At 52.5% G+C, this 68,161-nt stretch overlaps 3 protein-coding genes, 1 long non-coding RNA gene and 13 other non-coding genes across 18 annotated transcripts; 4 read left to right on the forward strand and 13 right to left on the reverse strand.

Moving 5' to 3' along the window:
* Window positions 1-4,653: 4,653 nt before the first annotated feature.
* Window positions 4,654-17,732, reverse strand: LOC101019158 (olfactory receptor 1F1). The gene is made up of 3 exons (XM_031658543.1): window positions 17,702-17,732; window positions 17,062-17,111; window positions 4,654-6,939 (listed from the first exon to the last, which is right to left on the reverse strand). Exons 1-3 carry the CDS (start codon window positions 17,709-17,711, stop codon window positions 5,989-5,991), a joined length of 1,011 nt encoding a protein of 336 aa, XP_031514403.1. The 5' UTR covers window positions 17,712-17,732; the 3' UTR covers window positions 4,654-5,988.
* TRNAR-CCU lies at window positions 11,197-11,269 on the reverse strand. Its single transcript has one exon. It is a non-coding gene; the product is annotated as a tRNA-Arg (tRNA).
* LOC103880268 lies at window positions 13,895-15,658 on the reverse strand. Of its 2 annotated transcripts, none has more exons than XR_641190.2 (3): window positions 14,849-15,297; window positions 14,518-14,605; window positions 13,895-14,083 (listed from the first exon to the last, which is right to left on the reverse strand). It is a non-coding gene; the product is annotated as an uncharacterized LOC103880268 (long non-coding RNA). The 2 variants fall into 2 exon arrangements; XR_641189.3 differs by lacking the exon at window positions 14,849-15,297 and adding an exon at window positions 15,310-15,658 and having other exon boundaries at window positions 13,897-14,083.
* TRNAK-CUU lies at window positions 14,936-15,008 on the reverse strand. Its single transcript has one exon. It is a non-coding gene; the product is annotated as a tRNA-Lys (tRNA).
* On the reverse strand, window positions 17,155-17,226 carry TRNAP-AGG. The gene has a single exon. It is a non-coding gene; the product is annotated as a tRNA-Pro (tRNA).
* A 980-nt stretch (window positions 17,733-18,712) lies between the features above and the next one.
* TRNAP-UGG lies at window positions 18,713-18,784 on the reverse strand. Its single transcript has one exon. It is a non-coding gene; the product is annotated as a tRNA-Pro (tRNA).
* Window positions 18,785-23,787: 5,003 nt separating this feature from the next.
* TRNAS-UGA lies at window positions 23,788-23,859 on the forward strand. The gene has a single exon. It is a non-coding gene; the product is annotated as a tRNA-Ser (tRNA).
* Window positions 23,860-25,249: 1,390 nt separating this feature from the next.
* Window positions 25,250-25,321, forward strand: TRNAP-AGG. Its single transcript has one exon. It is a non-coding gene; the product is annotated as a tRNA-Pro (tRNA).
* Window positions 25,322-27,344: 2,023 nt separating this feature from the next.
* TRNAK-CUU lies at window positions 27,345-27,417 on the forward strand. Its single transcript has one exon. It is a non-coding gene; the product is annotated as a tRNA-Lys (tRNA).
* A 1,734-nt stretch (window positions 27,418-29,151) lies between these two features.
* Window positions 29,152-29,223, reverse strand: TRNAP-CGG. Its single transcript has one exon. It is a non-coding gene; the product is annotated as a tRNA-Pro (tRNA).
* Window positions 29,224-36,504: 7,281 nt separating this feature from the next.
* Window positions 36,505-36,577, reverse strand: TRNAK-CUU. The gene has a single exon. It is a non-coding gene; the product is annotated as a tRNA-Lys (tRNA).
* A 6,724-nt stretch (window positions 36,578-43,301) lies between these two features.
* TRNAP-UGG lies at window positions 43,302-43,373 on the reverse strand. Its single transcript has one exon. It is a non-coding gene; the product is annotated as a tRNA-Pro (tRNA).
* Window positions 43,374-44,677: 1,304 nt separating this feature from the next.
* TRNAK-CUU lies at window positions 44,678-44,750 on the forward strand. Its single transcript has one exon. It is a non-coding gene; the product is annotated as a tRNA-Lys (tRNA).
* A 4,529-nt stretch (window positions 44,751-49,279) lies between these two features.
* On the reverse strand, window positions 49,280-49,352 carry TRNAR-CCU. The gene has a single exon. It is a non-coding gene; the product is annotated as a tRNA-Arg (tRNA).
* Window positions 49,353-51,720: 2,368 nt separating this feature from the next.
* TRNAR-CCG lies at window positions 51,721-51,793 on the reverse strand. Its single transcript has one exon. It is a non-coding gene; the product is annotated as a tRNA-Arg (tRNA).
* Window positions 51,794-52,062: 269 nt separating this feature from the next.
* On the reverse strand, window positions 52,063-58,169 carry LOC101020562. Its single transcript, XM_021931683.2, has 11 exons — window positions 58,078-58,169; window positions 57,848-57,988; window positions 57,524-57,719; window positions 57,340-57,428; window positions 56,393-56,503; window positions 56,088-56,255; window positions 54,986-55,208; window positions 54,553-54,669; window positions 54,075-54,149; window positions 53,434-53,537; window positions 52,063-52,774 (listed from the first exon to the last, which is right to left on the reverse strand). Exons 1-11 carry the CDS (start codon window positions 58,150-58,152, stop codon window positions 52,661-52,663), a joined length of 1,413 nt encoding a protein of 470 aa, XP_021787375.1. The 5' UTR covers window positions 58,153-58,169; the 3' UTR covers window positions 52,063-52,660.
* A 1,181-nt stretch (window positions 58,170-59,350) lies between these two features.
* On the reverse strand, window positions 59,351-67,364 carry ZNF213 (zinc finger protein 213). The gene is given in 7 exon segments (XM_003916429.5): window positions 59,351-61,514; window positions 63,133-63,256; window positions 63,428-63,501; window positions 63,705-63,828; window positions 64,558-65,071; window positions 66,856-67,214; window positions 67,216-67,364. Coding segments are annotated over 7 exon segments (1,983 nt in total). The 5' UTR covers window positions 67,345-67,364; the 3' UTR covers window positions 59,351-60,855.
* Between the last annotated feature and the right edge of the window lie 797 nt (window positions 67,365-68,161).

Raw genomic sequence — 68,161 nt, forward strand, 5'->3', positions numbered from 1 at the left:
TCAGAACGTCTGAGAGAATGAGCAAACACAAGAAAGTAGAATGAGTAATATTAATATTAACCAAAGTACAGTTTAAGCGGAAACAAGAATTGAAGAGGACAAAGATCATTCTGTTACTAGAAGGTATTTAATATAATTCATAATCAATGGATAACATTCACCAACCTCCAGGCTTTCTGTGTTAGTCCATTTTCGCTACTATAAAGGAATACCCGACACTGGGTAATTGATAAAGAGAAGAGGTTTATTTGGGTCATGGTTCTGCAGGCTGTACAAGAAGCATGGTGTGGGCATCTACTTCTGGTGAGGCCTCAGGAAGTTTCCAATCATGGCAGAAGGTGAAGTGGGAACAGGTGTGTCACCTGAAGAGAGAAGAAACAAGAGGGAGAAGGGGAAGCTCCCAGGCTCTAACAATCAGAGCTCATGATAACTTATTACCATGTAGGGGGAACCAAGCCATTCATGAGGGACCCACCCCTATGACCTAAACACCTCCTGCCAGGTGCCACCTCCAACACTGGGAATCACATTTCAACATGAGATTTGGTGGAGACAAACAACCAAACCACATCACCTCCATAACCAGACATCAAATCAAAAAGTAAAGCTGGCTCCGCATGGTAGCTCATGCCTGTAATCCCAGAACTTTGGGAGGCTGAGGTAGGCAGATCGCTTGAGGTCAGGAGTTCAAGACCAGCCTGGCCAACATGGTGAAACCCCATTTCTATTATAAATACGAAAATTAGCCAGGCATGGTGGTGGATGTCTGTAATCCCAGCCACTCAAGAGGCTGAGGCAGGAAAATCACTTGAACCCAGGAGGCAGAGGTTGCAGTGAGCCGAGATCATGCCACTGCATTCCAGCGTAGGCAACAGAGTGAGACTTCATCTCAAAAAAAAAAAAAAAAAAGATGTTAAAAAAAAAAAAAGTAAAAGCTTACTGCAATCATCCTGTAAATAATAAAAAAAGTAAAAGCTATTAACATATAGAAAGAAAATAATTGAAATGTTTATTATTAGACTTCACAAATCAAATAAATTAATAAGAAGCAGTCAGAATTCAAATATTATAATCTTCGTATAGACCTATTTGAATTATATGGTATAGCTACAGCTATATCATGAGAAAAAAATAGATTGAAGTCAATTCCACATAAAAAGATCCCCGGGACCCAAAGGGAATCTCAAAGGAATAAGCCTGGATCTGCTCTGGGTGTTCCTGGGGAAACCTGGTTTGACACAGTGGGACTGGAAGCCCCAGGGCCAGGGAGTGGATATATATCTGGAGGCAGTTTTTTTTTTTTTTTTTTTTTGAGACAGGCTCTTGCTTTATTCCCCAGGCTGGAGTGCAGTGGTGCCATCACAGCTCACTGCAGCCTCAACCTCCTGGGCTCAAGTGATCCTCCCACCTCAGCCTCCCAAGTAGCTGGGACTACAGGTATGAGCCACCATGCCCAGTTAATTTTTTAATTTTTTGTAGAGATGGAGTCTCACTATATTGCCCAGGCTGGTCTCAAGCTCCTGGGCTCAAATGATCCTCCCTCCTTGAACTTTAAAAGTGTTGAGATTACAGGTGTGAGCCACCACGCCCGGCCCGGAGTCAGATTTTAATGGAGAATAACATGAGTTTGAACACAGATAACTGTGATCTGAACTTAGGTGGGTCCCGGTGTGACCCCCAAAGGGATGGGGCACAGGCATCTATATTGCAGCACACAGGCTTCCAGCTGTTCAGACATCGAAGGGCAGGGACTACACTGTGTACCAGCAACTCACAGGATCGTGCCAGTGGATGCTTTCAGCTCCCCATTCTCTCCCTCTCTCCACCTGACTGACTCCTTTGAGTGAACTTCTGGGGTGCTTTTTGACACCCACAGGGAGGTGCTGGTAGTAATGGCAGGGTATGGTTAGGCAGAAATAATGAATAACAAAGGAAAAGTGACATTAATTTTTACTCCAAGCTGGAGAAATAGATCACTCAGGCTACCTGTGGCAATAATAAATACAAACAACGATTCACACACAAGGAAGTGTGCAGCAGTGTTTGTTATAGTACAGAAACACTTGAAATTGTTCAGTTGGGGAATGGGTGAATTATATCACATCCCTGTGATGAAATATTATGCAGCCATTAAAATCACATTTCTGAGTCGAGCATGGTGGCTCATGCCTGTAATACCAGCACTTTGGGAGGCCAAGGCGGGTGGATCACGAGGTCAGGAGATCGAGACAATCCTGACCAACATGGTGAAACCCCATCTCTACTAAAAATACAAAAAGTAGCTGGGCGTGGTGGTATGTTCCTGTAGTCCCAGCTACTCAGGAGGCTGAGGCAGGAGAATTGCTTGAATCTAGGAGGCGGAGGTTACAGTGAGTCAAGGTCGCACCACTGCACTCCAGCCTGGCGACAGAGTGAGATTCTGTCTCAAAAACAAAAACAAAAACAAAAAAAGTCACATTTCGGCCGGGCGCGGTGGCTCAAGCCTGTAATCCCAGCACTTTGGGAGGCCGAGACGCGGGTAGATCCTACGGAGTCAGGAGTCAGACCATCCTGGCTAACCTGATTGAAACCCGTCTCTATAAAATACAAAAACTAGCGAGGCTGAGGTGGCTGAGCGCCTGTAGTCCCAGCTTCTTTCGGGAGGCTGAGACAGGAGAATGGCGTGAGCCAGAGGGGTGGAAGCTTGCAGTGAAGCCGAGATCTGGCGCCACTGCACTCAGCCTGGGGCACAGAGCAAGACTCGTCTCAAAAAAAAAACTAAAAAAGTCACATTTCTAGGACCTCCACTGACATGGGAAGTAGGAAGTGGAAAATCAGAACTCAAAATTATGCAATCGATTGCAGCCAACTTTTGTAAAACAATATTCCAAGTGCCTAACTGTGATTACCTTTGAGCTGCAAGGATACAGGATACTTTAATGTTCTTCTTTTTTTTTTTTTTTTTTGAGGCAGTTCGCAAGCTCTGTCACCCAGGCTGAAGTGCAATGGCGGATGCTCCTGCTCATCGAGTAACCTAGACTCAGCCATAACCTATCAACTAATTTTATGTTACAATGAAACCTTGGCTCGCCGAGGTGCCAGGATGGTCTCTGACCTGATCCGCCGTCGCCAACCTAATGTTCTTCTTTATCATTTTTGGTGTACCATAGTGCATAGGTAGACACTAGCTTTCAGCTAACAAAATGATTTTTTGTTATTTGACCCCGCCCCCTAAGTCAGGCAGCCAATCAGGGTGCTCCTGGCCAGTTCCCACGGTTCAGCATCTCTTCACCTCCACACCACCTGGGCTACAAGCGGGCCAGGGCCCAAGTCTCATCTGAAATGCTTGTTACTTGCTGTAGTACTCACATTTCACTCTGCTATTTCTTTCTTATTGTAAAGTAACTCTCTACAAATTAAAATGTATGGCAATATGCATTACCTATATTTTTTCCTTTCAATTAAAATTGACGATCACCTTTAGTCTAGAAGCAGTGCTGGACACCGAGATACAAAGTGAGTCGTGTGTGTATTCAGGTCTGTAGGTCTCCTAGTCTGTGGAAAGCCCTTGTGAAGAGGGAATGATAAACCAAAGAAAAACAGAGCTCTGACAGCCAGAAGAGGGAATCCAGAGGCTTCATGGAGGAGGTGGTGGCATTGACTTGGTTCTTGAAGGTGTGGGTGGGAGCTGACTTGAGAAGAGAGCCAGGGGCAGTTGGTCTGGATGGAGGGAAGACCAAATGTCGATTTGTTTCCCTGATGTCAAAGACCTGGCTCCAGTTGACCCCGCCCCCTAAGTCAGGCAGCCAATGAGGGTGCTCCTAGCCGGTTCCCGTGGTTCAGCCTCGCTTCACCTCGGCACCGCTTGGGCTACAAGCAAGCCAGTGCCCGAGGCTCATCTGAAATGCTTGCTACTCGCTGTAGTACTCACATTTTACTCGGCTCTGTCTTTCTTCCCTCCTCTCCCCTCTCCTCCCCTCCCCTCCCCTTCTTTTTTCCTCTCCCCTCCCCTCCCCTTCCTTTTTTGACAGAACCTTGCTCTCTCACCCAGGCTGGAGTGCAATGGCACCATCTTGGCTCACCGCAACCTCCGCCTCCCAAGTTTAAGCAATTCTCTTGCCTCAGCCCCCTGAGTATCTGGGATTACAGGTGCCTGCCACCACGCCCAGCTAATTTTGTATTTTTAGTAGACACAGGGTTTCACCATGTTGGCCAGGCTGGTCTCGAACTCCTGACCTCAAGTGAGCCACCTGCCTCAGCCTGCCAAACTGCTGGGATTACTGGCATGAGCCACCACACCCGGCCTCACTCTGCCGTTCTTTTGCCTGAGTGTTTTTGTGACCCACCCTTTATGCTTGACCATTGCAGAGGACACATAAAAGGAGGATGAGGCCAGTGAGTCTTCACCCGGGCTGCACTGGTGGTACACACCTGTAGTCCCAGCTACTCCGGAGGCTGAGGCAGGAGAATTGCTTGAACCTGGGAGGTGAAGGTTGCAGGGAGCTGAGATGGTTCCACCACACTCTGTTGGGGGAACCCACCCCCAATATTTCAACATAGGTTCTTTCTATTTTCCCTAAGTGTCGGCCAGCTGAGAAATAAAGAGAAAGAGTACAAAGAGAGGAATTTTATCCTGGGGTGACATCACATATCGGTAGGACCGTGATGCCCACCTGAGCTGCAAAACCAGCAGGTTTTTATTAAGGACTTTAAAAGGGGAGGGGGTGTACAAACAGGGAGTAGGTCACAGAAATCACAGGCGTCAAAGGGCAAAAAGGAAAATGCTTCCGAGGCCAATAAAGATCACAAGGCAGAGGGCAAAGATCACAAGGCAAAGGACAAAATCAAAAAACTCCTGACAAGGGTCTATGTTTAGCTGTGCATGTATTGTCTTGATAAACATCTTAAACAACAGAAAACAGGGTTCAAGAGCAGCGAACCAGTCTGACCTCAAATTTACCAGGCTGGGTTTTTTTCCCCACACTAATAAGCCTGAGGGTACTGCAGGAGACCAGGGCGTATTTCAGTCCTTATCTCAACCGCATAAGGCAGACACTCCCAGAGCAGCCGTTTATAGACCTCCCCCCAGGAATGCATTCCTTTCCCAGGATCTTAATTATTAATATTCCTTGCTAGGAAAAGAATTCAGCAATATTTCCCCTACTTGCACGTCCATTTATAGGCTCTTTGCAAGAAGAAAAATATGGCGTTATTCTGCCCAATTCTGCAGACAGTCAGACCTTATGGTTCCCTAAAATCACTGTTATTCTGTTCTTTTTCAAGGTGCACTGATTTCATATTGTTCAAACACACACGTTTTACAATCAATTCGTACAGTTAGATACAATTATCACAGTGGTCCTGAGGTGAGGTACATCCTCAGCTTACAAAGATAACAGGATTAAGAGATTAAAGTAAAGACAGGCATAAGAAATTATAAGTATTAATTTTGGGAACTGATAAATGTCCATGAAATCTTCACATTTTATGTTCAGAGATTGCAGTAAAGACAGGCATAAGAAAATATAAAAGTATTAATTTTGGGAACTGATATATGTCCATATTAAAATGAAATCTTCACAATTTATGTTCCTCTGCCGTGGCTCCAACCAGTCTGTCCATTCAGGGTCCCTGACTTCCCGCAACAGTACTCCAGGCTGGCAACAGAGCGAGACTCCATCTCAAAAAAAAAAAAAAAAAAAATTAGCTAGGCATATGACACACACCTGTGGTCCCAGCTACTCAGGAGGCTGAGGCAGGAGGATCACTTGAGTCTGGGAGATGGAGGGTGCAGTGAGCTGAGATTGCGGCACTGCACTCCAGCCTGAGTGACAGAGCATGACCCTGTCTCAAAAAAATTATAATTAATAGTTTAACTTAGTGTAAGTAATAAGATCTCCCCCTATGTGCCACTAGCAAGAACATCATTTAATGCAACAACTACTGCATTAAACTCAATTGGTGAAAAATAAATTTCCTTGGGAATGAGATTCAGTCTTGATTATTTCATCAGACAGAAAACACCACCCTGCCAACTACTTTTTTCAAAGCCCCTTTCAAGGACCTGTTTCTCAGGCTGTAGATGAAAGGGTTTAGCATGGGGGTCACCACTGTATACAACACGGTAGCTATAGTGTCTTTCTCAGCTGAGTGGGAGGACAAAGGATTAAAATACACAGCAATGATGGTGCCATAGAAGAGGAAAACCACAGCCAGGTGAGAGCCACAGGTGGAGAAGGCTTTCCACTTTCCCTTTGTGGATGGGACCCTCAGGACAGCGCAGGTGATGTGCATATAGGAAGCCAGGATGCAAAGAAATGGGGTGATCATGACCAGGGCACCCTCACTAAGGATTATGACCTCATTGAGGTGTGTGTTCGAGCAGGAGAGTTTCAGGAGGGGAGTCACATCGCAGAAGAAGTGAGGGATGGCATTGTTTGCACAGAATGAGAGTCGAGCCATCAGCAGGGTGTGAAGAAGGACATTCAGGTTGGCAACCACCCACAATCCAGCAACCATCAGGGCACAGAGCTGATGGGTCATCTTTGCTGTGTAATGTAAGGGGTGGCACACAGCGACAAAGCGGTCATAGGCCATCACAGCCAGGAGGAAATTGTCCATGTCCACAAACATGAAAACGAAATACATCTGCGTGAGACAGCCAGAGAAGGAGATGGTCTGAGTCCCGAGTATGTGATTGGCCAGCATCTTGGGGATGGTGGTGGAGGAGAAGCAGACGTCCACAAAGGACAGGTTGCTGAGGAAGAAGTACATAGGGGTGTGCAGGCAGGAGTCTGTGCTGACAGCCAGGATGATGAGCAGGTTCCCCAGGATGGTGGCCAGGTACATACTCAGGAAAAGCACAAAGAGGAGATGCTGCTGCTGGGGCTGCCTGGAGAGTCCCAGGAGGAGGAACTCGGAGATGCTCGACTGGTTTGTCCCGCTCATGGGCCTGGGATCCTGGACACAGAGGTAGACAAAGAAGATGAAATGCAGCACCTTGGAAAATGCTGGTTAAGATGGGGCACAGGAATGGCAGTAGAATTTTGCTTGCAGGATGTAAATGATAATATTGTCAACCCTGCTGGGACTGCTACTGCTAAGTTCAGGGCTCAGGTTTACAGAAGGCTGAGCCAGACCTTCTTGGCTATATCCACTGAGCTCCCTGAGTCCAATTTGTAAAATTAAAATGGAACAACCCAGAGGTCTGGGCAGAAATTCAGTCAGTTTGTGTTCCCCACAGTTCAGGATGTCAAACAGACTAGACAGAGACTGGTCCTGACTGGGTGATTGCAAGGAACTGCTGCTGAGCTCAGGACTGTTCTTCTGGCTCTGCATAATGGAAAGGAAGGAGTGTCCCTCCGAGGCTTTACGTCCTGACAAGTAGTTATCAGTGAAGTCCCACTGATCTTTTTTTTTTTTTTTTTTTGCTTTTTTTAGACAAAGTCTCGCTCTGTCACCAAGCTAGAGTGCAGTGGCGAGATCTTGGCTCACTGCAACCTACAACTCCCTAGTTCAAGTGATTCTCCTGCCTCAGCCTCCCAAGTAGCTGGGATTACAGGCACGTGCAACCACGCCCAGTTAATTTTTTGTATTTTTAGTAGAGATGGGGTTTCACCATGTTGACCATGATGGTCTCTATCTCTTGACCTCGTGATCCACCCGCGTCGGCCTCCCAAAGTGCTGGGATTACAGGCGTGAGACACTGCGCCTGGCCACTGATCTGATTCTTACCCAGAAAGAGCAGCAGTCCTTACTGTCTCCCAAAGTCCTGGGTTGGCTTCCCTTTTTCAGACCTGGCCAGAGGTTATTGGTCTGAGGGAGAGTGACTCGTCACTGGAGCTTTGAGGATGAGTATCTCATGAATCAGGAGCTGGGCTGCACAGACTCAGCCCTTGACGCAGGAAGGATGTTTGGAAGAATCACAGGGCAAGCTCTTTACAGGAGCCTCCATGGCCACTAGGGCCATATTCCCTGAGAGCCTCATTAAGAAAAGCAGAGAGTAATTGCCCCTTCCCCTTCTTGGCTCTTTTGTGTTCAACACTGACAATAAAGCTTTGCCATACGTAATTCCTGCCTCAGCACTTGGCAACACTGAAAATGATGCAATCTAAGAGGTAATCATTGGCAAAAACACTTCTGCTAGAGGAAACTCACAGCCCTGTATTATATCCCCCACCCAGCTGGGATGGTGTTCTTGTTGGGAGATACCTGTGAAGCTGTACTGGGATTAAGAACATAACATTTGGATTTTCACAGACCAGCACTCAATTTCCAGATCCACCATTACCAGTTGCATAGCCTTGGGAAAGCTAGTAACCTCCACCGAACCACCAGCTCCCATCATCTATAGAGTGGAGAAATAATATTCACCTTGTAGGGCTGTAATAACTAAATTAGGCAATTTATGTTAAATATCTCATGACTCGGCCGGGCGCGGTGGCTCACGCCTATAATCCCAGCACTTTGGGAGGCTGAGGCGGGCAGATCATGAGGTCAGGAGATCGAGACCATCCTGGCTAACACGGTGAAACCCCATCTCTACTAAAAATACAAAAACAAATTAGCTGGGCGTGGTGGCAGGCACCTGTAGTCCCAGCTACTACTCGGGAGATTGAGGCAGGAGAATGGCGTGAACCCGGGAGGCAACGGAGCTTGCAGTGAGTGGAGATCACGCCACTGCACTCCAGCCTGAGAGACAGATCGAGACTCTGTCTCAAAAAAAAAAAAAAAAAGAAAACCAACTCAAATCATCAGCCTAGGGAGAAACGACAGGTTAATATCATTACAAAATCCAAAGCGTCTTCTTGCAAAGCCTGTGTGTTTCACGCAAGACCAAATTCAGGGATCTGAATAATAACATCAGGACCCTGTATTTCTCTATGTCACTACTGTTTTGGCTTCTGCTCAGCTTCTTTCTGCAGATTACCTCTCCTCTTGAGGCAGCAAGATGTCCACCAGTAGCTCCAAATTCACATCCTTCCAGACTAGCAGCCACAGGGCACATGAAACTTCTCTCTACCAATGTTTATTTATTAATAACATTGTACTGATGCAGGACAAACGAGCGCCAAAGTGAGGCCTAGTCTGCAAGTGTTCTTGGTTTTGCCCAGGAAATAATTCAAGGGCAAGCCAGTGGTAGAAGAAAACAACTGTACTAAAGCAGCAGACGGTGTTACAGCTCCCTGACTGCTCCTGCAGAGGAGGGCTCCACCATAAGTATGCTGAGAGTAGCAGCTCTGGGCAGTTTTGCAGCCATATTTATACCAATTTTTTAAGTACATGTAGAATAAGGGGCAGTTTATGCAGAACTTTCTAGGGAAGGGGTAGTAATGTTTGGGTCATTGAGTCATTGCATGGAAAGGGGTGGTGACACCTGGGTGTTGCCATGGCAATGGTAAGCTGACATGGCACACTGGTGGGTATATCTTATGGAAAGCGGCTTCCACCCCATCTATTTTAGCTAGTCCTCAATTTGGTCCAGTGTCCAAGCCCTGCCTCCAACCTCAACTCCAGGTACAGCTGTGATCATCCCTTCATGGGTCATGTGTCCAAACCAGAACCAACCATTCTGCATGGGAGAACGGAGAACATCATTCTGGATCATGAACTCAATCCATTCCATGTGGGAATCCAGTGATGGACATTATCACCAGGACTAGATGGAGGAGGATAGGAGTTCCCCTCTTCCTCCACATATTTGGCAATCATTAAACAAGCAAACAAAAATGACAAGTGTTGGCAAGGATGTAGAGAAACTAGAGCTCTACATTGCTGATGAGAATGTAAAATGATGCAGCTGCTGGGGAAAACAGTTGGGTGGTTCCCCCAGGAGCTAAAGATAGAATTATCATACAATCCAGGAATTTCATTCCTAGGTTTGTACTCAAAAGAATTGATAACAGGCCGGCTCGGTGGCTCACGCCTATAATCCCAGGACTTTGGGAGGTCGAGGCAGGCGATCACAAGGTCAGGAGATTGAGACCATCCCAGCTCACACAGTGAAACCCGTCTCTACTACAAATACAAAACAATTAGCCGGGCGTGGTGGCAGGCACCTGTAATCCCAGCTACTCAGGAGGTGAGGCAGAATGGTGTGAACCTGGGAGGTGGAGCCTGCAGTGAGCGGAGATTGCGCCACTGTACTCCAGCCTGGGCGACAGAGCAAGACTCCGTCTCAAAAAAAAAGGAATGAAGCACTGACACACACTACAATGTAGATGAACCCTGAGACACTATGCTAAGTGAAAGAAGCCACATACAAAAGAACAAATAATGTATTATTCTACTTATGTGAAATGTCTAGAGTAGGCAAATCCATAGAGACAGGAAGTAGATTAAAGGTTATTAACAGCTGGGTAAGGGATGTGGGGAGTTATTGCTTAATGGTTACAGAATTCGTTTGAAATGAAAAGGTTTTGGAAAGAGATAATGGTGATTATTGCATACATTGTGAATATAATTAATGCCATTGGTCAGGCATGGTGGGTCACACCTGTCATGCTTGTGAAGCAGGATAGGTAGTCAAGAAAGTGACCATGTTCTTGGGACACAGCTGCTGTGGTGACCACACAGTCAACACAGTAAGCCTCAGCATTCACCTTGTAATTGAGGTCATTCGAGCAAACTAGCTTCAGTAGGGACTTTCCCTTCTGCAGAGCATGTGCATTTTGATCTTACCTGTCCTCAAATTGACCTCTTCCTGGTTCTTTTTTGGTTTGTTTTGTTTTTGAGACAAAGCCTTGCTCTGTTACCCAGGCTGGAGTGCAGTGGTGCGATCTCAGCTCACTGCAACTTCTATCTCCCGGGTTCAAGTGATTCTCCTGCCTCAGTCTCCCGAGTAGCTGGAATTACAGGCATGCACCACCATGCCCGGCTAATTTTTGTATTTTTAGCAGAGACAGGGTTTCACCATATTGGCTAGGCTGGTCTCAAATTCCTGAACTCAAGTGATCCACCCATCTTGGCCTCCAAAAGTGGGATTACAGGCATGCACCACCATGCCCTACCTTTTTCCTCATCCTAGAGAGAGAGAGAGATTGAGAGATTCTGTGTCTTTGAGTTTAATGCCCTGGTTTTCTTCCAAATTCATGCCTTTTCTTATTCTTGTAAGTTTTTCTACCTGTGTGTCTCTATGCTTTGTCCTTTATAAAATGTCGTTGGACAACCAAAGGTTATGGTTGTCTTATCCCAGGTCACCAAAGGTTGGTGCTGTCTTACCCCAGGTGGGACTCGAACCCACAATCCCTGGCTTAGGAGGCCAGTGCCTTATCCATTAGGCCACTGGGGCAGCTATCAAACAGCCTACTGAGAATATTAAAAGACAGAATAACTCATCACAGGTGGCTAGAAAACTACCCTAGAATTGGTTTGGGCATTTATTCAAGAAAGTATTCCAGCTTGAGCAGCATAGCGAGATCCCCGTCTCCACAAAAAAATTTTAAAATTAGCCAGGTGTGGTTGCGCTCACCTGTGGTCCCATCTACTGGGGAGGCTGAGGCTGGAGGATCACTTGAGCTTAGGAAGTGGAGGCTGCAAGGACCCGAGATGGCACCACTACACTCCAGCCTGGGCCACGGGAGTGAGATCCTGTCTCAAAAAAAAAAAAAAGTCTTAGCTGAGTTCTTCCAACTCAGCAGCCTCCATTCGGGTCGCAGAGAATGAGAGAAAACGCCCAGTCCCCGCAGAGCTCTGCAGTCTGCGTCCTCGAGCCCCCGGCGCTGTCCTCTCCCGCGTGGTTTCCGCTCCTTTAGCCCGCATGGGCTTGGGGAAGTCCGACTCGTCTGATCCTCCAGAAGGGAGTCCCAGGCGCCCGAAGGAACTAAATTTTCCTTCAGAGTCAGAGAGAAACGGAGGGTCTCGGGCTGGGTGGGTCGGTGGAGCACTGAGCCTTGACGCGAGGCGCTTGACAGCCCTACTGTGTTTTTTTGGTTTTTGTTTTTGAGACGGAGTCTCGCTCTGTCGCCCAGGTTGGAGTGCAGTGGCGCGATCTGGGCTCACTACAAGCTCCGCCTCCTGGGTTCACGCCATTCTCCTGCCTCAGCCTCCCTAGCAGCTGGGACTACAGGCGCCCGCCACCGCGCCCGGCTAATTTTTTTTTTTTTTTTTTTTTTTTTAGTAGATAGGAGGTTTCACTGTGTGAGCTGGGATGGTCTCGATCTCCTGACCTCGTGATCCGCCCGCCTCGGCCTCCCAAAGTACTGCTGTTTAATAAAAGTCAGGTCATCCTGGGGCCTAGCGCGTGACAAAAGATCCTGCAGGGGCTGGGCGCCGTGGCTCGCGCCAGTAATCTCAGCACTTTGGGAGGCCAAAGCGGGTGGCTCACTCGAGGTCAGGAGTTCGAGGCCAGGCTGAGCAACATGGTGAAACCCCGTCTCTACTAAAAATACAAAAATTAGCCGGGTGTGGTGGCTCCCCCAACTACTCAGAAGGCTGAGGCAGGAAAATCGCATGAACCTGGGAGGCGGAGGCTGCAGTGAGCCGAGATCGCTCCACTGCATTCCAGCCTAGACGACAGAGGAAGACCCCATCTCAAAAAAGATTTAAAAAATTTTTTAAACATTTTTTTAATCCCGCAGGGCACAGTAACGGAGAGGAAGATTTCAGACGGCGCGGGACAGACACCTCACCGGACCTCCAGAAGCTCAACTGCAAGCCCAAGTCGGCGCCCTCTCAGCAGACCCCCGCGCCGCACCCCAGGGCCGAGCGCCACGACTTAGAGCGGGGCCAACGTCCGGGACATGGAGGCGGCCCGGGAGAGTCTACCCAGCACCTCGCTTTTCCAGGCTCCGCGCGAGAGGGGGAGCAAAGCGCCAGACAAAGCCCTCCCCTTGAGGCTGCTCAAAACCGACGCCCCCAGGATCGTGGACACGGCCCATGGAATCCACTGTGACTGTCATTTACCCAGTGGTAAAAATTCAGCAGAATTGGAGCTGTTCAAGATATTCATCCCACCAAGGGAGCTTCCGGGACCTCAGAGACTCATGAAACAAGACGGTCTAATATACAAGCCATATTCTAAATTCCCCCAGTAACTTCATATTTTATAAATTGAATGAAAAAAATCCAGGACCGAGGGGTTGAGTCTCACCGGAGTAAACCCTGGACTTGAGCCCTTGAAAGTGCATGGCTGTTGGCCGGGGCGGTGGCTCATGTCTGTCATCCCAGCACTTTGGGAGGCCGAGGCGGGAGGATCACGAAGTCAGGAGTTCAAGACTAGCCTGGCCAACATACTGAAACCTGGTGTCTACTAAAAATACAAACATTAGCCGGGCGTGGAGGCGGGCGCCTGTAATCCCAGCTACTCGGGAGACTGAGGCGGGAGAATCGCTTGAACCCGGGAGGCGGAGGTTGCAGTGAGCCGAGATTGCGCCATTGCACTCCAGCCTACGGGACAAGAGTGAGACTTTGTTCAAACAAAAAAAAAAAAGGAAAGAAAGTGCATGGCAGTGGAAAGCCGAAGTCTCCTACGGACTCTACTCCCCTAACGCCCTGAGCTGGACCTAGTGCCCTGCCCCAGAATCCCTGCGGACCCCCCAAGGTTCCAATTAAAAATTAAAAGATGGCCGGGCGCGGTGGCTCAAGCCTGTAATCCCAGCACTTTGGGAGGCCGAGACGGGCGGATCACGAGGTCAGGAGATCCAGACCATCCTGGCTAACCCGGTGAAACCCCGTCTCTACTAAAAAATACAAAAAACTAGCCGGGCGAGGTGGCGGGCGTCTGTAATCCCAGCTACTCGGGAGGCTGAGGCGGGAGAATGGCGTAAACCCGGGAGGCGGAGCTTGCAGTGAGCTGAGATCCGGCCACTGCACTCCAGCCTGGGCGACAGAGCGAGACTCCGTCTCAAAATAAATAAATAAATAAATAAATAAAAAATTAAAAGATGCCGGGCGAGGTGGCTCACGCCTGTAATAGCTCCAGCCTGGGCAACATAGGGAGACTCTCTCCCCACCTCCCGGCCCCCTAGCCCAGGTCTCGATAAAATAAAAAACAAAGTTAAAAGACCTCAGGACCCAGTTTGAGCCTTTTCAACATTTCTTTTTATTCCCTCCTAGGGTGTCGGGTTTCTCTTGGAAATCAGAGTTGTCAGCGGTTCTCAAATCTCTACAAAAAAGAAATGTTTTGTGAAAAAGTAAGGGCTCAAAAGGCCAGGCGCGGTGACCGAGGCCTGTAATCCCAGAACTTTGGGAGGCCGAGGCAGGCGGATCACGAGGTCAGGAGATGGAGACCATCCTGGCTAACACAGTGAAACCCCGTCTCTACTAAAAATACAAAAAATTATCCGGGCGTGGTGGCGGGCGCCTGTAGTCCCAGCTACTCGGGAGGCTGAGGCAGGAGAATGGCGTGAACCCGGGAGGCAGAGATTGCATTGAGTCCAGATAGCGCCACTGCACTCCAGCCTGGGCGACCGAGCGACACTCGACAGAGTCTCAAAAAATAAGCAGAAGGGCTCCTCTGGGATTTGAACCCGGGACCTCTCGCACCCTAAAGGAGAATCATGCCCGTAAACCAACAAGCCACGGTAGTAAAAAACTTACTTTTCTTTGGGGCAGTGGTGGAGTACTTGGAGCAATACAGCTGAAGCCGGCGAAAGCAAAGTGAGAGAAGACTGAGATTGCAGGCTTGCTGGAAAGGGGTAAATTCAACAGCGGGTGGGCCAGCGCCCGGGCACCTCCCCGCACCGCACAAAGTGGGGAGAGGCTCCTGCGCCCCTCATACCCATTCTGTGGCCCCTCCGTTCTCACCCGCCCCTGCCCGTCTGCCCCCGGCTGGCAACCAGCCAATCCTGGTGCTGCCTTTGGTCATTTCACGGACAATCCTCGCTGCTGCGAGCGCGCGGGGACCAAAATTCAATGATTGAGGGGATACCATCACAGAGCGCGATGTGGCACCTAGCAGTGTTCATTAAACGCTGGCTGTTTCCAGAACTCCAAGGTAGCAAGGAAGAAAACAAGTCGCCCAACGTGGGGCTCGAACCCACGACCCTGAGATTAAGAGTCTCATGCTCTACCTACTGAGCTAGCCGGGCTCCCTTACTGACGCTTTATGTCTAGTAATTGGCGGGGTGGCATGAGAATAGTAGAAACTAAGTGACATAATGAATCAGACCCAGAAACCAGGGCGACTGGGGGTCCCCCACAACAGTTTCAGTTCCGCACCGATGCACCCGCCTGAGTAAGACTTCCCTCACCACTCTGCGATCTCCCATAAATGCGGATGACCCGCCAGAGGCTCCTTCCCCACCGCGCCGGCATAAATCTGTATTCTCTGCCGTCCGCTGAAATGTCCTCCTTTCAGAAAGAGAAAAAACATACCCACACTGCACGCACCTAAAAGAGTCAACGACAACCTCTTTTTTGAGGCCACTCGAATTACAGGAACAGGAGAGTTCTGCTGTGTGTACGGCAGATGAACCCATCCTCAGAGATGCAGACAAAATGCCTGAAGCTCACTTGGAGCTCGCAGAAGCCCCCGCAGGTGCCGCTCGGCACTGTAACCTACTGTGACGTGCATCTAGCTGTTCCATTTCCATTACTGTGTGCTTTTCTATCTAGAACTATTTGGTTCTTTTTTCAAACTAGAAGGTTGAAAGGAGAGCATTTTACATAGGTTCTGTTTTGGGTTTTTTTGTTTTTTTTTTTTTTTGAGACGGAGTCTTGCTCTGTCACCCAGGCTGGAGTGCAGTGGCCAGATCTCAGCTCACTGCAAGCTCTGCCTCCCGGGTTGACGCCATTCTCCTGCCTCAGCCTCCCGAGTAGTTGGGACTACAGGCGCCCGCTAGTTTTTTGTATTTTTTTAGTAGAGACGGGGTTTCACCGTGTTAGCCAGGATGGTCTGGATCTCCTGACGTCGTGATCCGCCCGTCTCGGCCTCCCAAAGTGCTGGGATTAGAGGCTTGAGCCACCGCGCCCGGCCTTACATAGGTCCTGTTGTCAAAGATTATTTTATTTATTGCCTTTCATAAGGATAATTGTATTACAATCTTCCTAATACTCTGCATCTAAAATGTTTGCAATTTTGCTTCTGTTGTCTACTGTTGATGACTTGTTGTTCATGATACCTTGTTTTGCTTGCTTTTTGTTTTGTTTTGTTTTGTTTTTTGTTTTTTTGTTTTGTTTTGTTTTGTTTTTTTAGATGGAGTCTCACCTTCTCATCCAGCAGGCTGGAGTACACTGCCGCCATTTCGGCTCACTGCAACCTCTGTCTCCCGGGTTTAAGCGATTCTCCTGCCTCAACCTCCCTAGTAGCTGGGGTTACAGGCACCTGCCACCATACCCGACTAATTTTTGTATTTTTAGTAGAGACAGGGTTTTATCGTGTTGGCCAGGATGGTCTCAAACTCCTGACATCAGGTGATTCACCCGCCTCAGCCTCCCAAAGTGCTGGGATTTCAGGCATGGGCCACCGCACCCGGCCTCCTCGTGCTGGGTCCATTTTCCTTGTAAATTTCTTTGATTCTTGGTTGAGAGTATGTTCTCAAACCCAGAGTCCCAAACAAAAATGAAGTCCCTGCCAATAGAATCTGTCCTCAGAGTAGATCAGAGGAGGCCCCAGTCCTGGTGGGTGCTGGGACTCAGGACCAGGTACCCGGGCTCCAGGGTTCAGTCCGTACTCCTTCCAAAACTAGGACAGGGGAGCAGAGCAGCCCCAGGAGGCTACACGCAGGTGAGGAGTGATGGGATGTCGGGAGGGAGAGGCCTCTGGACCCCAGATACAAACGCCCATATCCCATCTCCTCTGCTCAAGTGTCCGGCTCCCTCTCTCCTTAAGACTGTGACTGCTAGAGCCAGGGATAGTGGGTGGGAGTCCCAGACTGGACCTTTTAAGGCGTCTGACTGTGAAGATTCGGCTCTTATTGTATATAGGGACTTGTCTCTTCTTCGGTGCTTTGAGTTTGCACTGACAGAAGTAACAAAAAAACAAAACAAAACAAAAAACCACCAAAAACCAAACAAAGGACAAAAAATAGCTTGTCAAAAGGGTTCTGGCAACACTGGTGACAGAACTCTAGATGAATTTTAAGAAGAGGTAGTAAGATAGTAGGCGGCGTCAACATAGCTTGAGACCTTTGTACAAATTACCTTTGAAGGGCGTCCATGTCTAGCGCTGAGGTCTGTAGGCCGAGCCGAATCTAAAAAAGAGCAGGAAACGACTTTTCCCCTGGACCAAAAGCCGGGCTCGTCTGGGATTTGAACCCGGGACCTCTCGCACCCTAAGCGAAAATCATACCCCTAAACCAACGAGCCACGCAACTTATAGCCTAAGGTTATCTTTGTGGACGTCCTAGCATCCTGGGGGCGGCAGAGGCGGACCCAGCAGGACCCCAGTGAGTAGACTCTTATTTCAGACCCGCCTGGAAGGGGCAATTTCAAGGGCAGATGGACGTGGCGGGAGCCCAGAGCCCCGGCCCCTCCTCCGCACCGGACAAAACGGGGAGCAGCCCTGGCTCTCCGACAATCCGAGAGCTCCCTGGGTCCTCGCCCGCCGCCGCCACTCGGCCCTGGGCTGGAGATTCCGCGTCTGAGCGCAAAGCAGTGAGGAGCTCCAGCTTCCGCAGGACATGGGAACCTTCCAATAGCAGGCAGCGGCTGCGCTGAGGGTCTGCGAGCCGCGATCACTGGATGCCCGCCTTGGAAACTCTGCAGTCCCTCAGCGTGGCACCAATGGGTGTTCAATAAAGGCCTGCCGAGTGCACGAGGCACCAGCCACCAGGCCCCCTACCTCGCCGCATCCCTCGCTTCTCCGGCTCCGGTCCCCCCTTCTCCCCAAGGAAGCCAAAACCCAGAAAGCGAACTTCTCAAGTGGGCCTCCAACCCTAAAGGCTGACGCTGAGAGTCTCTTTGCTCCACCGACTAAACCAGCCCCGCAGCGCCCGCCTGGCCTCAAGCTCCCAGGATGGCTGAGCCCTCGGAGAAGACGGCTTAGGCCACCATTCACACTGCGCACCACGGGCGATTCAGCGATCCGCCCCCTTGCCCTTCACTGGGGGGAGCTGGCGAGACCTCCTGTTCCCAGGACGTGAGGAGGAGGAGGAAGAATGAAGCCCGTGGGGCAGCAGGCGTCGGGCGTCGGTTCCGGGGCACCCTTTACTGGCACTCTGCCCTGCCCTGTATCCAGATTTCACCTGATTCTCGAGAATCCGGCAGATCTGGGCTAAAAGGGGCTCCCCGTCCCCTCCAGATCCAAGCTGCGAATTTCCTGGCTCTCAGTGGGAAGGCCCCGGGGTCTGGGCGTGGAGACAGGGGCCGAGACCCCCACCCCGCCAGGGCCCACTGAAGTGCTGCCCGCGGATGCCCAGTCTTCCCCTCCTCCCTCCTCTCACTCACTCCCCTTCCTTCTCCCCCGCTTCCCGTGTTCTCCCCTTCTCCGAATAAACTGAAATTTTAAGCGGAGTAGGGCTCACCTGGGACTGCAGCCGCCATACTCTGGAATCCTAGAAAAAATTTATGCCCCTGGAGCGACCAATGAGCCCGGCGCATTCTTCCTTATTCTAAATAACCTCCTTATAAATAACCTCCTCCTGCTGCTCGGGGAAGTCTCCTTTAACAGCGGTTGCAGCAGTTGGTCGCCCTGGATCCCATTTCAGCAAGGGGAGCGATTCAGGCCCGTCCGTCCGCGTCTCGGGACCCCGGGAGGTCTCCAACGAGGCCCTGCCAACAGGAGCCTACCTCCGCCTTCCTAGTCTCACGTCCTTGCTGAAAATGCGAAAAGGGAGAAAAGAAAAGGAAAATGGGGCTCGTCTGGGATTTGAACCCAGGACCTCTCGCACCCAAAGCGAGAATCATACCCCTAGACCAACGAGCCGCCGGCTTCTCATTTTTTGTTTTTGTTTTTTGGTGGGAGATACGTGTTTCCGCCCCTGACGCAGAGCAGGACTCTCTCCATCGGCCCAGTAGCTCAGTCTTTAGCGCGCGCACCTGCGAATCTAGACTTTTGGGTTCGCGGCGACCCTCAGATTTCCGAGGCAGGCTTTACTCCTGCTGGATAAACTAACAAGGTTACCCGCTGAGGTTACGAACTGGTGGTTTAAATGTGCTGATATGAAATACAGGTGCATTTGCCTATTACTAAGGTAAAAGGATTTCCAGGCAGAATAGTGATGTCAGAAATCACAAAGGAAATGTACAGATTTTACCCAAGTTTTTAAAACGGCAAATGACGATCCAAAGAAAATACAATCTAAATTACAAACTTAGGGCTTATTACTGGGTTACGCAGATTTCAAATCCTTTAAAATATATATAGGCTTTTTTTTGAGACGGAGTCTCGCTCTGTCGCCCAGGCTGGAGTGCGGTGGCGCGATCTCGGCTCACTGCAAGCTCCGCCTCCCGGGTTCACACTATTCCCCTGCCTCAGTCTCCCAAGTAGCTGGGACTACAGGTGCCTGCCACCGCGCCCGGCTAATTTTCATATTTTTTTTTTTATTAGAGACGGGGTTTCGCCGTGTCAGCCAGGATGGTCTCGATCTCCTGACCTCGTGATCCGCCCTCCTCGGCCTCCCAAAGTGCTGGGATTACAGGCGTGAGCCACCGCGCCCGGCCAATATATAGGCATATTTTTAAAAGACATTTAAGAAAAGAAAAGTAATGAAGATCTATGACAGAAACGGCTTCGTCTTCCTTACCTGGGACTCTGGAGCATAAACGCTGCTTGCCGCAGCCTCTCTGGCAGACAAGTGTAGCCCTGGGCTGGCCCTAAGGACCATAGGTGGAAAACAACTGAGCCTTGAAGTGGGGAGACCGGAGAAAAAGAGATTGTCCTAGAACTTGCATGGGAAGAGTTTCCAGAAACTGGAAACACTGGATTTCCGTGACAAAGTTTCCCAAGCAGCAGTACATGGTGCAATGGGTGTGTCTGGAGGCTGGGGTGAGGCGTTAAAAAAGGCAGCCCGCTGCTTCAGTGACTTCCTTGAGACTCAAAGGAGGCCAGGGAGAACCCTGTCTACTCACCTGCAGGCATCTCTCCCAGGGTCCTACGGATTGCCTGCTCTGGAAGTCACAGAAAAGTGAAGGAGGCTGGGCGCGGTACCTTCTGCCTGTAGTCCCAGCACTTTGGGAGGCCAAGGCGGGTGGATCACTTGAATCCAGGAATTCGAAACCAGCCTGGCCAACATGCAAGACTGCTGTCTACTAAAAATACAAAAATCAGCCGGGTGTGGTGGCGCGTGCCTGTAGTCCCAGCTACTCAGGAGGCTGAGGCACTAGAATCGCTTGAACCCAGGAGGTGGAGGTTAGAGTGAGCTGACACTGCGCCACTGCCCTTCAGTCTGACAGGGTGAGACCCTGTCTAAAAAAATTTTTTTTTTTTTTTTTTTTTTTGAGACAGAGTCTGGCTGTGTCACTCCAGGGCTGGAGTGCAGTGGCCGCATCTCAGCTCTCACTGCAAGCCTGGCCCCGGGACCTCTGCCATTCTTCCTGCCTCTCAGAGGTTGGGACTACAGGTGCCCAGTCAATTCGCCCGCTAGTTTTTAATTTAAATTTTTGACTTAAAAAATTCAGCCGGGCTGGTGGTCTGCCTGTAATCCCAGCACTTTGGGAGGCCGAGACGGGCGGATCACGAGGTCAGGAAATCGAGACCATCTCTGCCAACACGGTGAAACCCTGTCTCTACTAAAAATACAAAACCGCCGGGCGAAGTGGCGGGCGCCTGTAGTCCCAGCTACTCGGGAGGCTGAGGCAGGAGAATGAAACCCCGGGAGGCGGGAGCTTGCAGTGAGCTGAGATCCTGGCCACGGCACTCCAGCCTGGGTGACAGAATGAGATTGTTCAAAAAAATTCAAAAGAAGAGGGAAACTGAGAACAGATCCTTAAGATTCCAACTGCTCATTCTGTCAGTTACTGAACAGGGACTGAACTCTGCTGGTTTCCATGAGCTAACTCATGCTGTTTTCTCTCTCTCTCTCTCTCTTTTCTTTTCTTTCTTTTTTTTTTTGTTTTTTTTGTTTTTTTATTTGGTTTGTTTGAGTTTTCTGCTCTTTTGCCCAGGCTGGAGTGCAATGGTGTGATGTTGGCTCACCGCTAACCCTCTCTGCCTCCTGGGTTCAAGCGCATTCTCCCCGCCTCAGCCTCCTGAGGCTGGGATTACCGCATGTGCCATCATGCCCGCTACTTTTGTATTTTTTTTTTGAGACGGAGTCTGCCCTGCTGCTCAGGCTGGAGTGCAGTGGCCGGATCTCAGCTCACTGCAAGCCCTCTCCCGGTTCACGCCATTCTCCTGCCTCAGCCTCCCCGAGAAGCTGGGACTACAGGCGCTCGCCACTGGGCCTCAAGCACTTTTTTTGTATTTTAGTAGAGACGGAGCCACCGGTGAAAGGCCAGGATGGTCTCGACCTCCTGAACTGCGGATCCGCCTGCCTCAGCCTCCCAAAGTGCTGGGATTACAGGCTTGAGCCAATCACCGCGCCCGGCCTAATTTTTGTATTTTTAGTAGAGACAGGGTTTCCCCATGTTGGTCAGGCTGGTCTTGAACTCCCAACCTCAGGTTATTCGCCTGCCTCGGCCTCCCAAAGTGCTGGGATTACAGGTAGGAGCCATTGCACCCGGCCTCATGCTGTTTTCAACAGATGCACAAGGAGAACACCATTATCTTCATGTCTACAGATGACACAATTGGAGCCCTGGAAAGGTTAAGAAAGTAGTTCAAGTTCACACAGCCAGGAAGTGCCCTGGAAAGTCTGGCTACAGAACCACATGAATAGCTGTCTTTGCACACCAACAGGTAATTCACAGAAAAAGGAAAGCAAACACATATACACCCACAGAGACATGCACAGATGGCCAATAAACATGGAAAACCACTCACCTCACTAGTAAAGTTTCTTTCCCCACTTTCTGAACTGCCCACAGCATCAGTTCCATTCTAGGCCTAGTTTATCTCATAGCCTTACCACAGAAGCCAGTGGGGAATAGCTATATGTCTGAATTCTCCAATTTTGGCATATGCTTTGACTCAGTATATTGATAATTGAGATATACTACACAAACCATAAAATTCACTAAAATGTGCAATTGAGTGGTTTTTATATATTCATGAGATTGTGCAACAGTCACCACTATCTAGTTCTAGAATGTTTTCATCATCCCAATTCAGTACCCATTAGCAGTCCTCCCTGTTCCTCCCTCCTCCCATCTTCTGGCAACCACTAGTATGCTTTCTGTCTCCACGAATTTGCCTGTCCTCTACATTTCATATAAATGGAATTATACAATAGTGGTCTTTCATGTCTGGCTTCTCTCACTTAACATAATGTATTCAAGGTTCATCCTTGTTGCATATGTCAGTAATTCATTCCTAATTATGACTGAATAATATTTAATATTATTGAATAATACTATGTTAGTTTGCTAGGGTCGCCATAACAGTACCATAGACTGAGTGGACAAAAATAACAGAAATTTATTTTCTCACTATTCTGGAGGCTGGAGTCTGAGACTAGGTATGGGCAGAGTTGGTTGGTGCTGAGGCCTCCTTCCTTGGCTTGGGGACAGCTGTCTTCTCCCTGAGCCTTCATGCCATCTTCCCTCTGTGGATGCCTGTATTCAAGATCCAAATTATTATTATTATTATTATCATCATTATTATTATTTTGAGACAAGGTTTGTTACCCAAGCTGGAGGACAGTGGCATGAACATGGCTCGCTGCAAGCCTCCACCTCCAGGGCTCAAGAGATCCTCCTACTTCAGCCTCCTGAGTAAGCTGGGACTACAGGTGATTGTCACCACACTCGACTCTTTTTTTTTTTTTTTTTTTTTTGAGATGGAGTTTTGCTCTGTCACCTAGGCTGGAATGCAGTGGTACCATCTTGGCTCACTGCAACCTCTGCCTCTTGGGTTCAAGCATTTCTCCTGCCTCAGTCTCCTGAGTAGCTGGGATTACAGGTGTTTGCCACTACACCCCGGCTGGAGCCTAGTTTTGTAGAGATGTGTCACATGACCAGGCTGCTCTCGAACTCCTGACCTCAGGTTATCTGTCCGCCTCGGCCTCCCAAAGTGCTGGGATTACAGTAGTGAGCCACCATGCCTGGTCGACGAATTTTTTTTATTTTTATTTTTATTTTTTTGCAGGAACGAGGTCTCACTATGTTGCCCAGGCTGGTCTCAAACTCAAACCTGTAATCCCAGCACTTTGAGAGGCCGAGGTGGATGGATCACTTAAGGTCAGGAGTACAAGACCAGCCTGGCCATGGTGGTGAGACCCTGTCTCTACTAAAATTACAAAAATTAGCCGGGTATGGTGGCACACTCCTGTAGTCTCACCTACTCGGGAGGCTGAGGCAGGAGAATTGCTTGAACCCAGGAGGCAGAGGTTGAGGTGAGACGAGATTGTGCCACTGCACTCCAGCCTGGGCAACAAGAATGAAACTGTGTCTCAAAAAAAAAAATCTATGAAGTCCAGTAATAAGCCCTTGATAAGCCCTTGATTTGTCATTCAGATTGTATTTTCTTTGGATCATCTTTTGCCGTTTTAAAAACTTGGGTGAAATCTGTTCATTTCCTTTGTGATTTCTGACATCACTATTCTGCCTGGAAATCCTTTTACCTTAGTAATAGGTATATGCACCTGTATTTCATATCAGCACGACATTTAAACCACCAGCTCATTACCTCAGGGGGTCACCTTGTTGGTTTATCCAGCAGGAGTAAAGCCTACCTCGGAAATCTGAGGGTGGCCGCGAACCCAAAAGTCCAGATTCGCAGGTGCGCGCGCTAAGGACTGAGCTATTGGGGCGATGGAAAGAGTCTCTCTCTGCGCCAAGGGCGGAAGGACATGTTTGAAAAAATAAAAAATAAAAAATAAATTAAAGCGCGGTTCGTTGGTCTAGGGGTATGACTCTCGCTTTGAGTGCGAGAGGTCCCTGGTTCAAATCCCAGACGAGCCCTTTTTCCTTCTCTTTTTTCCCCTTTAGCATTTTCAGCAAGGACAGGAGACTAGGAAGGCGAAGGGAGGCTGCTGTTGGCAGAGCCTCAGTGGGGACCTCCCGGGGTCCCGGGACGCAGACGGACGGGCCTGAATCGCTCGCCTTGCAGTCGGTCCGTCACCCTGAAATGGGATCCAGCGCTGCCAACTGCGGTAACCGTGGTTAAAGGAGACGACCCCGAGCAGCAGGAGGAGGTTATTTAGAATAAGGAAGAATGCGCCGGGTTCGTTTATTTATGGGCATACATTTTTCGTAGGGTTCGAGAGTATGGCGGCTCCAGTCCCAGGTGAGCCCTACCAAGGTTTAAAATTGCATGGTATTGCGGGGAGTAATATGTGTGGCGGGGGGCCAGTGGGAGGGGAGTGAGGGAGAGACGGAGGGGCGAAGGCCCGGGCATCCTCCGGCAGCAATTTAGTGTATCCTGGCGGGGTGGGGGTCTCGGCTCCCGTCTCCACGCCCAGACCCCGAGGCCTTCCCACTGAGAGCCAGGAAATTCGAGGCTTGGATCCGGAGGGGAGGAGGAGATCCTTTCAGTCCAGATCTGCCGGATTCTCGGGCTCCGGGTGAAATTTGGACACAGAGAAGGACAGAGTGACAGCAAAAGGTGCCCCGGAACCGACGCCTGGACGCGGCCTCTGCTGCCCCAAGGAGCCTCTGCTTCCCTACGTCCTGGTGACTGGAGGTTCCGCCAGTTCCCCAGTGAAGGGGAAGGAGGTACATCGCTGACTCCGGCGGGCGCCGCGAGCCTAATGGAGCGAAGCGACGCTCAGTGTCAGCCTCTTGAATTGAGGTTCCGTGTGGGAAGCTCGCCTTCTGGGTTTTGGCTTCCCTGGGGAAGAAGGGAGGACCGGAGCGGGAGAAGCGTGGGACGCGGCGAGGTAGCGGGTCTGGTGGCTGGTTCCTGGTGCAGTCTCCAGGCCTTTACTGACCACCCATCGGCACCACGCCGCGGGGCTGCAGCGTTTCCAAGGCGGGCGTCCAGTGGTCGCGGTTCGCGGACCCTCAGCGCAGCAGCTGCCCGCTCTTGAGACGTTCCCATGTCCTGCCGGAGCTGGAGCTCCTCACTACGCGGCGTGACGGGCGGATCCCCAGCCCAGGGCTGAGTGGCGGAGGCGGGCGAGGGCCCGGGGGGTCCCGGATTGTGGGGGCACAGGGGATGTTCCCCATTTTGTGCGGCGCAGGGAGAAGCGGGGGCTCAGGGCTCCCTCCGCGCCCACCCGCGCTTGAACTTGTCTCTTCCAGACTTCAGGAAACCGGAGTCTCCTCCTAGCTCTGCTCTGCTGGGTCCCCACCTCTCGCCACGAGGACGCCACGAAGGCCACAGAGAGAAGCCAGAAACAGCAGAATGTGTGGCTCGTTGGTCTAGGGGTATGATTCTCGCTTAGGGTGCGAGAGGTCCCGGGTTCAAATCCCGGACGAGCCCAAGTTTTGGTCCAAAACATCGGTTTCTACCCTTTCCTACTTTAGATGAAGATCAGAGATCCAAACAACTCTGACAGGTCAGCGCAGTCCGAGTCCTTCGATGTTAGTTTGTTTGTTTGCTTGTTTTGAGAGGGTGTTTCTGTGGACCCAGCTGAAGTGCAGTGGTGTGATCTCACCTCACTGCAACCTCCTCCTCCTGGGTTCAAGCAATTCTCCTGCCTCAGTCTCCCAGGTAGCTGGGACTACAGGCACGTGCCACCATGCCTGGCTAATTTGTGTGTGTGTGTGTGTGTGTGTGTGTGTGTGTGTGTTTTGTTTTGTTTTGTTTTGTTTTTAAGTAGAGACGGGGTATCTCCGTGTTGGCCAGGCTGGTCTCCAACTCCTTACCTCAGGTGATCAGCCCGCCTGGGCCTCCCAAAGTGCTAGGATTACAGGCGTGAGTCACCGCGCCCAGACTTCCAAGATAATTTGTACAAAGATCCAAAGCTGTCTGACAGCACCCAGTGCCACATTTAAAATTTATTTGGAGTTTTGTCGCCAGTGTCGCCAGAGCCCTATCCCCTGATAAGCTTATTTTGTTTTCTGCTTTTTTATTTTTATTTTTTGTGACACTACTTTTGTCAGTAGGAACTCACTCGAGGCACTGAAGAAGAGGTAAGCCGTCCCTATATACAGTAAGAGCGGAGTCTTCACAGTCAGATACCTTAAAAGGTCTACCCTGGGATTCCCACCCAGTGTCCCTGGCTCCAGCGGCTAGAGCCTTAACGGGAGAAAGCCGGGCACTTGAGCAGAGGAGAAGGGCTATGGGCGTTTGCATCTGGGGTCCAGAGTCCTCTCCCTCCCCACATCCCGACACTCCTCACCTGCGTGTAGCCTTCTGGGGCTCCTCTGCTCCCCCATCCTAGTTCTGGAAGGAGTGCAGACCGAACCCAGGAGCCCGGGTATCCGCGTCCTGAGTCCTAGCGCCCACCAGGACTGGAGCCTCCTCGCATCTACTCTGAGGACAAAATCCACTGGCAGAATCTTCCTTTTTGTTTGGGATGCTGGGTTTGAGAACACACCATGAACCAAGAGTCGTAAATAATCCAATTTTGAGCACTTGAGAACCAAGTGGAAAGAAACTCAAGCCGATTCAAAGTGACCAATCTCTGGTTATGCCCTTGAGCCCCTGCAGAAGCAAAGAATAATTTGTGTGTGCGTGTGGACAAATACATTTGTATTCCAGATATCACAGAAATTCCTACACCAAGAAATTTACAAGGAAAATGAACACTGCGCCCTAAAAATTAACAAGGAAACAAGGTACCAGGAGCAACAACTCATTAACAGCAACAGAAACTAAATTGCAAACATTTCAGATGCAAAGTGTATCAGACTCATAATACAACTATTCCTACAGTGTCTAAAAACATGGAAGGCAATAAAGAAAATATCTTTGACAACAGGACCTCCAACCTTCTAGACTGAAAAAAGAACCAAATAGTTCTAGATATAAAAGCACACAGTAATGGAAACGGAACAACTAAATGCACATCACGGTAGGTTACAGTGCGGAGCAGTATTGCAAGGGCTTCTGTGAGTCCCAGTGAGCTCTGGGCAGTCTGTCTGCAACTGCAAGGATGGCCGATACACAGCAGAACTCTCCTGTGCCTGTAACTCGAGTGGCCTCAAAAAAAAAAAAAAAAGGGTTGTCATTGACTCTTTAAGTGCGTGCAGTCGCAGTCTGGGGACATTTTTTCTCTTTCTGAAAGAAGGCCATTTCAGCGGAGGGCACAGATTGGGAGAACACAGATTCATGCCAGCGTGGTACGGAAGGAGACTCTGGCGGGTCACCCCCATTTATGGGAGAACGCAGGGTGGTGAAAGAAGTCCTGCACTAGCGGGGACGTCGGTGGGGACTGAGGCTGCTGCGGGGGACCCCAAGTGCGCTCTGGTTTCTGGGACTGATTCATTACCTCACTTTGTTTTCACCACCCTTAGGCCACCCAGTCCATTTGTAGGTATAGAAAGAAATCTATAAGGAGGCCCGGCTAGCTCAGTCGGTAGAGCATGAGACTCTTAATCTCAGGGTCGTGGGTTCGAGCCCCACGTTGGGCGTATGTTTTGATTCTGGCTGTCTCTCCCAGAATCTACCCTCTATCTGTGGAGGTAGAGGCCCCTGACAGATGCAGACTTGCTGGTACCTTTTAGATGTACCCCAAGGGTACATCTTTTCCTCCCAGCTGTCTGCCCCTGGCAATGCAAGACTTGGTGAAAGAAGAAACTCAGGCCGGGCGCGGTGGCTCAAGCCTGTATTCCCAGCACTTTGGGAGGCCGAGACGGGCGGATCACGAGGTCAGGAGATCGAGACCATCCTGGCTAACACGGTGAAACCCCGTCTCTACTAAAAAATACAAAAAACTAGCCGGGCAAGGTGGCGGGCGCCTGTAATCCCAGCTACTCCGGAGGCTGAGGCAGGAGAATCACTTGAACCTGGAAGGCAGAGGTTGCAGTGAGCTGAGATTATGCTACTGCATTCCAGCCTGAGTGACAGAGCGAGACACCATCTCAAAAAAAAAAAAAGGCCGGGCGTGGTGGCTCAAGCCTGTAATCCCAGCACTTTGGGAGGCCGAGACGGGCGGATCACGAGGTCAGGAGATCGAGACCATCCTGGCTAACACGGTGAAACCCCGTCTCTACTAAAAAATACAAAAAACTAGCCGGGCGAGGTGGCGGGCGCCTGTAGTCCCAGCTACTCGGGAGGCTGAGGCAGGAGAATGGCGGGAACCCGGGAGGCGGAGCTTGCAGTGAGCTGAGATCCGGCCACAGCACTCCAGCCTGGGCGACAGAGCAAGACTCCGTCTCAAAAAAAAAAAAAAAAAAAAAAAATTAGCCAGGCTTGGTGGCGCCCACCTATACTCCCAGTTACTTAGGAAGCTCAGGAAGGAGAATCGCTTGAACTGTGGAGGCACAGGTTGCAGTGAGCCGAGATGATGCCACTGCACTCCAGCCTGGACGACAGAGCGAGACCTTGTCTCAAAGAAAATTATAATTATATAATAAAATTAATTATGATATAATCATATTACTAATAGAATTATATGATACATATATACTACATATAATATAAACATATATAAAATATGTATGTTTAAGTATAACATACACATGTTTTTCATATGTGTGCATATTATTCAATACCGTAGACGTGAAATCTAATTTCCATGTGTAATGAGAGAATGAGATATCTTATTTTTTTGGTACCAAGTCTTCAAAATCCCGATGCGTATTCCGTACTTACAGCAGCACATCTCAAGTGGACCAGCCCTATTTCAAGTGTTTAAGAGCCATGTGTGGCTCCTGGCTACCTTCCCGGCCAGGGCAGCAGGGGGCCATGGGGTCAGGCAGCTTCGACCTGCTCTCAACGAGCTTCATCTGCGGATCCGCCTTGGCCCGCAGAGATGTGGGTTTCTAGGGCGAAGGGGGGAGGTCGAGGAAAGAGTAGCTCTCCAGGGCCCACCTGGATCGCGCACCCCACTCTGATCACTCACAACCCAACTACCGCCCTCCTCCATACCGGGAGCCCATGTGGAGCTGAGCGACCGGGGCTGCGGAGGGTACAGCTTCTCTGGTCTGGGGCTGCGAAGGAGGAGAAGGGAGCGGGGCTCCAGCGAGACCGAGGCAAGTGCCAACCAGGCCAGCCTCAGGAGCATCCTGGTCCCTTGCAGCTGAGGCACAGACCTGGACGGACCTGAAGCGGAGCAAGGCGACTGGTGGATGAGGCTTCAGGCTCGGTCCCCGATTTTCAAGTTCGTATTCTCTAAAATGACGGGGGAAAAGTAACCACTTTTGGGGCTCGTCCGGGATTTGAACCCGGGACCTCTCGCACCCGAAGCGAGAATCATACCCCTAGACCAACGAGCCTCCCAGGTGTGGACTTCCGCTGACATTTCAGACGCCTGCCTCCAATCTGGCGCGAGTCGGCTGATTCCGAAGTGAATAGAGCTCATCCCTGTACCCAAGTGATTGGCAGAATTCTGGGGTCGCTGCGGGGAGACCCTGGTGAACCAGCCCGGTGGAGACAGAGCCCATCCGCACTGGGCTCGGTAGGGGATGCTCAGGGTCAGACCTGCAACCTGGGGCTCCCCGCTGTATTTTCCCCTGCCCCGGGGTTAACGGGTCTGCGCTCAAATCTGGGGCTGCTGACTCATACCCAAGACCTTGCCCTAGGAGGATGGCTGAGCGGCCAGCCCACCTTGCATCCGACTGCAGCCGGTGGCTGGCTCCATCCCAGAGGCGCCCCCATAGCCTCCCCTGGGTTCAGCCCAGAGCCTCTGCTCTGACTCAGAAGCTAGCTCTGTCAAGTTCCGGGAGGTCACTGGGGATGAGCAGCGATGGCAAAGGGCATGACAGTGACACGAACTCTCTCTGCCTCTGTTTCTCTCTTACTCTGTCTTTAGGCGCTGGTGGCTTTGAGGTTATGATTAGGGTGAGAGTGGGGCTGAGGTTCAAATCCTGATGGGCCAATACTGTAACACCTTCTGGATCCTTCATTAAGGACGTCAGCAGTTTGGAAAGCCGGGGGACACGGCCTGGGTGTGGAGAGGATCCAGCGAGCTCCGCGTGTGGTGGGCGAGAGGGTCCTGCCCATCGCCACAGGGCGCCCGCCCTATTTTGCCCTAGATCAACCCCACCCCAGAGCTGAGCGCTGTCCCACTCCGGGGACTCCCTCCTCCCCTCTGTTTGGGCTTCTCGCTGCCGCGATCCTGGGTTCCCGGCCACACTCCCAGCGCTGGCATCGACGTTTATGGAGAGCGGAAAATACAAAGTTTTGGGTTCCAGAAAGATAAAGAGAGGGGTGTGGGCGTTGGGGAGCAAAGATGGTGCTTCCTGCCACCGAGGTCTGTTGGCCTAGAGGTATGAGTCTCGCTTTGAGTGCGAGAGGCCCCGGGTCGGAATCCCAGAGGAGCCCAGGCCGCCGTGATCAGCTGTTGTTTGTTGTTTGTTGTTTGTTGTTTGCCTGGGAAATTCAGCGCGCAAGAACAACAATGGAGCGAATGAAAGAATCTTTCGCAGGAAAAGCAGGCCCTGCCTCCCTCTCCTAGGTTCTTCGGTTTCTCAAACTGCAGGTGCGACCCCAGCAGGCGGGGCCTTGGGCCCCGGGCCTGGGTTTAGGAACCCGGGGATCAGCTACACCGCGACCTCCTGGACCCAGGACTGAGTATCCTGGACAGCGCGCATCTGGCCCTTTTTCTTCTTTTAGGGAAGGACTGCGGGTAGAAGGACTTGACTGCGGGTGGGAGTGAATGAAGACGGTGTCCGCGGGCCCGGGTGGCCGCAGCTAACTCAGTCTCCGCGTCCCTCACTTGTTGACCCAGAGAAGTAAGCGAACGCAATGGACGCCTCCCCCGGCAGGAGCCTCTGAACTGCGCGGGGGCAGGCGGGCGGCCCAGCCCCAGCGGATGGAGCCCGGGCACCCGGTCACCCTGCCTCCCAGATTCGCGGGCGCAGTGGGCACAGAGGCCCAACTTCCTTCCCTCTTCGACCCCCTTCCCTCCCTGCGATCTGAACTGAACCTAGGACAGTTCTGAAGTTAACACCGCTCTTCCAAAGTAAAAGACCCAGACCATATTTTAATTTTTTAAAAAAGAACAAGTCGACCGGGGGCAGTGGTTCACACCTGTAATCCCAGAACTTTGGGAGGCCGAGGCGGGCGGATCACGAGGTCAGGAGTTCTAGACCAGCCTGCCCAACACAGTGAAACCCCATCTCTGCTAAAAATACAAAAAATTAGCCAAGCGTGCTGGCGCATGCCTGTAGTCTCAGCTACTTGGGAGGCTGAAGCAGGGGAATCGCTTGAATCCAGAAGCGGAGGTTGCAGTGAGCTGAGATGGGGCGACTGCACTCCAACTTAGGGACAGAGCGAGACTCCGTCTCAAAAAGAAACAAAAAAGAACAAGTCAAGCGGGGTGGCTCATGCCTGTAGTCCCAGCACCTTGGGAGGCCTAGGCGGGCAGATCACTTGAGGTCAGGAATGAGACCAATCTAACCAACAGGATAAAACTCTGTCTCCACTAAAAATACGAAAATTGTCTGGGCTTGGTGGCACGCACCTGCAATCCCAGATATTCGGTAGGCTGAGGCAGGAGAATGATTTGAACCCGGGAGGCGAAGGTTGCAGTGAGCCCAGATCGCCTCACTGCACTCCAAGCTGGGCGACAAGAGCAGGACTCAGTCTCAAATAAAATAAAATAAAATAAAACAGAACAAGTCAGGTCTAGATTTATCTACATGGACTCAAATTTTTTATTCTCAAAGATCATAGGCATCATGTGTTAAAGCATACACCTAATTTTTTTGGTGGGCACAATGGTGGGCAGAAAATAAAGAGCACACAGTTCAAAGTGAAGATTGAAAATAACCAAGAATAGGCCGGGCGCGGTGGCTCAAGCCTGTAATCCCAGCACTTTGGGAGGCCGAGACGGGCGGATCATGAGGTCAGGAGATCGAGACTATCCTGGCTAACACGGTGAAACCCCATCTCTACTAAAAAATACAAAAAACTAGCCGGGCGAAGTGGCGGGCGCCTGTGGTCCCAGCATCTCGGGAGGCTGAGGCAGGAGAATGGCGTAAACCCGGGAGGCGGAGCTTGCAGTGAGCTGAGATCCGGCCACTGCACTCCAGCCTGGGTGACAGAGCCAGACTCAGTCTCAAAAAAAAAAAAAAAAAAAAAAAAAGAAAATAACCAAGAATAATATGTTTAAAAAAACAGCCAGTGTTCATTTTCTAGCATTGATGTTGAACCATAGTCATGGAAGTCTTAGGGAAAACTGGGTGAATGCTACACAAGAGTTTTCTGTACTTTTTTTTTCTTTTTGACAACTTACTGTGAATCTATAATTATTTTAAAATAAAGAGTAAAATAGGCTGGCCCAATGATGCACATCTAGCATTTTGGGAGGCCGAGGAGGGAGCATCACTTGAGCCCAGGAGCTCAAGACCATCCCAGGCAACATAGAAAGACCCGGTAACTAAATTTAAATAAATCAATCAGGCCGGCTATGGTGGCTCACACCTGTAATCCCAGCACTTTGGAAGGCCGAGGTGAGTGGATCTCTAGAGGTCAGGACTTCAAGACCAGCCTGGCCAGCATGGTGAAACCCTGTCTCTACTAAAAATACAAAAAAATAGTCTGGCGTGGTGGTACATGCCTGTAATCCCAGCTATGCAGGAGGCTGAGGCAAGAGAATCGCTTGAATCTGGGAGACGGAGGTTGCAATGAGCTGAGTTCGCGTCACTGCACTCCAGCCTAGGTGACAGAAGGAGACTTCATCTAAATAAATAAATAAAATTAGCTGGGTGTGGTGGCACACGTCTGTTGTTCCAGCTACTTGGAAATCTGAGGTAGGAGAATTCCCGAGTGCAGGAGGCTGAGACTGCAGTGAACTAGATCACACCACTGCACTCCAGCCTGGGCAACATAGCAAGACCCTGTCTTGGAAAAAATAAAAAATAAAATGAACAGACTTACAAAAATTACAGGCTGTCATAATAGTGTTGTCAGATATAGATGAGTTCTTGACATGGGAACAATGAGTCTAGGAGTGACATTAAAGCTCAGACAGGAGAGAAAATAAGGGGCTAGTCAAGAAAGAGGAGGAAAAACGGCATTCCAGTCCAGAAACTGGTAGCTGATGGGAGTTGAAGCAAAGAAGGAAAATAATGGGCCGGCACAATGTCTCATGAGAGGACCCCTTGAGCTCAGGAGTTTGAGACCAGCCTAGCCAACATAGTGAGGCCCCATCTCTACAGAAAACACAAAAAAATTAGGTGGTGCGTGAGGTGGGAGTATTGTTTGAGCTGAGGAGGTTGAGGTTGCAATCAGCTGTGTTCTCACCACTGTGCTGCAGCCTGGGTAACAAAGTAAGATTCTGTCTGATCACGGTGGCTCACGCCTCTAATCCCAGCATTTTGGGAGGCCAAGGTTCACCTGAGGTCAGGAGTTCGAGACCAGCCTGGCCAACATGGTGAAACCCCAACTCCACTAAAAATACAAAAATTGGCTGGATGTGGTGGTGGGCACCTGTAACCCCAGCTACTCCAGAGGCTGAGGCAGAGAGAATTGCTTGAACCCGTGAGGTGGAGGTTGCAGTGAGCCGAGATTGTACCACTGCACTCCAGCCTGGATGACAGAGCAAGATTCTGCCTGTAAAACAAACAAACGGTTAATACAGGTGTGAATTGCATGAAGCGCCCTTCCAAACATTAAGATCGCCACATGACTTCTTTTTTTATTCTGTTAATATGATGAATTATTTTGATAATTTTCTTGAATTTAAGGCCAACCTTGTATTCTTGGAATATACCTAGTTCAGCCTTTATTTGATAGCTCCAGTCTTTGTTTCTTTTTGCTTTTTTTTTTTTTTTTTGAGACAGAGTCTGTCACCCAGGCTGGAGTGTAGTGGCGTGATCTCGGCTCACTGCAAGCTCCGCCTCCCAGGTTCACACCATTCTCCTGCCTCAACCTCCCCAGCAGCTGGGACTACAGGTGCACACCACCACACCCGGCTAATTTTTTGTATTTTCGGTAGAGGTGGAGTTTCACCGTATTAGCCAGGATGGTCTCGATCTCCTGATCTTATGATCTGCCCACCTCTGCCTCCCAACGTGCTGGGATTACAGGCATGAACTACCGCGCCCAGCCTGATAGTTCCAATCTTCCTAAAAAGACGCAAAGACAATCACAGGACAGCCCTATCTCCTCCGTGAAAAATGCCCAAGATGGATAGTTTCAGACAGAGGGCACCAGTCCCCAACCCACCCCTGGCTCTGCAACCCTCACAGGCCAAGGATACAAGTGACCCCTAGCCCCATTCCCCATGCATCGCTGTGACACAGGGTCATGGTTATAAGGCCCCATAAGCCAACATCCTCCAGCTGGGATTTGAACTCTGATCAGAGGCTGAGGCGATGGCGCCATATTATTAGGACCTGGGCTGTTGAGATGCCTGTAGCATTTTGTCCTAGCCTCTGATCTGCCTTCCTTGGGGCCCCCAGACAGCCTCTATCTCAGCACCCCCACTGGCAAATGTGTCCAAAACCACTCTAAAGCCCAGACATTAAGGTTTGACTCCCATTCCAAAGGCACACCTTGGCTGGTTACAACCATAATGCAAACCTACACCCAAAGTCCAAGGAAGGTGCCAGGCTGAAGAAAAAGACCAACAAATCATCTTTCTTAGGAAAAAAACATTTAATAGGGACTTATGAACAGAATCCGGGTCTGGGTCTCTGGTGGCAGGGGGACAAGATAGTGGGTCTCCATGCCTTACTGCCCAGACCCAGGGTCTACATACCACAGGGAAAGGGTGTATGTACTTCAGAAGGAATGTATAAGGCACTTGCTTAAGGGCAAGATTTATGGTAAATGCAATAGCAGCAAGGTTGTTTTGACCTAAGGGCAGAATTTATAGTTAGTCTTACACAAGAAACAATAGATGAACTGGAACTCTTGGAGGCTGTCCCAGAAGTGGGATTAATCAGAAATCTTTACGACAGATTAGCATCCTATATGGGATTGCCTTAGCCTCCAAAAAATCTGTTAGGCTCGTTTTGGAGGGGCTGGGTGGCTGCACTCCTGGTCTCCTAATAATAAGGGCCACCGTCCAAACAGTGAGAGAGATAAGTAATGGCTGGGTCATACTGGTTTCTGGGGTTCTGGCCTCTCTCACAAGAGCCTGAGTTAGCCAGGGGACTGTAGAGCATATGGGAGGTGGTCTCTCCATGTTGACCTGTGGGCGGCAAGCCACCCAGGTGCCAAGGCAAGAGACCGAGGGCACGAGCTGTTCCAGTATAATAAAATATATAAAATAACAAGTTATACTAGATATAGATCATAGATATGATTATATATAAGTATCATTAATCATTAGTTTGTAATAATTACTCTTTATTCCAATATTATAATAATCCTCGCTCTACAATCATAACCTAGGAAAACCCAGGCCATAGAGAGATAGGAGCTGAGGGGACATAGTGGGAAGTGACCAGAAGACAAGAGTGTGAGCCTTCTGTTATGCCCGGGCAGGGCCACCAGAGGGCTCCTTGGTCTAGTGGTAACGCCAGCGTCTGGGAAGACGCCCGTTGCCAAGTGGACCGTGGTCTAGTGGTAGCGTCAGTGCCAAGGAAAAGCACCCGCTACTTAGCAGGCCGGGAAAGGGAGTCTCCCTTTCCCTGGGGGAGTTTAGAGAAGACTCTACTCCACCATCTCTTGTGGAGGGCCTGAGTGATGCCCGCAGTTATCCAGAGGCCTAACCGTCTCCCTGTGATGCTGTGATTCAGCGGTCACGCTCTTGATCCGCTTCATGTTCCATCCTGTACACCTGGCTCTGCCTTCTAGATAGCAGTAGCAGAATTAGCAAAAATATTAAAAGTCTCTGAAATGCAGAAATAATGACGTAAGCTGTCTCTCCTCTCTCTGTCTCCGCCTCTGCTGCCAAACAGGGAAGGGCCCCCTGTCCAGTGGACACATGACCCACATGACCTTACCTATCATTTGAGATGGCTCACACTCCTTACCCTGCCCTCTTGTCATGTATCCAATAAATAACAGCGCAGCCTGGCATTCGGGGCCACTACCAGTCTCCGCGTCTTGGTGGTAGTGGTACCCCGGACCCAACTGTCTTTTCTTTTATCTGTCTTGTGTCTTTATTTCTATGGTCTCTCATCTCTGCACACGGGGAGAAAAACCCACAGATCCTGTAGGGCTGGCCCCTACAGTGACCCATAGTCTCAGCTGAACTGGGTGGGTGGACACTTCTCCCTTGGCTGAACTTCAAAGCAGCACATCCACCCCCAGCCCTGGGACTGAGTCTCCTGGGGGAGGGGAAGAAACTTTGGGTCTTATGCTAAAGGAAAGGTATCCAGGTTCTCTATCCCAGTCTAGGGGTGAGCAGACAGACCTTCCTGGGGTGCAAAATCTCCTGTTTTTTTCCTTAGAAACCCTGGTTCTGGGACACCCACCGTGAGAGAAGACACAGCAGTTGTCAGCTTGATGAATTTGGGAGGAGGTCTTCAAAGCTCTCATGCTGACACAGATCGAGTTGGGACTCAATGAAAGTTTGCCTCCCAGTTAAGGGCCAAGCATCAGAACCTGTGTCACTTGTGATGATGCTGAATTCTGTGTATCAAGAATGGTAAAAGCAGCGCCCAACGTGGGGCTCGAACCCACGACCCTGAGATTAAGAGTCTCATGCTCTACCGACTGAGCTAGCCGGGCTGACATCACGGTACTTGCTTCCCACCCTAATGTTCAGAATCCTCAAAGCAGGTGCTGCCAAAAAAAAAAAGGCTGTGGTGACTCTAGTCCTGAGGAGGTGGTGCAGGCATGGCTACCCGTGGAGCCGGCCTCTGGCATTCAGACAGCTGGGTGCACAGTCCTTGCTAGGGTCTCCGGACATCTGGGAGCCCCTATCCTCCCCTTCTCAACGAGTTGTGGGCGGACTGTGAATCCCTTAACCTCAAACCGGAGCCTCCAGTCAGCTGGAATGTGTAGTCAGGGACCATTAGCCATGGCTCCAGGCCGGGACCGCTCAGGGTGGTCCTGAGTGGGAGGTGGGGAGGAAAGGAACAACCTTTCTCTGGGGCCCAAGTGCGGATCCAAAGGGGTTTAGGTCCAAGCTTCGCTGTCAATATAAATCCCAATTCCTACTTAATATCGAGCCTGGCCTCTGTATAGCTCCAAACCGTTTCAAATGACCCAAAGAGCCCAACTCTTCCCACTCCCCTGCAGATCTGTGTGCACGGTGGAGGCAAGCGGCTCATGACAGGGGTTTCTCCATGTTGGTCAGGCTGGTCTGGAACTGAAAACCTCAGGTGATCCGCCTGCCTCGGCCTCCCAAAGTGCTGGGATTACAGGCGATCCCGGCTGCCGGCCTGCGCGGCTTCTGAGTTAATGATCAGTGCGGAGTCAGCCGGGAAGGGGAGGCCAGGAAGGAGGGGCTGAAGGGAAAGAGTAGAGCAGCAGGGTAGGGCCTGTCCTGAGTGTGCGCCTCACGAAATGGACCCCCTCGACTTGGGACCCAGTTCTTTCTCATCTCCCCTTCCCTTGCTTAGATCGGAACAGGAACTGCAGGGCGGCCTCTGTCAAGCGCATCCGTGAGAAGAGACCACCAAACAGGCTTTGTGTGAGCAATAAAGCTTTTTAATCACCTGGGTGCAGGCGGACTGAGTTCCAAAAAGGAGTCAGCAAAGGGAGATGGGGAAGGGGGTTGCTTTATAGGAGTTGGGTAGGTAATGGAAAATTACGGTAAAAGGTGGTTATCTATTGTTAGCAGAGGAGGGGGTCACAAGGTACATGGTAGGGAGGTCATAAGATTTATTTTCCAAAAGAAGAATGTCACAAAGTCGACTGATCAGCTAAGGTAGGGCAGGGACAAGTCACAATGGTAGAATGTTGTAATGTTGGTTAATCACTTAAGGCAGGAACTGCTGTTTTACTTCTTTGTGGTTTTTTTTTTTTTTTTTTTTTTTTGGCTTCTTCAGACTTCTTGGCTCCTGCAGGCCATCTGGACGTATTTGTGCAGGTCACAGGGGTTGTAATGGCTCAGCTTCGGCTCAGAGGCCTGACACCTCGACCTGTGACCCAGGGCCCAGCAGCAGCCTCTGGCGACCTGGCAGTCATCGGAAATCGGCCCAACTTCCTCTTTGTCCACATGGGGAGCAGTCCCAGTCGCCCCTCCTGCTCCCAGCCAGGGAGTATCATCGCAGACCTGGTCATTCTAAAACCCTGGAAAATCCTAAGTTTTGGGAGGCCGAGACGGGTGGATCACGAGGTCAGAAGATCGAGACCATCCTGGCGAACATGGTGAAACCCCGTCTCTACTAAAAAATACAAAAAATTAGCCGGGCGAGATGGCGGGCGCCTGTAGTCCCAGTTACTTGGGAGGCTGAGGCAGGAGAATGGCGTAAACCCGGGAGGCGGAGCTTGCAGTGAGCTGAGATCCGGCCACTGCACTCCAGCCCGGGCGACAGAGCGAGACTCCGTCTCACAAAAAAAAAAAAAAAAAGAAAATGTCAGTCAGGCCAGCCACGCAGGCGCCCGGGCTCACGCCTGTAATCCCAGCACTTTGGGAGGCCGAGGCGGGTGGATCACCTGAGGTGAGGAGTTGGAGACCAGCCTGGCCAACATGATGAAACTCCATCTCTCCTAAAAATACAAAAAATTAGCCAGGCATTGTGGCGCCCACCTGTCATCCCAGCTACTCGGGAGTCTGAGGCAGGAGAATCGCCTGAACCCCAGAGGCGGAGGTTGTAGTGCGCCGAGATGGCGCCACTGCACTCCAGCCTGAGCAACTTCATCTCAAACAAACAAACAAACAAACAAATAACGTCAATCAACGGACAACAGACACCAACACCAGTGTTGGACCATCTGACAGGATGACAAAGATGGTGAAGTGGCCACCGTAAACATGCTTCAAGGAGCAACCCCCGCTTCATGCAAATGAAAAAATATGAAGTCTCAGCAAAGGAGTAGAAAATATAAAGAATAACCAAGCGGAAAGTTTAGGCCCGAGAAATACAAAACCAAAGGAAGGAACTTTAATGAATGGGTAGCAGCAGAATGGAAGAAAATAGAAGACTCCGCAAATTTGAAGACAGAACAATAGAAATTACCGGGAGAGAAAATAAACCAAACCAAAACAAAACAAAACAAAAACAAAAAAACAAAAAAACAGACCGGGCGCGGTGGCTCACGCCTGTAATCCCAGCACTTTGAGAGGCCGAGGTGGGTGGATTGCGAGGTCAGGAGATCGAGACCATCCTGGCTAACACAGTGAAACCCCGTCTCTACTAAAAATACAAAACTACAAAAAATTAGCCGGGCGTGCTGGCGGGCGCCTGTAGTCCCAGCTACTCGGGAATGGCGTGAACCTGGGAGGCGGAGCTTGCAGTGAGCCGAGATCGTACTGCTGCACTCCAGCTTGGGAGGCAGCAAGACTCCTCCTCAAAATAATAATAATAATAATAATAATAATAATAATAATAATAATAAACAGAACCTCGGGTGTTTGTGGGACTTTAACAAAAGATCTAACATCACAGTTATTGCAGACCCAACAGAAGAAAAATATGGGCTTTACAAACGAAAGCCGGCCGGATACAGTGGCTCACACCTGTAGTCCCGGGCCCGGCTAAAATGTCTTAAAAGGGCCGCGTGCGGTGGCTCACACCTGTAATCCCAGCACTTTGGGAGGACGAGGCAGGTGGATCACGAGATCAGGAGTTCAAGACCAGCCTGGCCAAGATGGTGAAATCCCGTCTCTACTAAAAATACAAAAATACAAAGAAAAAAAAAAAAAAAAAGATTACCTGGGCATGGCGGCAGGCGCCTGTAATTCCACCTACTCAGGAAGCTGAGGTAGAAAATTGCTTGAACCCGGGAGGCAGAGGTTGCAGTGAGCCGAGATTGCGCCACTGTGCTCCAGCCTGGGCGACAGAGTGAGACTCCGTCTCAGAAAAAGCAAAAAACAAACAAACAACAACAACAATAAAAAAAAATCATCTTAAGAGCAGTTTTAGGTTCTCAGCAAAATTGGGTGGGAAGTGCAGAATTGCAAATTCTCCTCTGTGCCCACAGGCGCACAGCCTCTCCCATTCCCATGTACGTTTGTTTTTTGTTTGTGTGTTTGTTTGTTTGTTTTTGAGACAGAGTCTTGCCCTGTCGCCCAGGGGCATGATCTCGGCTCCCTGCAATCTCCACCTCCCGGGTTCAAGCGATTCTCCTGCTTCAGCCTCCCGAGCAGCTGGGATTACAGGCGCCAGCCACCTCGCCCGGCTAATTTTTGTATTTTTAGTAGTGATGGGGTTTCACCATCCGGCCAGGCTGGTCTCGAACTCCTGACCTCAAGTGATCCAGCCGCCTCGGCCTCCCAAAGTGCTAGGATTACAGGTGTGAGCCTTCGTGCCTCCCCGTTTGTTTGTCTTTTGAGACAGGCTCAAGCGATCCTCCTGCCTCAGACACAGGAGTAGCTGGGATCACAGGCTCGGACCACCACGCCCTGCTAACTTTTAAAATTGTTTTGTAGAGGTGGGGTTTCACTATGTTGTCCAGGCTGGTCTTGAACTCCATGGACTCAAGCTATCCTTCCACTTCGGCCTCCCAAAGGCCTGGGATTACAGGTGTGAGCCACCGCGCCCGGCCACCGAGATTTCCAAGCACATTTCCTCCGTGTGCACCATAGGGGCTGAGGGAGGTGGGCATGGGATCTCGGAGGTCCTGACCATCATGGTGCCAGTAGGGGAACCCCAGGGGTGGCCACCTCTGCGCCCGCTCTCCCGAGGACCTGAAGTGCCTGATCATTTTGATTATTTCACAACCACGCCCCTGCCACCTGTGCAGCCCGGCCTTGTACGCCGCTAGCCAGCCAAAGCTCTCTCTACACTGGATCCCGGCCCCGCTTCATTTCTCTCTGAGCAAGGCTACTTTAGAATCAGTCCTATCGGGGATTTGAACCCAGCTACCAGACAAAGCCACCCACAGTTTTCCTTAGTTTAGTCAACGAAGTGAGCCACAGCTATTAGTCTTGCCTCTGCAGGACAGCACGTCCGCAGTCGTAAAAAGCTCAACTTCTTCGGGACACTCTCCCTCGCGGGAGTAGGTTTTGTCTGGGAGTTCCAGGAGGCAAGCCTCACTCATCATCCTCACTCATGGAACCACCAGTCTGGTCACTCGGGGGAGTCCCTCAGGACAGATCCGCCCTGAATGCCCCAGAAAAAATTCTCTGGTTAAACAGCCTGTGTCCCACGACGCATGTGCCCCAAGGACAATGCCACAGACACAAACACTGATTTTTTATTTTTTATTTTATTTTATTTTTTTTGAGACTTTAGTCTCATTCAGTCGCCCAGGCTGGAGTACAGTGGCGCGATTTCTGGTCACTGCAAGCTCCGCCTCCCGGGTTCATGTCATTCTCCTGCCTCAGTCTCCCGAGTAGCTGGGACTACAGGCGCCTACCACCACGCCTGGCTAAGTTTTTGTATTTTTAGTAGAGACGGGGTTTCACCGTGTTAGCCAGGATGGTCTCGATCTCCTGACCTCGTGATCCGCCCGCCTCGGCCTCCCAAGGTGGTGGGTTCTTAAAGTGTGGGCTCTTCCGGGATTTAAACCCAGGACCTCTTGGGTCTCCGGGGCTTGTCCCTGTGGTCCCTAAGCGAGAACCATACCCTGGACCAACTACTCATGCGGAAGAGGGGTTGGGGCCTTTGTCGCCCTTCATAAGCCCAACGCGGCTCCGCCTTCGCTGTTCTGGATCAGTCCTAGTTTCCTCGGTCACAAACTGTCCCCCTTTCCCGATGCTTGTCCCGGACGGGATTCTAGTTCCTATGGGAAGGAGGGGCACGGCGAGCTTCAACATTGCCACATCCTGCGACTCCAAATAGGAAACGCAGCTCGCGTTTTGGGGCTTCTCGCTCTCCCCGCCACCTCTGGAGAACTGAGACCATCAGCTAGGGGAAGCCCCCCAGGTCCTCCTCCGTCCTCAGACAAAGGGCTAGGAGCCGGACTTGGACTCCCCAGAGGCGTCGCAGGCTCCCGGAACCGCACCTCTTCCCCGCCATGTGCCGGAGGGACGCGCCGCTGCGACCTCAGGACATGGAAGGAAAAGGAGGCAGCTGAGCATGGTGGTTCTGGCCTGCAATTGCAGCACTTTGTGATGGGAGGCTGACGCAGGAAGATTGCTTGAGTGTAAGCTGGAGACCAGCCTCCAGAACACAGCGAGACCTCGGTTATATATATATATATACACACACACACACACACACACATATATATATACACACGTATATACACGTATATATACACACATATATATGTGTGTGTGCATATATATACACTTATACACACACACACACACACAATTAGCCTGGCGTGGTGGTGAGCACCTGTAGTCCCAGCTACTCCAGAGGTGGAAGTGGGAGGATCCCTTGAGTTTGGGAGGTTGAGATTGCAGTGAGCTGAGATGGCACCACTGCACTCCAGCACTCCAGCCTGGGCAACAGAAGGAGACACTGTCAAAAAAAAAAAAGAAGAAGAAGAAGAAGAAAGAAAATAAAAGAGAAGAGAAGAAAAGAAAAGAGAAAGAAAGAGAGAAAGAGAGAGAGAAAGAAAGAAAGAAAGAAAGAAAGAAAGAAAGAAAGAAAGAAAGAAAAAGAAAGAGAAAGAAAGAAAAAGAAAGAGGCCGGGCGCGGTGGCTCAAGCCTGTAATCCCAGCACTTTGGGAGGCCGAGACGGGTGGATCACGAGGTCAGGAGATCGAGACCATCCTGGCTAACACGGTGAAACCCCGTCTCTACTAAAAAATACAAAAAAACTAGCCGGGCGAGGTGGCGGGCGCCTGTAGTCCCAGCTACTTGGGAGGCTGAGGCAGGAGAATGGCGTGAACCCGGGAGGCGGAGCTTGCAGTGAGCTGAGATCCGGCCACTGTACTCCAGCCTGGGCGGCAGAGCGAGACTCCGTCTCAAAAAAAAAAAAAAAAAAAAAAAAAGAAAGAAAGAAAGAGAGAGAAAGAGAGAGAAAGGAAGAAAGAAAGAAAGAAAAGAAAGGAAGTTCGAAACACTGGGCTTGTCCGAAATTTAAACTTAGAACCGTCCCACTCAAACGAAAACTACACGCCCAGAATAAGTTCCATGGTCACCCGGTACCTAGGGCCACGTCTGCAGAGGCAGACGCGGCGGGGGAGGCATTTGCCCTCTTTTAGGGTCCCGCATCTGGGGTCTACTGCCCCAGCGCCAGGCCTCAGGCGCACTCAGAATTCCAGGTGGAAGGCTCCGGTCAGGAGGCGCAGGCAAGTCCCGCCTGCAGCTGGGCAAGGGGAAGGGCTGCACGCTGGGCCGAAGCGGGAAGTCGGATCGGCCCCGGCGCCTGCGGCTGCCACGGAGAGACCAAGTTCCCTGCGGCCGGGACTCCGTGAGAAAATGACGGTGTTCGGGAAAATAGAGGAGGGCTCGTCCGGGATTTGAACCCGGGACCTCTCGCACCCAAAGCGAGAATCATACCCCTAGACCAACGAGCCAGCGCAATAACAATTTTTTTGACGTCTGTCCTTGGTCTACACCCGCGGTTCCACTCTCCTCCTCCAAGCACCTCCCAGTCCCCGCCTTCACTCCATCCCCACCCTGCCCCTCCAGGGTCCCGGCTACACCCAACCTCAAGGCCGTCGGGGACGGTTGCGCAGGGGGAGGTTTCGGTTTCGATCCCAGGACGCTGGTAGAAGGTGCAGTGCCGCGGGGACCAGCCCCAGGAGGAGCTCCTGCACGACCCCCGCCCTCAGGCGCACAGAGGCGGACCCCGCACCCTGGGCCGCCTCACTCGAGGGCCACCCGGCTCCCAGCGGCTCCAGGCGGCCCCAGCATCGAGAGGAGGGCGGGTGACCAGGGGATGCAGCCCGCGGGGAGGTGGTCTGTCTGGCCCGCGTGAGGCAGGGGTCTCGCGTGCTGAGCCCCAGCCCAGAAATTTCAACCAATGTGAAACCGGAGTGCAGAACCCTGAGGAGGAGACCACGCCGCCTCCCAGCAGGCCAGCCCGGGCATCCTAGGAAGGGATCCCGTCTCCGGCACAGACCCCTGGCTTCTGTTCTCAGCCGAGCCCCTTCTTGGCCTGAGCTCTGCCCAGGCGACCCTCGCAGCCCTGGGACCTCCCATACAGGGACCGGAGCTGGGATCAGAGTTCATTTCTTCCCAAACGGGCGGCTCTACGAACGCTCCAAACTTTTCTTGCCTTTTCCACTGGCAAGGGACCCAGCATTCTACTGCGAGCCTGAGGGGGAGAAAGGGTCTCCCGGGCTTGTCCCTGTGGTGAGGCCACTCTGCCCTCCCTAAACAGGGGCGAGGGTTTGAAAATGAGGGGACCTCCGTGATTTGACCCCGGAACCACTCACAACCCTAAGAGAGTCACGCCAAGTTTCCCCCCGGCCATCTCCAGAGTCCGTCCCTTCAGCCCTTGTTCCCGACGTTCCCGCTCCCAGGAGCTGCAGGGGCCGCACACACCCACGAGGGACTGCAGACAGGGGACACACACCGCGAGAGACGGCAGACGGGGCACACGCCCACGAGGGTCGGCAGAGGGGACACAAGCCCACGAGGGTCGACAGACAGGATACACCCCCACGAGGGTCAGCCGACGGGACACACACCCACGAGGGACGGCAGACCACACGGGCCTGGCGGCGTCCTCGGTCCGCGTGGAGCTTAGGGCTCTACTGCTCGCTCAGGATGTAGCGTGTCTCGGATCCTGGACTCATCCCCAACAACTTTCTATAGAATAGGGACGTTCTGGAGAGCTCCAATGGCAGTGTGGGAAGCAGCTTTTCTTGTAACCGCCCGGCTAGCTCAGTCGGTAGAGCATGAGACTCTTAATCTCAGGGTCGTGGGTTCGAGCCCCACGTTGGGCGAGAGGTTTTGTTGGACCGATGAGTCTTGCAACTTGAAAAAATCAAGTAAGTGTGAAAGATCGGAAGCGACTCCGTATACCTGGGAAGTTCTGGAGAGCTCCAAAGGACGTGTGGGAAGCGGCTTTTCTTGTTACCTCCCTGAGCATGAGACACAATCTCTGGTCGTGGGTTCGAGCCCCACATTGGGTGGGAGGTTTTGTCGGACCGATTAAACTTGGAAGAAAGTCAAGTAAGTAAGAAAAGGTTGGAAGTGACTCCGTATACCTCCCAAATCGGGATTTGTTGGGCAAGCAAATACAAAACGCTCCACCAACCAACTGGCCTCAGGATATATAGGGATCCCTTTAGTTCTGGTTCATAAAAAATGGGCCGAGCGTCGTGGTCCATGCCTGTAATCCCCTCACTTTGACCCCAGGAGTTTGAGACCAGCCTAGGCAACATGGTGAGACCCCAGCCCTTAAAAAAAAATACAAATTTTCTCCAGGTTTGGTAGCGCGCCTATAGTCCCAGCTACACCAGAGACTGAGGCAGGAGAATCGCTTGAACCCGGGAGTTAGAGGTTACAGTAAACCGAGATCGCGCCTTTGCACTCCAGCCTGGACAACACAGTAAGACTCTGTCTCAAACCACCACACAAAAGAAGTCACAAGCAGTGGCTCACGCTTGTAATCCCAGAAAGCACTTTGGGAGGCCGGGCGTGGCGGACACCCCAGGCTCAAGTTCCAGAGCAGCCTGGCCGGGCAGGGTGAAACCCCGGCCTCTACTAAAAATAGGAAAAATTAACCAGGTGGTGATAAGCACTCGTAGTTCCAGCTACTAGGAGGCTGGAGGCAGAGAATGGCGTGAACCTGAAGGCGGAGGCTGCAATGAGCCGAGATCGCGGATACCGCAACGTGCCTGGAAGGTGGCGAGTGACTCCATCTCAAAAAAAGGAAAGCAAAAAAAAAAAAAGAAACAAGAAATTGTACCACGGCCGGGCGCTGTGGCTCGCTCTGTAATCCCAGCACTTTGGGAGGCCGAATGGGCTGATCAATGAGGTCAGGAGATCGAGACCATCCTGAGCGAATAATCAGAAAACCCCATCTCCCACAAAAAATACAAAAAATCAGCTGGCGGCATGTCCCAGCTACCGGGAGGCTGAGGCAGGAGAATGGCGTGCGGAACCCGGAGGCGGAGCCTGCAGTGAGCTGAGATCCGGCCACTGCACTCCAGCCCGGCGACAGAGCGAGACCCTGGCCTCAAAAAAAAAAAAAAAGAAAAAAAAGAAATTAAAATTACATATATATGACATTTACATACACGTTCCATATTCAGTACACAGAGCATTTGGGACCCTCTCTGCATAATATTTGCCTTAAGAGGAATTCCCCTTCTATTTCACCCTAGTGTAACCCTGGCAAAAATTCTCATAATTGCACACTACAGCACACCAGGGACTCTCACTTTCCATCAGGGAAGTGGTCCTCATTGCCAGCCAGCCAGCCAGTTACCAGGGGAGTCAAATTTAGAATCTCACCCTTATAATCTGGTTCTAGGCTAGGTACCATGGCTCAGGCCTGTAATCCCAGCATTTAGGGAGGTCAAGGCAGGAACACCACTTGAGCCCAGGAATTTGTGGGTGCAGTGACCCATGATTGTGCCACTGCAGCCTGGGCAACACAGTGAGACCCTGTCTCCAAAAACCAAAACAATTATTTATACCTATCTAATAACTGTCATATTAAATATTCTGTGAAAATAGCTAATGAGAGGTGTGGTGGCTCATGCCTATAAGAACAGCACTTTGGGAGGCCAAGGTGGGAGGACTGCTTGAGCCCAGGAGTTTGAGATCAGCCTGGGCAACATAGCAAGACCCCGTCTCTACAAAAAATGAGCAGCATGTGCCTGCAGTCCCAGCTACTCAGAAGGCTGATTGGGGAGGATCACTCGAACCTGGGAGGTCGAGGCTGCAGTTAGCTGTGATCACACCACTGCAGTCCAGCCTGGGTGACTGAGAGAGACCCCGTCTCAAAACAAAAACAAAAACAAAACAAACAAACAAGAAAACATAGCTGATGGTTTTCTGACTGCTACCTGGACAATTTTGGCTTGAATGCAATGTTGAGGTCCTTACCAATGGACATGAGATGCTGTAATTCACAGTATACAAGGGCATCATGATCAGGCAACGTGTGACCTGGTTGATTATGAGGAGTTACAGACTGAAGCAAGTGCCCTGGGGGACCAGTGGCTGCTGTGCTTGACTGTTGCAGCACAGGCGACCACATGGACTTTCATTAGTTCATGGCATGGAAAGAAGTCTTCTGAAGGAACTGGTTAGCTTACAGAAAGAAAATGACAAGATCAGGTGTCTAAACTTCTACACTAAGTCATATTCAGAGACCCAGGGACAATTTATGGCAACTATACAATAACCTTAAAGCCACAAGGCTGATATTGCTAAAAATCAAACATGTCATTTAACTAGGCGTGTTGCAGAATGGCAATGTAAATTGAATTCACAGCCTTAGGAAATCTTTGGTGTGAAAAATAACAGTACTGATTAGGAAGAAGTGGTGACATCAGATTGGACTCAAAATTGAGAATCTTGAACGACAAAGGCTGACCTTGGAGAAAACAGCATACATGACAAAACAAAACAGATACAAAACAAGTTTTGTTACTTTAAGCCATCATAAGGAGGATGGGATATGATTTTGTATCTGGTGAATTTATCCATCTGGGTGCACATTCCAAAGAGCCTATAGTTAATATATTATCTCATGCAGCTGACTGTGGCCCTACCAGGTTTCTTGGTTGGTTGGCTGAAAATTGACCTCAGTGATGGCCTATGTTTAATGAGATTGGGCTGGTAGAACGTCTGGGGCAAACTGTAGAGAAAGAAACCTAAAGACACCAAGCAATATTGGAGTGCATCTATCATGCATGATGCGCACACCACTGAGAAGACCAGAGGAGACTCCCTTTCTTTCTTTTTTCTTTTTCTTTCTTCCTTTTTTTTTTTTTTTTTTTTTTTTTTTTTTGAGCCGGAGTCTCACTCTGTCGCCCAGACTAGAGTGCAGTGGCATGATCTCGGCTCACTGCAACCTCTGCCTCCCAGGTTCAAGTGATTCTTCTGCCTCAGCCTCCCAAGTAGCTGGGACTACAGGCAAGCGCCACCACACCCCGCTAATTTTTATATTTTTAGTAGAGATGAGTTTTCACCATATTGGCCAGGCTGCTCTCGAATTCCTGACCTCGTGATCCGCCCGCCTTGGCCTCACAAAGTGCTGGGATTACAGGCGTGAGCTACCGCACCAGGCCAGGACACTCCCTTTCACAAGGCCTCCCGAAAAACTCCATCACGGAAGCCTCAGCTTCCTTAAGGAGCTCTGTGGTGGCCATTCTCTGCAGGTGGCCTATGATGGTGGAAGGTAATGCCATTGAGGTGAGGAAGGTAACGCCATTGAGGTGGGGATGATGGGGTCCAGGATGTGTGGGGAAGTGGGAGAAGCCAGGCCAGAGCTGGAAAAACAGAAGAGTCCCAATTATGGGATTTATTTATTTATTTGAGACGGAGTCTCACTCTGTCACCCAGGCTGGAGTACAATGGCGCGATCTCCGCTCACTGCAACCTCCACCTCCCGGGTTCAAGTGATTCTCCTGCCTCAGTCTCCTGAGGAGCTGGGATTACAGGCGCGTGCCACCACGCCCGGCTAATTTTTCTATTTTTAGTAGAGACAGGGTTTCACCATGTCGGTCAGGCTGGTTAGTGATGGTGATCCGCCGGCCTCAGCCTCCCAAAGTGCTGGGATTACAGGCGTGAACCACTGCGCCCGGCCCAATTACGGGTTTTAAAGGCAAAAGCCAACCATGTTTTTATACATATTTATGACAAAATTCTAGCACTGGTCCCCATCGGGGCAGCTTCTGATTTTACTTTACACCATGTCCTGTAGTTTGGGAATTTTTTACCTTGAAGATGGCGTCATATATTGCATAGATTTAAAAAAAGAATACCATGGACTATTTCAAACATGTATTAAAAGAGAGGAAATAGTGCAATGTCCCCTCATGTCCCCCATTATCTACTCATGGATAAGTAGTTTCATCTATACCTCCATCCAGTTTATAATTTTTTTTGAAAGGGAGATTACAGGCTGGGATTACAAGCGTGAGCCACCGCGCCTGGCCTCAGTTTTATGATTTTTAAAACAAAGCAGTTGTCCTGTAATTTAATCTGTGAATCATTGTGTGTTTATTAAAAAATAAGGATTTCAAAAATATATGTAACCATTATAGAATTAACAAACCTGGAAAAAGAAACAATCACTCCTTTCTACCAAGTTAAATGGATGGAACTTAAAATCCTGCAAAACGTCCAACTTCTTTTTCCTGTAACCTGAAATTGCTCGTTTTATTTGAAAACAGGTACGGGTTTCTGATTTACAGCCTGTCTAGGAACCCTCCCGGAACTCCGGAACTCCTCCGGAGTGTAACGAAATTCCAGTTCTTTTCCCCGTTGAAGAACCTAAAATTCATCCCCTTCTTACCCCGGGTGGGACTCGAACCCACAATCCCTGGCTTAGGAGGCCAATGCCTTATCCATTAGGCCACCGGGGCCGACGACAACAATATGGCGCTTGTCTTAGACCAGTCTCTCAGTCACTCCGCGATGGTTCCCCCACAGCCTGCCTGTCCTATCCTACCTAGCCTTTCTCCCGCCCCTCCACGGGAATCCAAGCTCTGGTTCCAGATCTCGTCCGCTCCTGAGCATCCTCGGTGCCCCAAAGAGACCGCGCACGTGCAGAGAGACCTGAAGGACACAGAACAGCCAGATTTTTGGCTCGGCTCTTTGGTCTAGGGGTATGATCTTCGCTTAGGGTGCGAGAGGTGCTGGGATCAACTCCCTCACGAGCCCTAGTCTCCATTCAGCAGAGAAGCCAAGTCTAGAGGTAATTAGTAGTGAAAGATGCATTTGAGATGGATGGAGTGTATGGGAAAGGGCACGTGATGCCTGCTCAGCAACCCGCTCCTCATCCCGAGCCCGCCGCTTGCGGAAGTGTCGGTCTCCGTCCGCCTCCCCTGCATTGTCCATTACACCAACGGTGCCGCCCAGTGGTCGGAAGCCTCTTAATGATGACCCTCCAAAGTTTGCCCTCTACATCCCCAGCTGGCTCGGTGTTAATCTCAGGATCGCAACGTTGGGTGTTTACTTTCCTGCCCCAACATGTGTGTTATTTTCCTTTTCAAAAAATCTATATTTTAATGAAGTTCTTTTCCCTTAATACCTAGTAAACGCTTCAGTCCAGGAGTTCGAGACCAGCCTGGGCAATATAGTGAACGCCCCGTCTCCACCAAAAACAAATACCTTTGTAAACCACTGAAAACTCAAAATAAGTTAAAGGAGAAAGCGACACCCTGCACGACCCCAGGTCACTAGCGTCTGCCGACCGGAGGACATGCCTGCAGCTGCGACTCTCCGCAGCCTTCACCCGGTGGAAGGATACCCCAACGCGGCGCTGCTCGGCACTCGGACTAAACTTGGGTTCCCCTGGTAAACATTTTTTTTTTTTTTTTTTTTGAGACGGAGTCTCGCTCTGTCACCCAGGCTGGACTGCAGTGGCCGGATCTCAGCTCACTGCAAGCTCCGCCTCCCGGGTTCACGCCATTCTCCGGCCTCAGCCTCCCGAGTAGCTGGGACTACAGGCGCCCGCCATCTCGCCCGGCTAGTTTTTTGTATTTCTTAATAGAGACGGGGTTTCACCGTGTTAGCCAGGATGGTCTTGATCTCCTGACCTCGTGATCCGCCCGTCTCGGCCTCCCAAAGTGCTGGGATTACAGGCTTGAGCCACCGCGCCCGGCCCAACATTTTTTTTTTTCTGGGTGAAATATTAACTCAATCCTGGCGATACTCTTTGAAATTGAAATGTTTATTTTATTTATTTTCTATTTTGAGACGGAGTCTCGCCCTGTCACCCAGGCTACAGTGCAGTGGCGAGATCTTGGCTCTCTGCAACCTCCGGCCTCCCGGGTTCAAGCGATTCTCCTGACTCAGCCTCCTGAGTAGCTGGGACTGCAGGAGCGCGCCACCACGTCCCACTAATTTTTATATTTTTAGTAGAGACGGAGTTTTATCTTTTGAGTCAGGCTGGTCTCGAACTCCTGACCTCATGATCTGCGCGTCGGTCTCCCAAAAAGCGGGGATTAGAGGCGTTGAGCCACCGCGCCCGGTTCATCACCGGTATTTATGATTGTTTTCTTTTTTACTTTGCTACCCCGTGATCAGTTGATAGAGGATACAAAGTTTTTCATTACAATAATCAATTAAACTACGCATGTCGCTGGGCGCGGTGGCTCACGCCTGTAATCCCAGCACTTTGGGAGACCGAGGCGGGCGGATCACCTGAGGAGTTCGAGACCAGCCTGGCCAACATGGAGAAACCCCCCCCCTCCCCACTAAAAATACAAAAATTAGCCGGGCGTGATGGCGCATGCCTGTGATCCCAGCTATTCGGAAGGCTGAGGCAGGAGAATCGCTTGAACCCGGAAGGCGAAGGTTTCAGTGAGCGGAGATCACGCCATTGCACTCCAGCCTGGGCAACGAGAGCGAAACTCCGTCTCCAAAACAAAACAAAACAGAAAACTACACATGTCCTTTGACCCCATGGGGCAACTCCTCACCGCAAGCAATCCCAGCCCCGCGTCTGTCACGGTTTCCATCACTTGAGCTTTAGTTTGTGAAGTCAATCCAGCTCCCAGGACTCGCGTTCTCTGGCTTCAAGCTCCGCAGTCCCCCAGGGCCCTGCCGGAGCTCTCTGGGTCGCCCTCTCTGCTATTCTGGCCCTAGGTCCTTAGTTGCGCGACTGCAGGAGCAGGGCGAGGTCCGAGTGTTCCTTGGGCGGTCCGGGGCGACTGACTGGCTCACTCAGTTCGAGGGTACTTGTCGCCCACGGTGCAGTGACAGGAGAAGAAAAGATTAACCTCGCAACGACCACGAAGGGACTCGAACCCTCAATCTTCTGATCCGGAATCAGACGCCTTATCCATTAGGCCACGCGGCCCTGCGGCTACAACTGGCGCAGCTTTTCTCATAAAGCTTTCTAGAGCCTATGCTGTGGCTTTAATACGCATGCTTAGAGCGAGGGGGAGGCTCGTCCTTCCGGGCCTCGCGGTGGGCTAGTCTGCGAGCTCGGCCACCGCGCCCAACCGCTGAGGCTGCTGAGCGGAAACTGCCGCCGTGGGCCCAGAGCTGTGAGTTCGAGCCCTGGCGAGCCCGCCCGACCCCACCCTCCCCGCAGCAGGCCCCTCCGAGACGCCGTTTGGGAGCTCTTTCCTCCATGTGCCTCCCGCCGCTTTGGGTCAGGGGCTGCAAGCTGCTTCCGCAGCCCCTGTGCTTGCTCCATCACCGGTGAACCTGCAAAGGTGTGTTTCAAAGGCTTTTGGCCCCAGACTTTATTCTGGCCGCCTGGAAAGCGGAGGCCGTGTCTCCTGCGTTTCTATGGCCCAGCGCGGGGTGGAGGTGGGGCGCGCATGCACAGGGACATGGCTGGGAGAGGGATATGCGTCCTCTTCCTGGTACCCCTCTTCCCCCTGGATGCTCCCATAACCGAACTGCCAACCCAGCCCAGCCCAGTCCAGCCCATGTTGGGTTCCCGAGTCCCGGAACCTGGGCACAGGCCCCAGCTCAGTTCCCATGGACACTATTGCGTCCATATGCAGTGCCAGGTGCTTTACACACATTATCTCACTTATTTCACACGTCTTTGAGAACAGGCACTGTTCGCAGCAGATATTTATTGCATGGCCACCCCCACGCTGCCACGCTTCGCTCTTGGATGTGGAAACCGGGGGTTGGGGGGTGGATGGAGGCAAGAATGGCGCTGGAGTCCTGCCACCGCCTCAGCAGCCCCCGGGTGGCCGCGGCGCCCTCAGGGCTGGAGGCAGAGCCGGCGCCGGAGCGAGCTGCGGATCTCCAGGCAGGCCTTGCGGAGTTCATCGCAGTCGGGGCCCAGCACGTCCTGCTCACACACCCGCCTGTTGACCTGAGGACCACACCCAGCCTGTGCCTGGGGCTACAGCCCTCCGGAGCTCACCCTGCCCCAAGGGAGAGCTCCTGGCCTGGTGCATTGCAAGGCCTAAAATTTCAAGGGCTGCCGGGAGGGACATCTCTGAGGCTCACAGAGCTCCAGAGGACTAACGGTGAATTCCTCTGCTCTGGCCGGACATGTCCCCACCCATCAGGACAGGCTCCCACCCCGTAGGTCCCCTCTCAGCAGACCAGCTGCACCCCACCTGGTCCTCAGCCTAATGGACTTCAGCCCCCTGACAGGCCTTGGAAATACTCAAACCAACCAACCACATCTTCCTGTGAGAACCAGGGGGCATCTCACTCTCTTGTCACTACAAAGCCAGCTTCCCCCTGGCCCTGCAGGTTCACCCTGCTCTGAGCACAAGCCCAGGTGGCCCCGCATGGCGTGCAGCGTCCTCCTCCCCACCCAACTGCAGTACATGTGACTAAGAACTGCTATGGATGGCATCTGTGCAGCGTCGGGCATCCTGTGTTTGGTTATCTTGTAGTATTGAGGGCAGAGGATCCCTCCTTTGCCAATGGAGTTCAAAGGAGGTGATCAGAATAGAAGGGCTGGGGAGAAGGGCAAATCCAGCTCCTTGCCCCTTGTCACCCCGGAACCCCCCAACACACCTCAGTCAGCAGCTCCAGAAGGTCTCTCCCGGGGTTGGCTCTGAGGACCTCCACCAGTGTCTGGATAAAATCTGAGCCCTTGTCATCACGATAGGCCACATAGCCTAGGTCAGGGGACCAGGGCCAGAGCATCAGACCAGGGCCCCAACCCTCTGCCTTCCAATTCCAGGGGTCCTACTGTTGGTGGAAGGTGGGGTACAAGCAGGCAGGACCCAGGAATCAGGCAAGAGAACAGGGCAGGGAGCAGGGACTTCTTGCATCTGGAACAAGTTGTTGCTAGATATTTGCAGAGGTGAGCCTATGGAGAGATTCACTACTGAGCACACATTTACTGTGCACCTACTATGTGCCAGACACTGACCAGTGCCTCCGGGCAGGCAGATCTCCCCGGCTTCGTGGAACTCACAGCCTAGAGGAAACCTGCACACACAGTGGTTGGCACAGCGGCACCTCACAGCACTCACCATCACTGCTGTTACTACACATCATAACCCGTGTAGGGAACATGGCTGGACCACAGCTGGGCTGGCATCTCTGTGCCCCAACCCTAAGCCCTAGCTGCCCCGAAGGCTACTCTAGATCGTAGGCCAGGAAGTTGGGCCCTGTGTAACCACGGGCTTCCCGATGACCCATCTCCTTACCCTCCGCAGCTGAGTAGACCGTCAGGATGTCTGCTTGGTCAGACCTCCCTGGAGGGGCGCCCCTGCAGGAGCTGCCTGCAAGAGGAATCAATTCCAGTGATCAACATTGTGGAACTCCATCAGCTCCAGGAGCTCCCAATCTGTGGCTTAAGGGCAGCCCAGGGAGGTGGAAAGAGCGCAGGGCAGGAAAGACAAACGGAAGTTCAAAGCTCGGCCCAGCCACTTACCAGCTGTGACCTCAGAAAAGCTATTTGAGCTTGCCGACTCCAGCATTCTTTTCAGGCTCCAACAGGGGAAGAAGTTCCCATTTCCCAAAGGCCCTTGCCGTTAAGGAAGATTTTTTTCTTCCCATTGTCTTGGCAAACAGAGGATGCAGGTGGCAGCCATACCCCAGCTTAGAGCCCTGGAGATGCTCTCTGGACAGTCCCCACCACCAGCCCTGCCCAAACCCAGGCCCTGGAAGGAAGGCAGAACCCACCTTGGGCCTCAGCGTAGATCTGCAGGACATCTGCATGGGAGGGAACAGATGGAGGTGCCCGCAGCCAGCTCCAGTACCAGGGGAGAGCTGTGGGCCCCACACCAGCATCCCTATTTCCTGAAGAGGGTGGGGAGAGGCAGATAGTCTCACTCCGGGGATACCTGGGGGTGCTCAGGGGTCTTGTGTGAACGTGAGGTCAAGGTGAGAACCCAGCTCCAGAGCTCCAGGGCAGGCTTGCCAGACTGGAGACATTCAGAGCTCTGAATGACAAGTGTTGAGAGTTAAGGGTTCAAGGTCGTGGACTTGACCTCTAGGAGAGGACAGGAGAGGGGACAGGGAAGGGCGGGTACCCAGGCTTACTGGAGGAGGTAGACAGTGAGTCCTGGGGACTAAGGCTGGCCGAGAAGTGAGGGCAGGAGACCGGGCCACTCACCCCCACGGCAGGCCTGCAGCAGGAAGACCTTGGGGCGGCCCCACAGCACCCGGCAGCGGCTCAGCTCCTGCATCAGTGCCTCGGGCTGTACTTCTTGTCCGTCAGCCCCCAGCAGCTGACCCCGTGGTCCCCCATGGGCCATCAGGGCCACAAGGACACAGCTCACAGGGCCCCTGCAGGTGTCCAGTTGCTTCTGGAACTGGGCCAGCTCCTCCTGGAAAGCCTGGGTGGGAACAATGTTGAGGCCTGGGCCAAAGCCACCACCTCCCCAGCCCCTGGCTGCCCTCTACCAGGCTGAGAAGGTTTCCCAGATCCTACCCACCTGGCCTCCCACCACCTGCCACTCACAGACCCAGGGAGGAAGCCCTCTTTTTTTTTTTTTTTTGAGATGGAGTCTTGCTCTGTCACCCAGGCTGGAGTGCAGTGGCGCGATCTCGGCTCACTGCTATATCCGCTTCCCAGGTTCACCCGATTCTCCTGCCTCAGCCTCCTGAGTAGCTGGGACTACAGGCGTGCAGCACCACGCCCTACTAATTTTGTCTTTATAGTAGAGACAAGGTTTCACCATGGTGGTCAGGCTGGTCTCAAACTCCTAACCTCAAGTGATCCACCCACCTCGGCCTCCCAAAGTGTTGGGATTACAGGCATGAGCCACTGCGCCCAACCAGAAGCCCTTTTCTAACTCCCTCCTGCAAGGCCTTGGCATGACCTCTTTAGAGGTGACATAGAGACCCAGCTTCCTGGAGCCAGTTCTCCTCCTGCCCTGGTGGGGAAGCTGCACCAAGAAGTTGAGAGGTGTGAGGAGAGCGGAGTGGGCTGCTGGGAGCCAAGAGGGAAACCAAGACTTGCAGCTAAAGCTTTAAGCTGGGGAAGTGGGGGGGAGGGCAGAGAACCAGCCAATGAGGGAGGCCTTGGAGACCCTGGAGACCAGGCTTCTAGAGGCAGGGAAGTGACAGGCCCGACGCAGGCAGTAGGAGGACAGAGGCTAGACGTGTGGTGCACTTCCTGCCAGTGATGGAGAGAGGCCCAGGAGAGAGGCCCCAGGTTCCTAGGGAGGAGTCTTCCTTCAGAACACCAGCGTAAGTTCTCGGTTTCCCCTCACCTGGGCTGTAGGGTCCGTTCTCACGGTGGTCTCAAAGCCCAGGGCCCGGCATAGGCCCCCCAGCGCCTCCACGTCATGCTGGGCCCCAGGCCGGCCTTGGATCACAGCCAGGAGGAGGGCAGCCCTGGTCTTGGACAGGTCATACTGTGTGTTGGGACCGGGGGCCAGCTGCAGAGAGGGTTAAGACGCATCTAAAGTGGCCTGAGAGGACTCCAGCTCCTGGCCTCCCTGGCCTGGGTCTCCCTAAGCTTCTTCCCACTGGAAACTGTGGCCATGTGATTGGACCCCTGCCCTGTTCCCCTCACCTCAGGCCTCCAGGGCTCCACACCTCCCAGGCACAGTGCCCCCCGCAAGGAGCTCCGAAGGACAGGGCAGCAGGTGCCCCCTGTGGACTCTTCAGTCACCTTGCGGAAGAGCTGAGGATGGGGCCGAGAAAAGACTCAGCCAGGCTTGTGGCTTCTATAGTCTCTTCAGGGTCACCTGCTAGAATGCAGAGAGGAGGAGGCCGGCAAAGGACAGACAGGCAGGATGGCCTCAAGCGAGACCCAGGCTCCAGTTCAGGCTCAAGGTTCTGGACTTAGCTGGGCGTGGATGGTCTCGAATGGACAGTGGCCACACCATTGACCCCTGCCCCGGGATCAGTGCGCGTAGAGGTGGGGATGTTCCCTAGAGTAGGGCAGGGCCTGCTGGGAAGGCTCACGGGGTGGGCACTACCCTGCTGGGCGATCTGTGGAGGACAGCTGGGGCCCCCTCACCTCCAGGGCTGCCCAGGGGCCACCCAACTGCATAGTGAGACCTTCAGCCCTGGAGACCAGACTTGAATCATTCCCAGTCCCAGCCTCCAGGGTCCTGTGATCTAACAGGGCGGATAATCACTGCCTGGTGTGGAAAGGGGCAGTCTGAAGTGCATGCATGGATGCAAGGAAGGACATCGCTGGCAGCCTGTAGAGGACTGTGCAGGGCTCCTGGGACAACAGGAGGGCATAGCAGGCAGAGGGAACCACTTGGGCCAAGGCATGGAGTTGGGAGGAGTCTGGAGTGTCGGGGCATCCTGAGTGGGTTGTCGGGGGTCCCGAGTTGGGGGTGGGGGGCTGATACCACTTCTGTAGACAATAAAGGTTTGTAGAATGAATTGGAGGGAGGATACACGTGAATTAATCTAACTGTAACTGACTCAGGGGGACACAGCAGAACCAGCAGAGACAGCAGAAGCAGCCCCACTTCCCTGGGCCTCCCCCTCCGGTGTCCCCACCTCCGTCAGCAGCTGCACCAGGCACCAGTGAGGAGAGCGGCCACAGAGCTCTCTCAGGCCAGCAAGGAAGGCTCCGGACTCCAGGGCAGCTGAGTGGAGAAGCAGCGCGTTGGCCTGGAGTGAGGCCCGAGGCTCTGCTCCTGGGTCCCTGCCCAGCCCCTGGATCCTGAGCCAGCTCACTCACACCCAGGGCCACTCGAGAGCAGCAGGAAGACTTTGGGGCAGCCCCGCAGGGCCCCGCAGCCACTCAGCTCCCGGACCAACTGCTGTGGCTGCTTCAGCTGCCCTTTGGGGGCCACCAAGGCCACTAAGGCACACCCCACAGGGTGCCTGTGGGCATCCAGCAGCTCCCGGAACCAAGCCAGCTTCTCGAGGAAGCCCTAGGGGCAAAAGTGAGACCGGCTTGAGTCCGGGGAGGTTTGGGGTCGGGAGGAGAATCTGGGTCAGGGGACAGTGGGGAAGGGCTCGGTGCTGGGCCTGAGGGTGGAGGTAAGAGGCAGAGGCTCACCTGGACCGGGACCTGCCTCCTCTCCCAGCTCTCAAAGCCCAGGGCCTGGAACACATCCTCCAGGGCAGTGACTGCAGCGGCCACCACCCCAGGGCTGATGAGCATCAGGGCTGCCTTTGGACCCCGGACGTCGTACTTCCCCTAGGGAGGTAAGGCCAGAGCTAGGCTGGGCTGGGCTGGGGCTCAGCTGGGAGGCAGGAGCAGCTGGGCCAGGTGGTGCCGCCTGCTACCTTTCTCCCCAGGCTGTCTCGAGTGTCTGCCATCTGCGTGGCCACCCGCAGGGTCCCAGCCACCAGAAAGGCCATAGGGCCAGGCGGGGCTTCCTCCAAGCACCAAGCACGAAGCTCGCCTCCTGGCCCTGGGCTTTCAGTGCCCTGGGTCCTAACCCTTGCCCTCTCTCCTAATGACTGCTATCAGCTCTGCTTATGAGCTGAGCTGGACTCTGCCCCTTCCCTGGAACCCTGGGTCCTGGCCTCACTCTCCCAACTCAGGCTCCATTCTCTGGCTTCTGCCGGTGACTTCTTTGCTGGCACTGATGTGCCCGTACCTGAGCCAGAAACCTGTGCTCAATCCTATTCTTAGCTCCTGGCCTACGTGCTTATCTGATCTCGTTACACCCGAGTGTCTCCCTTTGGAGCCAGCCACCGCCACCAAGAAGTCCTTGTACCGTCCTGGCCGCCCACCACACGCATGCACACAACACCAGGCCCCCAGAGGTAAAAATCACCAACTGGAATCAGTCCTGTCCACAGCGAGACCTCTCTTGCTTCTTACGGCAAACCATGGCAGGCACTGCAGGATGATGTGTGCATGGGAGGTTGGCTGAGAAAGGCCTGGGGGCAGAGAGGGCTGCCACATGCACACCTGTTACCAAGGGACCAGAGCATCTACTGGCCCCCGCCTCCCCTCAGCCAGGGGCCCTGAGGCCACCAGCAGGTGAAAGAGATGGAACCAGCACGGGTGGAAGGAGGGGTCGTGCCTGGGTGATCACTAGTTCTGACCACACACCCACCAGCTCGTGGTGGGCCCCGGCCTGGGGCTCCTGGTAGGGAGAAGTTGGATGTCAGGGGCTGGTGGGAAGGGCAGGCCCACTGTCAGCCCCTTCTCTAAGGGACTCAGTCTGGGGCAGCCTTGAGTTCCGGATCCCCAGCGCGCAGCAAGAGGGTCCCACCACTGACCAAGCGGCGTCTCTGGGCCCTTCTTCCTTTCACAGTTGTGAGAGAGGAGTGGCCTGGTGAAGACCCTGAGTCCTGCTCAGCTCCCTGTTCTGCTAGGGCACAGATGGTGCCCCCAGAGCAGGGCAGGCACTGGCTGACACATGGGGACAAGAGTCCCAAGGGACACAGCTGCCCATTGGGGCCCAGCCAAACTGGACGCCAAGGATGTGGCTCCCCTTGGTGACGGTGCAGCAGAATGTGCCACCAGGACACAAGGCCAGGGCAAAGGGTTTATATTCCAGGTTTCCCCACATTCCAGACACCGAAAGAACAGAACACTCTGGAGGGAAGTTTTCACATTTATTAATACTCTTCTGTTGCCCTTTGGAGGCCCGCAGGGCTGAGTCCTTGCAGGGCCTCTGGTCTGTCCCTGTTCATGGAAGGCAGTGCTCAGGAGGCAGCAGCAAAGTGCCCATGAAGTGGGGCGCCAGTGCCGGTGGAGCTGGAGGTTAGTGACGATGGAACCCGGCACCAGTGCCGATGGAGCAGGGCGTTACTGCCGATGGAGTTGGACGTAGTGACGATGGAGCGAGGTGTTAGTGCCAATAGAGCTGGACCTTAGTGACAATGGAGTGGGGCGCCAGTGCCGATGGAGCAGGGCATTAGTGCTGATGGAGTGGGGCACCGAGTGGGGCATTAGTGCTGATGGAGTGGGGCGCCGAGTGGGGCGCCAGTGCCAATGGAGCGGGGGATGGAGTGGGTGCCAGTGCCAATGGAGCGGGCACCAGTGTCGATGGAGCAGGGCGCCAGTGCCGATGGAGCGGGGCGCCAGTGTCGATGGAGCGGGGCGCCAGTGCCGATGGAGCGGGGTGCCAGTGTCGATGGAGCAGGGCACCAGTGCCGATGGAGCGGGGGATGGAGTGGGCGCCAGTGCCAATGGAGCGGGCACCAGTGTCGATGGAGCGGGGTGCCAGTGCCGATAGAGTGGGCACCAGTGTCGATGGAGCGGGGCGTTAATGCCGATGGAGCGGGGTACCAGTGCCAATGGAGTGGGATGCTAGTGCTGATAGAATGCTAGTGCTAAGTATGGTGCAGCCGCACCTCTGGAGGAGCAGTTGGCAGCCAGGCACCCTGTTCTTGGTCTCCAGGGTTGGCCTCCTGTCGCTGGAGCCACCATTATCCTCACCAGACTGGTGAGCAAGTGGCTCTCAGAGCCTCATGTTAGGGCAAGTAGACCGAGGGCAAAGGCAGGCCGAGTCCGTGTGGCCAGGACAGGGCAGAGTGGTCATGGCCTGGAAACGGGAGTGGGTGGGGGCCAGAAAGCCCCTGCGCCCTAAGACCCGTGGTCCCACAGGTGTGAGCTGACTGTCCCTCCCAAAGCCCAGCAACCCCCTGGGGGCCAAGGCCAGTCCTCCATGCCCACTGAAAGGCACAGGTTGGCAGGGCAGAGGCCTGACTCATGGACCCACCCCAGAGGGTGGGGGCCAAAGAGCCACACAGTCAAATGAGGCTCGGGGGCTTCTGGGAAGGGACCTAGACCTGAGTCCTCGCCACCCTGCTGCCCCTGTCAGGAATGTGTTGGGGCTCCAGAAACTAGAGGGGAAGAGAAACGCCAGGCGCAGAAGGGGGAAAGACGACAAGATCAGGGGACGGGAGGGGGGCTTCCGTTCCCTTTGAGTGCTGGGCAAGTCATCAGAGCCGAGCAGGGCAGGCGAGCTCCGAGTGTGGGGTACCCTGGGGTCCCTCGGACAGCCCAGGAGGTGGCCACAAATAGAAGGAGAGTCCCAGTGGTGAATGAAGTAGGATGTGCCGTGGCTGGGCCTCCCCCAAGTTTCCGGCCAAGCTGGCTGCTCACCCCACGGGCTGGGCCATCTTGGCGTGCAGGCTCTGATGCGCGATGAGGTGCGCGCGCTGCTTGAAGCTCTTGTCGCACTCTCCGCAGCCAAAGGGCCGCTCACCGGTGTGCACACGCCGATGGTCCAGCAGGTAGGAGCGCAGCGAGAAGCTCTTGCCGCAGTCGCTGCACCCGAAAGGCTTCTCGCCCGTGTGGATGCGCTGGTGGTCAGCCAGGTAGGCGCTGCGGCTGAAGCTCTTGCCGCACTCGGAACAGGAGAAGGGCTTCTCGCCCGTGTGCACGCCTTGGTGGCGCACCAGGTCCGAGGAGCTGCGGAAGCTCTTGTCGCACTCGGGGCACTTGTGCGGCTTCTCGCCCGTGTGCGTGCGCTGGTGCCGCGCCAGGTCCGAGCCCCAGCGGAAGCGCTTTCCACACTGCCCGCAGCTGTGTGGCTTCTCGGCTGCCAGGTCCCGGAACTGGCGCCGGCGAGTGGGTGGCCGCCCCCGTCGCGCACCCACCACTGGACCCAGGGCCGCCCTCGGCCGGTTCTCACTCTCCCAGGCCTCAGCCTCCTCCGGGCTCCAGGACACAGTCACGTCGCTGCCTGTCTGGCCCGGCAGCACCGGCACCACCTCCTCCAGCCGGGACTTCTCATTTTGGCCTTTGAGCCCCAAACCTGCAAGGGGAAGGAGGCGACCTCTTCAGTCCCACTCGGTTCTGGGGCCAGAGCTGAGGTGAGGAAGAAACAAGGCTAGGGAAAGCTTCCTGGCCTCCAGGTTCAGAAAGCCCTGCGCTCACACTGCCGAATCCTCAGTTTCCTTATCTATAAAATGGGGGTGATTGGCCGGGCGCAGTGGCTCAAGCCTGTAATCCCAACATTTTGGGAGGCTGAGGCAGGCGGATAACCTGAGGTTAGAAGTCCCAGACCAGCCTGGCCAATATGGCCAAACCCCGTCCCTACTAAAAATACAAAAATTAGCAGGATGTGGTAGCGCGCCTCTGTAATCCCAGCTACTCAGGAGGCTGAGGCAGAAGAATCACTTGAACCCAGAAAGCGGAGGTTGCAGTGAGCCGGGATCATGCCATTGCACTCCAAGAGCAAGACTTTGTCTTAAAAATAAACAAACAAAACAAAAACAAAAACCCAAATAAAACAGGGATGATGAAAAAATGCGGCAGAGCAGCAGTCTGAGCAAGCCTCTGATCCTGCCTGCATAGGCCAGCCCCCTAAGCCATCTGTGCCCTGCAGGCCACACTGGGATCCAATGTCCCACTCTGAACCCCAGATATCAAGCTCCACAGCAGAAAAGATTTACAGTAATTTTGAAAATTTTCAAGGGCTAGGCGTGGTGGCTCACGCCTGTAATCCCAGCACTTTGGGAGGCCGAGGTGGGCGGATCACGAAATCAGGAGTTCGAGACCAGCCTGACCAACGTGGTGAAAACTCGTCTCTATTAAAAATACAAAAAAATCAGCCGGGCATGGTGGCTCATGCCTGTAATCCCAGCTACTCAGGAGGCTGAGGCAGGAGAATCGCTTGAACCCGGGAGGTGGAAGTTTCAGTGAGCTGAGATCACACCACTACATTCCAGCCTGGCAACAGAGGAAGACTCCATCTCAAAAAATAAAAAAGAAAAGAAAGAAAAAATTTTTCCCAACTGTCACAGTCGGAAACTGAGAAACCAAACTGGTCTGGCTAGTGTGGCTCCCTTCACCATGCAGGCTCTAGTTCTCCAAATTCAACACATGACAGATCTGGGCAGAGGTCGCAGCCCATCCTGCTGGGAGTGTGGACTCAACAAGATGATCCCTGACAGTGCTGAGAAGGGGCCTGGCGTGGAGAGAGAACTGGTAAGGGCAGTTCTGACAAGCAGGGGCCCTGGCTGGTGAGCAGCTGGGGTTCCCCGTCAGCACCCCTGCTCCTGGCAGCCCAAGGTGGCCTCACAGCCATGCCTGATCCAACTCCCGGCTGTGTCCCTTCAGCATCCACTGACCTGAGTCTCAGGTCCCTTATGTGTAAAATGGGGACAATCCTTCTATGCACTAGGCAGTGAGACTCAAAGGAGAAGCTGCCCTTACGAGCACTCAGGGCTGGGCAGCGCTGGCGCCGTCCCATGCTGCATGTGGAAAGGCACAAAAACTGATCGTCAGCCAAGAAAGGAGTTACTCAGGCTCTTGGCAAGACTTAGGGATAGGCTGCTTTGGAACCAGCTAAGGATGGGGTGGGAAAGAAGACTGAAGTTCCAACAGGATGGGGGGCGGCCAGCCTGGAGCCAAAGGCCCTGGGTGCTTACCCAGGGTGGTGTTCCGGGAGTTCTCCCGCTTTATGTCCCAGAAGAGATCCCGCTGAGCAGGGTCCAGGGTGCCCCATTCTTCCCGGGAGAAATAGAATGGAATGTCTCCCAATGCCACAGGTCCCTGGAATGGGGCGAGAAGACCTGGCTCAGGGCTCCCTTGCTCAGGCCTCCCAGCAGCACTGGCGGGGACAGGATGGGTCAGATGAAAGAGGCCTGATGGGACAGTAAGTCCCATTTTACAAACTCAACAGAGCCAAGTACCTTAAAGAAGACAAAGGGACTGGTGACTCACATGGACCCCAGAGACAAAGCAGGTGTCCGTCGTCTCTCTGGTACGCCCCTCTTTAAGAAGAGCAGGAGGCTGGGCTGAAGGAGAAGAATGGAGCCTTAGAAAGGCCAGCCCAGGCCTGACACCGATGCCTATGGCCTCCCCAACCTGTGCGCATTCACACATGCCCTAGACTTCACAGAGGGAGCTGTCCTGCCTATGACACTTAGGGCAATGCCGGTGACACAGCTAAGTCCCTGCCCAGCCACTCTACTGCCCACAAGGACAGAGGCTTACTCACCGCTATGGCTGTGCTGCTCTTGGGGAACAGATGGCCGCCTCCGTGCCCCCACCATCGGGGGAGGCCCCTTGGCCTGAGATCCCTGGCCTGCAGCCTCGGGTTCCGCCTCCTCCGAGGGCACATCCTGTGCAGGAACCACAATATGCTCATCAGCCCGAGACCAGACCGGGGGAGTCAGAGTTTATTCCCTGGGAAGGAGACACAGGACATGACCCTCAGGATGCTGGGGTGTGGGAAGGAGACCAATATGGTGCCCCAGGAAAGTCTGGAGGAGAATGTGATACCAGGCAACGCTGTGTGCCCGAGGACGCTCCCTGATCATTCATGAGGCAAGAACCAGCCCTGAAAGGCCAGAATCACAGCCACTTAGCAAGTGGGGAGCTGGGGACCCTCCTGCCAAAGGCAGAACCCCATCCCCTAGCCACTCATCAGAACCTCCCCAGATGCATCCAATGTGAAGGATCCAACATCCCACAAGGTAATTGGGGCCCAGGACAGCTCCACCTTCTAGCCCCACTCTGGAGCTGGCTCTCTGCACACCCTAGTGTCCTCAGAGCCAGGCCTAGAGCAAAATGCAAATAAACATCAGCAGAGCCTGCATGGAGCTAAAACTTCCTTTCTGGAACATTCACACTTCAGCCCTATTGTTGCCTTCCACAGCCGCAAAAAATAAATCACATTTACTTTGGACTGCATCTTTCAGAAAGGCACCCATGGCATGCTGTGCTTGTGTGCCTGCTCCTGGGGGCTCTGTGTCTCCCCTACCCTGTGAGCCTCTGGGAGACTTATCTCTGCAGGGTACCTACTCGCCAGGTACCATCCAGGTGATTCTGGATATTGAAGGGCCCCTCACCTGCGGCCAGGCTTTCAATGGCTGCTTCTGTAGGTCCTCCACCAAGGCGACAGCCTCCTCGCCACTTCCTGGGTGCTGCTCGCGCACCCAGCCCTGGATCTCCCCTGGCAGCACCGTCAGGAACTGCTCCAGCACCAGCAGCTCCAGGATCTGCTCCTTGGTGCGCAACTCGGGCCGCAGCCAGCGGCAGCAGAGCTCCCAGAGCTGGCTGAAGGCCTCATGAGGCCCATGCACATCCCCATAGCAGAACTGCCGGAAGCGCTGGCGGCAGGCTTCAGAATCCCTGCTGTCCTCATGCTGGGCAGATTCCTGTTCCCAGGAGGAATCTTCCACTTTGACAATCAGAAGCCCTTCTCCCTCCCCAGGGGTCTGGTCCTGGGGCTCCAAGGGGGCTGCCATTCCCCTGGCCTGAGGCTCAGGGTTGGTCGGCCTCAACCTGGGCCCCAGAACCTGTACTTTTAGTCTCCCAGAGGGATCCCCTGTGGTTGCTGGGCCGGCATCTGGATGTGTACTCCTGGGGAAAGAGCAAAATGGCAGGACTGAGGAGGAAGGATGTGGAATACAGGAGCAAACCTCAGGCTGAAGAGCCATCCAGTCCCATCCTTTCATGGCCCTGAAGCCTTTTCTAGGCTTTACTGTAATGCCTTGCTCACGTGACGATCTCTATTAACACAGGCCCACAAGCTCTCATCCCAAAGCCAGAAATACAAAACCCGGGTATTTCATAACTCTTTGAAAGCAAAACCCAATATCAATCATTTGGCAGCACCACCTGACCTGATATAAGCATATTTATAATCTCAATTTATTCCACTAAATGTAAATATTCAAAATTATGGCAGAAATATTAATAACATATATCTTCAGTTTATAAAAATTCATTGAGCTATACCCACTGATGTGTTTTTCTGTATGGACATTATACATCAACTAAAAATCTTTTTTTTTTTTTTTTTTTTTGAGAGAGTCTCACTCTGTTGCCCAGGCTGGAGTGCAGTGGTGCAATCTTGGTTCACTGCAACCTCTGCCTCCTGGGTTCAAGCGATTCTCCTGCCTCAGCCTCCCAAGTAGCTGAGACTACAGGCACCAGCTACCACGCCCAGCTAATTTTTGTATTTTTAGTAGAGACGAGGTTTCACCATGTTGGCCAGGATGGTCTCGAACTCCTGACCTTGTGATCCACCCGCCTTGGCCTCCCAAAGTGCTGGGATTACAGGCGTGAGCCACTGCGCCCTGCCTAATTAAAAAATTTAACTGATGTGTTTCATTATTTAGTGTTGCCCCAGATCCCTCTGGAGATGTGCTTGATATATTGTATGTGCACTATATTAGTTTTCTCAAATTTGAAAACCTCTGAATTCCAAAACACATCTGGCCCTGAGGTGTCACAGAAGGCCTCATAGACACCATCCAAAGCCATTTATCCACAGGTACATATAAATGTATGACACCTTTATACTTTACATCGTTACTCTTTACTGAAAAGTGTATTATGCAATTTTCAGTAATCGATTTTTTATTTCAACAATACAAATACAAACTGGCCGGGCTTGGTGGTTTATGCCTGTAATCCCAGCATTTTGGGAGACAGAGATAGGATGATTGCTTGAGGCCAGGGGTTCAAGACCACTTTGGGAAGACAATGTGAGACGCCATCTGTACCAAAAAACAAAAAAAGCCGGGTGGGGCTCCTGTAGTCCCAGCTACTGGGGAGGCTGAAGAGGGAAGATCTCTTGAGTCCAGGAGTTTGAGGTTGCAATGAGCTATGATCGCACCACCGTACTCCAGCCTGGGCAACAGACTGAGGCCGTCTCAAAAAAAAAAAAAAAAAAAAAAAGTAAAAAGAAAAAAAAAAGAAAAAAATACAAACCATCGTAATAAAAAAGGGGGGAAGACTCAAACAATACAGAAGTCCGTAAAACTCTCCCTTCCTCAATGCAATTGTACCCCCCCGACTTAACAGTCTGACAAGTGACGTCCCAGACCTTTTCTCCGTGCTTTTACTAAAAAAGCCATCCATGGGGGGAGAAAAGAAAAGAAAAAGAAGGTGCTTCATGTGTTTTTACATAAATGAGACCTTACTGCACAGACAGCGGCACTATGAGCTTCCGCGGTACGGATACGCTCCAGTTTCTTAATCAATACTCAAGTGATGCATTCGGGTTGTTTCCAATTATTTAGTCCACCCTAGGCGCTTTATTTATTCTGCTCCTCACAAGACCCCTGAAAGGTGCGTGCACCATTCTCATCCTCTGGTGACTTCGAAGAAGACTTTCCTCGAAGAGGGCCAGGACTCACCAGGGTCGCTCAGCAGGACACGGCAGGCGGGAAGGCGAGCCAGCCAGAGCCCCGTGCTGTCCCCCGCAGCCTCGCCCGCGGGGCGAGCGGCGATCGTGCAGGGGCGTCTGCCCGCGGACCAAGAGGGCAGAGCGGCGCGGGGTACCCAGCACTTCCAAGTAGTGCGCCCGCCCTCCGGCCTCTGCCTCGGGGCGCTGATCCCGGCCACCCGGAGCCCGGTGCTTGATGTCGGAGCCAGGCGGCCAGAGCCCCAGTCCCCGCCCCCGAAACACACAACGCCCACGGCGGCCCAGGAGACACCACTTCCGCCGCCAGTTCTCGGCGCCGGAAGTGGTCGCAGGGCTCGCTGGGAAACTACGCGGCGCAAGCATTCCCTAGCTCCCAGAAAGCCGTTCGTTCACTGAGTCCGCCTTCTCCCTGACTGATGGCCAATGAACAGGAAGAATTCTCAGGCTCCCTATTAGAAGACGGAAACGCCATATGCGTCATACACCTGCATCCGGGAGGAAAGGCAACGCTTTGCGTCTAGATTTGCTTTGTTTTCTTTCGTCGCCGCTTTTCTTTCACATTTCCTTGCGCCTCTGGCCCTTGAGCGACAAAAAGGGGAAGCCAAGGCTGGCCCGAGGAAAGGAGAGGGCATATGGCCTAGCCACGAGTGGAGCGCCTGCGCCGTTGGAAGGGATGCGCTGGAGCGGCGTTTTCCTTCCGCCACGGTCTTTCTATGCCAGCTCGTAGGTGAGGGCCGAAAGACCGTGGGCGGTGGATCTTGGGCCGGGGAGACTTGCTTCCAGCCTCTTGGGTCCCGCTCCTCTCAATTCCCTGGAGAGGCGTGTAGCTTCCTGGGAAATGCCGTCCGGTAAGGGGCGCGGAGCCTCCTGCGGCGATCCTCTGTCTTCGAGTCGCCTTAGCAGGACGCGGCAAGCGGGACACTGACCTGGCTGCAGTCCCGCGCTCTCCCACCAGCTGCTTCGTCCACCAGGAGCTGCGGGGCGTCAGGGATCCAACGGCCCTGAGGGATCTAGAGCAGGGGGGCTCGGGGTTCTCCTTTCCATACCCTCGGATCCTCTCCCACTCTTTCCACGCCTCGACCCGGAAATGATCTCAGGCTCCAGATATCTTTCATAAATGGAAAGAGCTTTCCTGGTTTGTTTTGTCTTAATTTTATAGGTGTTGCATGCTTGGAAGAGAAAATTAAGAAAATTAATTGGCAAATCATAAAGATAGCTTTCTCATGATAGCCACAAGGCTTGCTCCCTCACTCTGCTCATACGTCACCCCCTCAAGGAAGCCTCCCGCAGCTCTGTAA

This window comes from Papio anubis, chromosome 18 (assembly GCF_008728515.1).
Source record: "Papio anubis isolate 15944 chromosome 18, Panubis1.0, whole genome shotgun sequence".
Classification (NCBI taxonomy): Eukaryota; Metazoa; Chordata; class Mammalia; order Primates; family Cercopithecidae; genus Papio; species Papio anubis.

Coding starts and splice junctions, on each gene's coding strand:
- LOC101019158 (XM_031658543.1), bottom strand. Junction 6,940..17,061: donor GACATGGACGCCCTTCAAAG/GTAATTTGTACA, acceptor CTCTGTGTCCAG/GATCCCAGGCCCATGAGCGG.
- LOC101020562 (XM_021931683.2), bottom strand. CDS start 58,152: ATGGCCTTTCTGGTGGCTGGGACCCTGCGGGTGGCCACGCAGATGGCA. Junction 57,989..58,077: donor GAGACAGCCTGGGGAGAAAG/GTAGCAGGCGGC, acceptor TTACCTCCCTAG/GGGAAGTACGACGTCCGGGG. Junction 53,538..54,074: donor GGTCTACTCAGCTGCGGAGG/GTAAGGAGATGG, acceptor CCCCTGACCTAG/GCTATGTGGCCTATCGTGAT.